The sequence below is a fragment of the Bos mutus genome, unplaced genomic scaffold, assembly GCF_027580195.1.
Source record: "Bos mutus isolate GX-2022 unplaced genomic scaffold, NWIPB_WYAK_1.1 CTG254, whole genome shotgun sequence".
In the NCBI taxonomy this organism is placed as follows: Eukaryota; Metazoa; Chordata; class Mammalia; order Artiodactyla; family Bovidae; genus Bos; species Bos mutus.
Window position 1 is genome coordinate 178,578 of NW_027219758.1, and position 72,089 is coordinate 250,666.

At 38.6% G+C, this 72,089-nt stretch overlaps 5 protein-coding genes and 2 pseudogenes across 5 annotated transcripts; 2 read left to right on the forward strand and 5 right to left on the reverse strand.

Moving 5' to 3' along the window:
* Nucleotides 1-8,711: 8,711 nt before the first annotated feature.
* On the reverse strand, nt 8,712-9,647 carry LOC102268220 (olfactory receptor 5M5). Its single transcript, XM_005909412.2, has one exon. The coding sequence runs from the start codon at nt 9,645-9,647 to the stop codon at nt 8,712-8,714; it is 936 nt and encodes a 311-aa protein (XP_005909474.2).
* Nucleotides 9,648-23,211: 13,564 nt separating this feature from the next.
* Nucleotides 23,212-24,144, reverse strand: LOC102265671 (olfactory receptor 5M10). The gene has a single exon (XM_014482829.2). It carries the CDS (start codon nt 24,142-24,144, stop codon nt 23,212-23,214), a length of 933 nt encoding a protein of 310 aa, XP_014338315.1.
* Nucleotides 24,145-28,466: 4,322 nt separating this feature from the next.
* LOC106701527 (tigger transposable element-derived protein 1-like) lies at nt 28,467-29,804 on the forward strand (annotated as a pseudogene).
* An 841-nt stretch (nt 29,805-30,645) lies between these two features.
* LOC102267941 (olfactory receptor 5AP2-like) lies at nt 30,646-31,542 on the reverse strand (annotated as a pseudogene).
* A 4,517-nt stretch (nt 31,543-36,059) lies between these two features.
* Nucleotides 36,060-36,978, reverse strand: LOC102267661 (olfactory receptor 5AP2-like). Its single transcript, XM_014482828.2, is given in 2 exon segments — nt 36,060-36,246; nt 36,248-36,978. Coding segments are annotated over 2 exon segments (918 nt in total).
* Nucleotides 36,979-45,942: 8,964 nt separating this feature from the next.
* LOC102265388 (olfactory receptor 5AR1) lies at nt 45,943-46,875 on the forward strand. Its single transcript, XM_005909406.2, has one exon. The coding sequence runs from the start codon at nt 45,943-45,945 to the stop codon at nt 46,873-46,875; it is 933 nt and encodes a 310-aa protein (XP_005909468.1).
* Nucleotides 46,876-60,808: 13,933 nt separating this feature from the next.
* On the reverse strand, nt 60,809-61,744 carry LOC102265104 (olfactory receptor 2G3). The gene has a single exon (XM_005909405.1). The coding sequence runs from the start codon at nt 61,742-61,744 to the stop codon at nt 60,809-60,811; it is 936 nt and encodes a 311-aa protein (XP_005909467.1).
* Nucleotides 61,745-72,089: the final 10,345 nt, after the last annotated feature.

Here is a 72,089-nt window from a genome sequence, read left to right on the forward strand (position 1 = left end):
TTTCACTTTTATCAAGAGGCTTTTGAGTTCCTCTTCACTTTCTGCCATGAGGGTGGTGTCATCTGCATATCTGAGGTTATTGATATTTCTCCCGGCAATCTTGATTCCAGCTTGTGTTTCTTCCAGTCCAGCGTTTCTCATGATGTACTCTGCATATAAGTTAAATAAACAGGGTGACAATATATAGCCTTGACGAAGTCCTTTTCCTATTTGGAACCAGTCTGTTGTTCCATGTCCAGTTCTAACTGTTGCTTCCTGACCTGCATATAGGTTTCTCAAGAGGCAGATCAGGTAGTCTGGTATTCCCATCTCTTGAAGAATTTTCCACAGTTTATTATGATCCATACAGCCAAAGGCTTTGGCATAGTCAATAAAACAGAAATAGATGTTTTTCTGGAACTCTCTTGCTTTTTCCATGATCCAGCATATGTTGGCAATTTGATCTCTGGTTCCTCTGCCTTTTCTAAAACCAGCTTGAACATCTGGAAGTTCACAGTTCACGTATTGCTGAAGCCTGGCTTGGAGAATTTTGAGCATTACTCTACTAGTGTGAGATGAGTGCAATTGTGTGGTAGTTTGAGCATTCCTTGGCATTGCCTTTCTTTGGGACTGGAATGAAAACTGACCTTTTCCAGTCCTGTGGCCACTGCTGAGTTTCCAAAATTTGCTGGTATATTGAGTGCAGCACTTTCACAGCATCATCTTTCAGGATTTGAAAGAGCTCAACTGAAATTCCATCACCTCCACTAGCTTTGTTCATAGTGATGCTTTCTAAGGCCCACTTGACTTCACATTCCAGGATGTCTGGCTCTAGGTCAGTGATCACACCATCGTGATTATCTGGGTTGTGAAGATCTGTTTTGTACAGTTCTTCTGTGTATTCTTGCCATCTCTTCTTAATATCTTCTGCTTCTGTTAGGTCCATGCCATTTCTGTCCTTTATTGTGCCCATCTTTGCATGAAATGTTCCCTTGGTATCTCTAATTTTCTTGAAGAGATCTCCAGTCTTTCCCATTCTTTTGTTTTCTTCTATTTCTTTGCATTGATCACTGAGGAAGGCTTTCTGATCTCTTCTTGCTATTCTTTGGAACTCTGCATTCAGATGTTTATACCTTACCTTTTCTCCTTTGCTTTTCACTTCTCTTCTTTTCATAGCTATTTGTAAGGCCTCCTCATACAGCCATTTTGGGTTTTTGCATTTATTTTCCATGGGGATGGTCTTGATCCCTGTCTCCTGTACAATGTCACAAACCTCATTCCATAGTTCATCAGGCACTCTAATCTATCAGATCTAGGCCCTTAAATCTATTTCTCACTTCCACTGTATGGTCATAAGGGATTTGATTTAGGTCATACCTCGATGGTCTAGTGGTTTTCCCTACTTTCTTCAATTTATGTCTGAATTTGGCAATAAGGAGTTCATGATCTGAGCCACAATTGGCTCCTTGTCTTGTTTTTGCTGACTGTATAGAGCTTCTCCATCTTTGGCTGCAAAGAATATAATCAATCTGATTTCGGTGTTGACCATCTGGTGATGTCCATGTGTAGAGTCTTCTCTTGTGTTTTTGGAAGAGGGTGTTTGTTATGATCAGTGCATTTTCTTGGCAAAACTCTGTACATCTTTGCCCTGCTTCATTCCGTATTCCAAGGCCAAATTTGCCTGTTACTCCAGGTGTTTCTTGACTTCCTACTTTTGCATTCCAGTCCCCTATAATGAAAAGGACATCTTTTTTGGGTGTTAGTTCTAAAAGGTCTTGTAGGTCTTCATAGAACCTTTCAACTTCAGCTTCTTCAGCATTACTGGTTGGGACATAGACTTGGATTACTGTGATATTGAATGGTTTGCCTTGGAAATGAACAGAGATCATTCTATCGTTTTTGAGATTGCATCCAAGTACTGCATTTCTGACTCTTTTGTTGATCATGATGGCTACTCCATTTCTTCTAAGAGATTCCTGCCTGCAGTAGTAGATATAATGGTCATCTGAGTTAAATTCACCCATTCCAGTCCATTTCAGTTTGCTAATTCCTAGAATGCTGACATTCACTCTTGCCATCTCTTGTTTGTCCACTTCCAATTTGCCTTGATTCATGGACCTGACATTCCAGGTTCCAAACCAATATTGCTCTTTACAGCATCGGACCTTGCTTCTATCACCAGTCACATCCAGAGCTGGGTATTCTTTTTGCTTTGGCTCCATCCCTTCATTCTTTCTGGAGTTATTTCTCCACTGATCTCCAGTAGCATATTGGGCACCTACTGACCTAGGGAGTTCCTCTTTCAGTATCCTATCATTTTGCTTTTTCATACTGTTCATGGGGTTCTCAAGGCAAGAAAAATGGTTTGCCATTCCCTTCTCCAGCGGACCACATTCTGTCAGATCTCTCCACCATGACCCGCCCATCTTGGGTTGCCCCACGGGCATGGCTTAGTTTCATTGAGTAGACAAGGCTGTGGTCCTAGTGTGATTAGATCGACTAGTTTTCTGTGAGTATGGTTTCAGTGTGTCTGCCCTCTGATGCCCTTTTGCAACACCTACCGTCTTACTTGGGTTTCTCTTACCTTGGGCTAAGTATCTCTTCATGGCTACTCCAGCAAAGCGCAGTGGCTGCTCCTAACCTTGGACGAGGGGTATCTCCTCACCACCACCCTTCCTGACCTTCAACGTGGAATAGCTCTTCTAGGCCCTCCTGCGCCTGTGCAGCCACGGCTCCTTGGACATGGGGTTGGTCCTCCCAGCTGCCACCTCTGGCCTTGGGCCTGTTGGTGTGGGGTAGCTCCTCCCAGCCGCTTCCCCTGACCTCAGACGTGGGGTAGCTCCTCCTGGCCACTGCCCCTGACCTCGGACGTCTGGTAGCTCCTCTTGGCCGCCCCCCCAACCTTGGACACAAGGTAGCTCCTCTCGGCCGTTCCTGCGCCATCGCAGCCTGGCACTCTTGGCCACTGCCCCTGACCTCGGATGTGGGGTAACTCCTCTTGGCCACCGCCCTTCGGGCGTTGTGTCCTCCTGGCTTCTGCCCCTGACCTCAGACGTGGGGTAGCTCCTCTCGGCCATGCTTAGTGCGCCGGTCGTCGCAGCCGCCTGCATAGCTGAACAAAAATAAGCCAGAATATAAGACATTTTAAATACTGAAAGCAAGTATCTGTCTTTCTACATTCATACCCAAATAAATTCTCCTCTGAGAATGGACAAGTGATATTCTCAGATAAGTGGATAGAGAGGGACTCTCACTGAAAGAACTGATTAAGGATATATATCACACAGAAGAAAACTAAACCATAAATGAACAATGGGTGCCATATAATGTGAAAGTGAAGTCGGCTCAGTCGTGTCCAACTCTTTTGCAACCCCGTGGACTGTAGCCCACCAGGCTTCTCCGTCCATGGGATTCTCCGGGCAAGAATACTGGAGTGGGTTACTATAATAGTGAGAGAAAAATTGATAAATGTCATGAAAGTTAAAGGAACATGAACATTGAATCACCATTTAATATAACTGTAATCATATACAATAAAGATAATATTTAAAGTTCATTAATAAATGATTTACTATTGATGATTTATTCTATACCTGCAAATGACAGTTTATAAGTTAGAAGCAGGATGAATTCATAATTAAAATATTGTATATTCCTTTTGGGAGAAGGCAATGGCACCCCACTCCAGTACTGTTGCCTGGAAAATCCCATGGACGGAGGAGCCTGGTAGGCTGCAGTCCACGGGGTCGCTAAGAGTCAGACACGACTGAGCGACTTCACTTTCACTTTCCACTTTCATGCATTGCAGAAGGAAATGGCAACCCACTCCAGTGTTCTTGCCTGGAGAATCCCAAGGACGGAGAAGCCTGGTAGGCTGCAGTCCATGGGGTCTCACAGAGTCGGACACGACTGAAGCAACTTAGCAGCAGCAGCATATTCCTTTCATTATTTAATAGCAATGTAGATATACTGAGTAACGAAGACTAAGTTAAGACAAGTATGCATACACAATTTAAGGAAACTTACTAATAATAGAAAATAGACTGTGTCATAGTCAAACAAGGATTAAAAAGGAAAGAAAGTTGCAAAATATGATTTAATTCACAGTAGGTAAAGAGGAGAAAAAGCACAAAATAATTTGTGGAAAGCACAAACTAAGTTGTCAGAATTATTCAAAAGTGGCAATATCCACAATAAAATAAGAAATAGTGATCAAAAGGACTCTGGGCCTGAAAATAAAAAGGTAAAAATAAGCATACTGGACATAACCAACCAAAAACAAAAAATAACAGTCAAATATATGTGAATATCAGACAAATCAGGCTTTTAGACTTTATACATCATAGAAAGGAAAGAAAGTATAAGTGATAAAAGGAATAATACCAGTTTAGCAGTTGATAAGACCTAATAATATAGTCTAAATAGTTTCAAAAACTACAAAAGAAAATAGGCAAGTCCACATCATCGTTCTCCATTTTCATATCTGAAAATTCAAACACTGAAGATCTGATAAAAAAATTTACTGGATAGACTTAATAGGACGCTGCTCTGCTCAGTTCCCATCTCTTCTAAGCATGTTTCAGTGTCATAGTCTTTCCCCCAGATATGCTTCAGGAGGATATGCCAAAGATGAGCCCTAGTGTCCATGACATGGAGAGGTGATGGATCTGAGTTTCTGAAACAATGAAATAAAAGGACCTGCTGTTATAGCACAGGGAAGACTGCTCAATATTCTACAATAATCTAAATGGGTAAACAATTTGAAAAATATAGATTCATGTATAGTTATAACTGAGTAGCTTTGCTGTACACCTGAAACTCACACAACATTGTTAATCAACTATGCTCCAAGATGATAAGAAAGCTGTGGTACATATACACAATGGAGTATTATTCAGCCATTAAAAAGAATACATTTGAATCAGTTCTAATGAGGTGGATGAAACTGGAGCCTATTATACAGAGTGAAGTAAGCCAGAAAGAAAAACACCAGTACAGTATACTAATGCATATGTATGGAATTTAGAAAGATGGTAACAATAATCCTGTATCAGTTTAGTTCAGTCGCTCAGTCGTGTCTGACTCTTTTCGACCCCATGAATCGCAGCACGCCAGGCCTCCCTGTCCATCACCAACTCCCGGAGTTCACCCAGACTCACGTCCATCGAGTCCGTGATGCCATCCAGCCATCTCATCCTCTGTCGTCCCCTTCTCCTCCTGCCCCAATCCCTCCCAGCATCAGAGTCTTTTCCAATGAGTCAATTCGTCGCATGAGGTGGCCAAAGTACTGGAGTTTCAGCTTCAGTATCATTCCTTCCAAAGAAATCCCAGGGCTGATCTCCTTTAGAATGGACTGGTTGGATCTCCTTGCAGTCCACGGGACTCTCAAGAGTCTTCTCCAACACCACAGTTCAAAAGCATCAGTTCTTCGGCACTCAGCCTTCTTCACAGTCCAACTCTCACATCCATACATGACCACAGGAAACACCATAGCCTTGACTAGACAGACCTTTGTTGGCAAAGTAATGTCTCTGCTTTTCAATATGCCATCTAGGTTGGTCATAACTTTCCTTCCAAGGAGTAAGTGTCTTTTAATTTCATGGCTGCAGTCACCATCTGCTGTGATTTTGGAGCCAAAAAAATAAAGTCTGACACTGTTTCCACTTTTCCCCATCTATTTCTCATGAAGTGATGGGACCGGATGCCATAATCTTCATTTTCTGAATGTTGAGCTTTAAGCCAACTTTTTCACTCTCCACTTTCATCTTCATCAAGAGGCTTTCTAGTTCCTCTTCACTTTCTGCCATAAAGATGGTGTCATCTGCATATCTGAGGTTATTACGAGACAGCAAAAGAGACACTGATGTATAGAACAGTCTTTTGAACTCTGTGGGAGAGGGAGAGGGTGGGATTATTTGGGAGAATAGCATTGAAACATGTATAATATCATATATGAAACGAGTCACCAGTCCAGGTTCAATGCACGATACTGGATGCTTGGGGCTGGTGCATTGGGATGACCCAGAGGGATGGTATGGGGAGGGAGGAGGGTTCAGGATGGGGAACACATGTGTACCTGTGGTGGATTCATGTTGATATATGGCAAAACCAATACAATATTGTAAAGTTAAAAATTAAAAAAAATAGAAAAAAATGAAAAAAATGAAAATGTGGCATTGCGTGATATCCTAACACTGCTAGTTATCCTGACACTGGTAGTCTATACTGCTTTATATTTTGGATGTATGCTGGAAATTGTTCATAACAAAACAAAACAAAAAAAAATGGAACCTCAAAACTAGTTTTGTGATGGGGATATAGATAGATTAAAACACTTAAAATATATAATAAAAATATTCTGTAGGATATTTAGGATTTACTTCAACAATCTTAAGAATGAAGATTCTATTGGACCAGTACTAATAGCTAAAGATATATCTTGGAGTAATAACCTGAGATTCCTAAAGGTTTTCACTTCATATAATTTTAATAAAAAATACAAAAAAAAAAAATCCAACAAGCAAGTTCACATATTTGGTGACTATGGGTAATGTAGATAGAATAATCTGTTTTTTTGCTAATTTTATAGAGCAATGACAATGCTGTTTGGTCTTGTGTCTTAACATATGTGTGGTATTATTTTAATATACTGAGTCAAAACTAACAATTTGATAACATTCTTCCAAGTCTCATAGGTGAATTATAAAAGGAAAAGAATAGTCAATAGGCAAAATGATTTGTTAAATTAAAGTGCTCACTGATTGATCAGAGAATACAGGTATGTTACATTCCAGTGACCAAAATGTCTACACTATTTGGCAAATAGCTTCTCTTGAATCGCTCTTCTTACTGCTTTTTAAACATTATCTCCACCAGTGGATCTTCCCAACCCAGTTCTGAAACCTGCATTTTCTGAGTCCCCTGAACTGCAAGCAGATCCTTTACCACTGAGCCACTGGAAAAGCCTCTATAACCGTTCTAAAAATTGTAAATCACTATGCTGAACACCAGGCTTTCCTGGTGGCTCGGACTCTAAAGAATCTGCCCGCAATGTGGGAGACCTGGGTTCGATCTCTGAGTTGGGAAGATACCCTAGAGAGGGGCATGTCAACCTACTTGAGTATTCTTGCCTGGAGAATCCCCATGGACAGAGGAGCCTGGCAGGCTACAGTCCATGGGATCACAAAGAGTCGGACATGACTGGGGGACTTTCAAATGTTGTATACCTGAAACTTAAAATTACAAATCAGTTATAAATCAGTTTTTTTTTTTTTTTTTTGTCTTTTACTTTATTTTATTTTTTTTTTTTTTTCAACTGCACTCACTCTTTTTTTAACCATAATTCATTTTAATTTTTTAATTTAATTTTATTTTTAACTTTACAATATTGTATTGGTTTTGCTATATATCAAAATGAATCCGCCACAGGTATACATGTGTTCCCCATCCTGAACCCTCCTCCTCTTCCCTCTCCATATCCTCCCTCTGGGTCGTCCCAGTGCACAAGCCCCAAGCATCCAGTATCGTACATCGAACCTGGACTGGCGACTAGTTTCATATATGATATTACACGTTTCAATGCCATTCTTCCAAATCATCCCACTCTCTCCTTCTCCCACAGAGTCCAAAAGACTGTTCTATACATCAGTGTCTCTTTTGCTGTCTCATATACAGGGTTAGGGTTAGGGTATTACTCAGCCATTAAAATGAATACATTTGAATCAGTTCTAATGAGGTGGATGAAACTGGAGCCTATTATACGGAGTGAAGTAAGCCAGAAAGAAAAACACCAATACAGTATACTAACGCATATACATGGAATTTAGAAAAATCAGTTTTTTAAAAAATCAACTCGATTTACTTAACAGAACCAAGTTCTACTCAACTCTCATCTCTTCTGAGTTTTCCAGCATCATGAGCTTCCCCAACTTGTATGTCCCGGGGGAGACGCCAAAGGTGAGCAGTCAGGTCCATGAAATGGAGATTTGTGCAAATTTGAAATAAGCGTCATTGTGTGAAAACTTAATGATGATTAGTTATGCTTCGAAAAGTGTTCTTCATATCATTCACTATTTTTGTCTGTGAGCTGTTAACAGAGCATAATTTAAAAAAAAAAAGTGAAAGCCTAATATAAGTTAGTGCTGGAGGCATATTGGTTAAAAAAAATTTTTAAGAAATAATTTTTAAAAATCTAAAGGAAATTTGGCATTTCTGTCAAACATTTAATCAATGAGGATTCCGTTAGTATAGTTCTTAAGTAATAATTTAAGATACTCAAAGATCTTGGATATATAATGTGAACAAAGGAAAAAACCAACCAACCAAAGAAAAAACTTTCCTCCTTATACGATTGACAAGTTTTGGAAAATAATTTGGAAAATATTAAACCCCTCAAATCAAACAAATTGGCATTGTCTTAGGATCATTGGTAATTCTGCCTTTTATAACTTTCTACCTTTATGAGTACTGTGCACAGAATTATCTGTCCTTTACTAATATTACAAAAATAGCAATGCTGTCTGGTCTTGTCATTGAATTTCCACGTGGTATTCCTTTTAAATACACTGAAATGAAACAAGCTAATGATCTGACAGATTCTTTCACATTTCATAAGTGAATTGCAAAAGGAAAAACTAAGTCAATGACAAAAAGTGACTTATCAATTTAAAATTCTCTCTAATCCGTCAGAAAATACAAATCTATTACATACGTCTGGCCAAATGTGTACCTAATTAAACAAAAATTTTCTCTTGCATTACTCTCCTTATTGCTCTTTTAACATCTTTGTTCCGAAGGCTGTAGATCAAAGGGTTAAGCATAGGACTCAGAAAGATATAAAAAACAGCTGCAATTTTGGTCTGTTCTACAGATGCCTCAGAAGGCGGCCTCAGATACATCCAGAACAGTGTGCCATAAAACATAGTGACAACTGTCAGATGAGACCCACAGGTGGAGAAGGCCTTGTGCCTCCCTTCTGGAGAACACATTTGCAGAATGGCTGTAAAGATGAAAATGTAGGAAATGAGGATAATGGTGAGAGAAAACACGAGATTGGAACCAGCCACCACGAACATGGCAGTTTCATTGACATGAGTGTCTGAGCAGGCCAGGACTAGGAGAGGTGGGTCCGCACAATAAAAGTGGTTGATTTCATTGGGTCCACAGAAGGAGAGGTGGAGCATCAGGATGGTCTGTGCAAGACCGTTTGCAAAGCCGTAAGTATAAGACGTAGCAACGAGAGAGAGGCAGACACCTCGGGACATTTTGCTGCCATATAACAAGGGTTTGCAGATGGCCGTGTAGTGGTCATAAGCCATTGCTGTGAGCATATAGCTATCTGTGAGCCCCAAAGAAATGAAAAAGTCAAACTGTATAAAGCAACCAAGGAAGGAAATAGTTTTTCTCTTGGATAAAAGATGGACCAGCATCTGAGGAGTGACATTGGTGGCATAACAGAGATCTACAAAGGAGAGGTGGCTGAGGAAGAAGTACATTGGAGTCTGAAGCTTTGAGTCAGCTCTGATTAACAAAATCATGCTCACATTGCCAAAGACTGTGATCAGGTAGATGACTAGGAAGACCACAAAAAGGACAGGCTGCAACTCAACTCGATCTGTCAGTCCCAGGAGGATAAACTCAGTCACTTCTGTGTAATTTTCTTTTAACATTGTGTTTGCTCAGCTTCCAATGATGTCTAAAGTAAATGAAATAAAAATGCATTTTTTTTATCATTTTCCATTACTCACATCATCAATGCCTACCTTTTTTTTTTTTTTTTTTTTTTTCTTCTTTCAAACTTCTAAACACATATGGCATAAAGAAGTTACATAGAGGACTTTCTAGGTGATCCAGCAGTTAAAACTTCGTTTTGCAATGCAGGGAACAAGGATTTGAACCCCTTTTAGGAAACCATGATCCCACATGCCTCATGGCCAAAAAAAACAAAACATAAAACAGAAGCAATATTATAAGAAATTCGGTAGTCTTTTAAAATGTTCCGTATCAAATTTTTCTTTAAATATCCAGAAATAACCTAGTAATCATACACTAGATGCTTCAATATTTAACTTAATATAGAACACAATGACATAGTTTCAAATGCTTTTCTGCAAGTCTTTTCATAGTTGAGAAGCTTAGATCTTTCCTACAAATCATTACCATGAATAGGTCACTTCCAATCCCTTTAAATATTGCTTTTCTTTAAAACTATGATTCTTTGTTTTCAGAATGATTTTGATGTGGTGTCTAAAGAGTCAGTAATTGAAATTCATTTTGTTCCCCCCACAGGTGAATGATTTAGGGAAACAGAACAGATAGATCTTTATAGAACCAGTGTCTGCCTACCTGCCACTCTAACCTCAAGGTTATTTTCAAGCTAGTCCCTCACCCTGTGATGCATGTTCATTTTATCCACACTTGCCTATCTCAGGTTGCCCTTACATTACCAAATCTTACTTCAGTAAGATATCCCAAGCTATCCTTAGCTTTGTATATTTCAGACAATTATTTAGGGCAATAATTGACTTAGCAGCAGCAGCAATTGGCTCATGGGACACAAAATTAAATTGGTGTTTTTGTATAAATACAGGTAAAAATACAGTACATAAACAATATGTGATTATTTTTATATATCCAGATTTATCAGTGATGTTAAATATTAAAGGAGGGAATAATTGGGATAAAATAATGTATTAAAAATGTCCCCTTGAGGAGAAGACAATTTTTTAAAAAGTGATTGACACACCCATCCCCAAACTGTAATAATTTTGTTGTAACTTTACCTCATTTTAACTCTTTCATAATGTAAGAATAAGTTGTATGATAGGGATTCAATTTGAGTTCTGTAAAGGTCACACTGAGAATAATAATAGTACTTTTTATAAAACTGAGACAGTATGTAATAAATCATAAAGTGCATTTTTCAACTTTTGTACATGATAAAGGAGACCATCTCCTTGGAAGAAAATCTATGATGATCCTAGACAGCATATTAAAAAGCAGAGACATTACTTTGTTGACAAAGGTCTGTCTAGTCTAAGGTATGGATTTTTCAGTAGTCAGGTATGGATGTAAGAGTTGGACCATAAAGAAAGCTGAACACCTAAGAATTGATGTTTTTGAGCTATGGTGTTGGAGAAGACTCTTGAGAGTCCCTTGGACTGCAAGGAGATCCAACCAGTTCATCCTAAAAGAAATCAGTCCTGAACATTCATTGGAAGGACTGATACTGAAGCTGAAGCTCCAATACTTTGGCCACCTAATGCAAAGAACTGACTTGGCAAGGTAGTCTTAGAGAGTAGTGGACAGAAATGGCTTGCGACACTATAAACCTTCCTATTCTTGACAGACGCTCTCGACCTGAGGCTCTGTCTTGTGCCCTTTGATCTCTTTCTTTTTCCATTGTGATACCACTCCATGGTATATTTATAGATATTTGTACTATGAGAAAAATAGAATTTTGCTTAGCTGGTAAAGAATATGCCTGCAATGCAGGAGACCCCGTTTTGATTGCAGGGTCCAGAAGATCCCCTGGAGAAGGGATAGGCTTCCCACTCCAGTATTCTTGGGCTTCCCTGGTGGCTCAGATGGTAAAGCATCAGCCCTCAATGCAGAAGACCTGGGTTTGATCCCTGGATTGGGAAAATCCCCTGGAGGAGGTCGTGGCAACCCACTCCAGTATTCCTGCCTGGAGAATCCTCATGGACAGAGAAGTCTGGTGGGCTACAGTCCATGGGGTCACAAAGAGTCAAACAAGATTGAGTGACTAAGAACACACCACAGCAAACTGTTCAATACCTAGTCCTACCTGAGAAAGAAGGGTGATTTCCCAGTGACAGCACAAATATGAAGTAGCTGAGAAATTTATACCAGAATTGTCACAGAGGGATCAACACCTTAGGGTTCAATTATTTTTCACAGAAAATCATTTAGACTATAAACCACCATGAGTAATTTACTCTTTTTAAAATCTTAAGCCCACTGAGGACATGATTCTTGCCTCTCCCCAGTATCTTCAGGGAATCAAATCTTCTGAAATGGTATACTAATGGGAATCATTTTTTTTTAACTTATGCCTAAATGTCTTGATATTTTGAGACTTGACTTGAGTAAGTTATTAAGTTATCATGCAGATAGAAGACTGAATGATATAGGAAAACCATCAGACAGTCAGATAACTTTGGCTGCATTTGAACTACTTATTTACTGATTCTGAACCTTGCTCTTTATATTTTAATTGTTATAATAATAAACACATAGCAAAGGGAACACCATGGATATACAGATAATATAAATGTGCTAATGATGCTTCTTTTGTCAGTCTAGACCATCTGTACAGTTTACCTTTTTTCTTTTTCTTTTTTTTTTTTTTTTTTTTTTTTTTTTTTTGGTCTACCTGGAGCTTAATCTTTAAATTCCATCAATAGGGCTCCTTGAGTGTCTAGTTTCCATCTGAGTTAGGCCAGTGGAAGAAACCAGGAGCATAACAGAAATGAGAGGAAGAGAAAAGTATCCAAATTTCATTTTCTCCCAGTTTCACAATGAAGTGCCAAGGTGGCTGCATCTTTTCAAAGAAAATTCCTGCTAAGGTGTGTGTTGAAAAGGTGGCCTGGCATGCTCTTCCTGGATCTTGTGACACTAGAATCCTGACAGAGGCCCTTGTGTTGACTGCTTTGGAACTGGTATGAAAATTGCCTTATGAACTTAGCCTCCAGGTACTTCAAGCTCGTGGACTGATTTAATTAACACTGCCAGTATTCTCCTTATTAAATTAAATTCTTTCCATTAAATTCTCTTCAGTTAAAACATCTGAATAGGATTTTGTTTTGTCTCACATCCCTGACTCAGACCAGAGGGTTTCATAATAATTACTCAATAAATGTGATTGAAGTGATATTTCTGGCTTCACCATTGCTAGATACTAAAAGGACCATTGAATCATCATCCTTCTGGGTCATGGATCACTTGCAGACTACACACAGGAGTCAGAGATTAAAATTACTAGAATTGTGCTGTACTTATTCACTCAACTAGTCTGACTCTTTGTGACTTCATGGACTGTCACCTACCAGGCACCTCTGTCCATGGGGATTCTCCAGGCAAGAATGTTAGAGTGGGTTGCCATGGCCTCCTCCAGTGGATCTTTCCAATCCAGGGGTTGTACCCAGGTCTTTGCATTGCAGGCAGATTCTTTACTGTCTGAGTCATCAAGGAAGCCCAAGAACACTGGAGTGGGTAGTCTACTCCTTCTGCAGGGGAACTTCCTGACCCAGGAATTGAACCAGGATCTCCTGCATTGCAGGTGGATTCTTTACCAGCCAAAATATCAGCATTATTGGAGATAAAACTGGATATGAGAATGTGGCTTATACATGCTTCTCCAACCCTTTCTTGAGAATTAGAGTCACCTGGGCAAGCAGAATAGTGAGATAATTCTTGCTCCCTCCTCCTCCCCTTTGACATGACCAAGCAGCATCTCTGACTGAGATGGACTGGGTATCAACTACACAGAGCAGAAAAGGACATTTCTATTGATGATGAGACACCTGCAGTTATCTTACATATCTTCATATGTAAAGGACTTATTGTATATGAATACAGTTTTGCTGTTTGTGAGAACATGGATTCACTTGGAGGGCATTAAACTGCTGAAATAATGCAGAAAGAGAAAATACACAAATGTTGTATGATATGGCATGTATGTGGAATAGCAAAAACATAATAAACTTAATAAGTAAACAAAAAAAGAAGCAAACTCACATACATAGAAACCAAACTATGGCTACCAGTGGGGAGAGGGAAGTGGGGAAAGGCAATATAGGGTTAGGGGAAAATCAAGTTATTAGAATATGTAAAATCATGTGTATGAAACTCTTGAAAATTTTAAAACATTGAAGATTTTTAAAAATCTTTCACTAAACAATGATGGAGGTCCTAAGATGGCAGAGGAATAGGATGGGGAGACCACTTTCTCCCCCACAAATTCATAGAAGGATCATTTGAACGCTGAGCAAATTCCACAAAACAACTTCTGAATGCTGGCAGAGGACACCAGGCGCCCAGAAAGGCAACCCATTCTCTTCGAAAGGAGATGTTTTATCATCAGTGTGATATGGATGAAGAAGTCTTGAGGCTACTGTAAGAATAAGACTGAAAACCAGAGGCAGGAGGCTTACATCCAAAATTTGAGAACACCAGAAAACTCCTGACTCCAGGGAACATTAATTGACAAGAGCTAATCCAAAAGCCTCCATACCTACACTGAAACCAAGCCCCACCCAAGAGCCAACAAATTTCAGAGCAAGACATACCAAGCTAATTCTCTAGCAACACAGGAATATAACCCTGAGCATTAATATACAGGTGGCCAAAAGTCACAGCAAACCATAGACACCTCAAAACTCACTACTTTACACTTCATTGCACTCCAGAGAGAAGAGATCCAGCTTCACCCACCAGAACACCGACGCAAACTTCCCTAACCAGGAACCCTTGACAAGCCACTCATCTAACCCCACCCACAGGGAGGAACCTCCACAATAAAGAGGAACTACAAACTTCCAGCATACAGAAAGGCCACCCCAAACACAACAACCTGAACAAGATGAAAAGGCAGAGAAATATTCAGCAGGTAAAAGAACATGATCAATGCCCACCAAACCAAACAAAAGAGAGGGAGATAGGGAGTCTATCTGAAAAAGAATTCAGAATAATGATAGTAAAAATGACCCCAAATCTTGAAAACAAAATGGAGTTACAGATAAATAGTCTGGAGACAAGGATTGAGAATATGCAAGAAATGTTTCACAAGCACCTGGAAGAAGTAAAAGAGTCAATCAATGATGAATAATGCAATAACAGATCAAAAGCACTCTAGAGAGAACCAACAGTAGAATAACTGAGGCAGAAGATAGGATTAGTGAGGTGGAAGACAGGATGATGGAAATAAATGAAGCAGAGAGGAGAAAAGAAAAAATAAATAAATAAAAGAAATGAGGACAACTTCAAAGACCTCTGGGACAGTATCAAATGCCCCAACATTCAAATCATAGGAGTCCCAGAAGAACACAATAAGAAAGGTCATGAGAAATACTTGAGGAGACAATAGTTGAAAAGTTCCCTAAAATGGTGAAGGAAATAGCTATCCGAGTCCAAGAAACCAAGCAAGTCCAAACAGGATAAACCCAAGGAGAAACACACCAAGGCACATATTAATCAAATTAAGATCAAACACAAAGAATGAATATTATCTTTCAATAGAAACTCTTCAGGCCAGAAGGGAATGGCAGGACATACTTAAAGTGATGAAAGAGAAAAGGCTACAACCCAGAATACTGTACTCAGCAAGGATCTCATCCAAATATGAAGGAGAAATCAAAAGCTTTACAGACAAGCAAAAGTTGAGATAATTCAGCAGCACCAAACAAGCTCTCCAACAAACGCTAAAGGATCTTCTCTAGACAGGAAACACAGAAAGGGTGTATAAACTCGAAACCAAAACAACAAAGTAAATTGAAATGGAATCATACTTATTAATAATTACCTTAAATGTAAATGGTTTGAATGCCCTAACCAAAAGACAAAGACTGGCTGAATGGATACAAAAACAAGACCCCTATATATGCTGTCTACAAGAGACCCACCTCAAACCAAGGGACACATACAGACTGAAAGTCAAGGGCTGGAAAAAGATTTCATGCAAGTAGAGACCAAAAGAAAGCAGGAGTAGCAATACTCATATCAGATAAAATCGACTTTGAAATAAAGGCTGTGAAAAAAGACAAAGAAGGACACTACATAATGATCAAAAGATCAATCCAAGAAGAAAATATAACAATTATAAATATATATGCACCCAACATGGAGAAGGCAATGGCATCCCACTCCAGTACTCTTGCTTGGAAAATCCCATGGACGGAGGAGCCTGGTAGGCTGCAGTCCATGGGGTCGCTAAGAGTCAGACGCAACTGAGCGACTTCACTTTCACCTTTCACTTTCATGCATTGGAGAAGGAAATGGCAACCCACTCCGGTGTTCTTGCCTGGAGAATCCCAGGGATGGCTGAGCCTGGCGGGCTGCTATCTATGGGGTCGCACAGGTTTGGACACGACTGAAGCGACTTAGCAGCAGCAGCAGCAGCATGCACCCAACATAGGCACACCACAATATGTAAGGCAAATGCTAACAAGTATGAAAGCAGAAATTAACAGTAACACAATAATAGTGGAAGAGTGTAATACCCCACTTATACCTATGGATAAATCAACTTAACATAAAACTAGCAAGGAAACACAAACTTTAAATGATACAAGGGACCAGTTAGACCTAATTGATATCTATAGAACGTTTCATCCCCCCCAAAAATGAAGTTCACCTTTTTCTCAAGTGCACATGGAACCTTCTCCAGGACAGATCACATCCTGGCCATAAATCTACCCTTGGTAAATTCCAAAAAATGGAAATCATTTCAAGCCTCTTTTCTGATCACAATGTGGTAAGATTAGATGTCAACTAAAAAAAAGGACTATTAAAAATGCAAACACATGGAGGCTAAACAACACACTTCTGAATAACCAACAAATCACAGAAGAAATTTTAAAAAAAAGAAATAAAAATATGCATAGAAACTAATTAAAATGAAAACACAACCCAAAACCTATGGGATTCAGTGAAAGCAGTGCTAACGGGAAGGTTCATAGCAATACAAGCTTACTGCAAGAAACAAGATAAAAATCAAATAAAAACCTAACTCTACACATAGATCAACTAGAAAAAGAAGAAATGAAGAACCCCAGGGTTAGTAGAAAGGAACAACTCATAAAAATTAGGGCAGAAATAAACAGGGGAAAAAAAAGAAAGAAAGAAAACTATATCTAAAATCAACAAAGCTAAAAGCTGGTTCTTGAGAAGATAAATAAAATAGCCAAACCATTAGCCAGACTCATCCAGAAAAAAACGGAGAAGAATCAAATCAACAAAATTAGAAATTAAAATGGAGATATCACAACAGACAACACAGAAATACGAAGGATCATAAGAAACTACTATCAGCAACTATATGCCAATAAAGTGGACAAACCGCAAGAAATGGGCAAATTCTTAGAAAAGTATAACTTTACAAAACTGACCAAGGAAGAAATAGAAAATCTTAACATACCTATCACAAGCACAGAAATTGAAACTATAATCAGAAATCTTCCAACAAACAAAAGCCCAGGACCAGACAGCTTCACAGCTGCATTTTACTGAAAAATTCTACCATTCTACCATTTAGAGAAGAGCTAACACCTATCTTCCAGAAAATTGCAGAGGAAGGTAAACTTCCAAACTCATTCTATGAGGCCACCATCACCCTAATACCGAAACCAAATAAAGATGCCACAAAAAAAGAAAACTACAAGCCAATATCACTGATGAACATAGATGCAAAAATCCTTAACAAAAGTCTAGCAAACAGAATCCAACAACACATTAAAAAGATCATACACCATGACCAAGCGGGCTTTATCCCAGGAACGCAAGGATTCTTCAATATTTAAAGATCAATCAATGTGATATACATTAACAAATTGAAAGATAAAAACCATATGATTATTTCAATAGATGCTGAGAAATCCTTTGACAAAATTCAACATCCATTTACGATAACAATTCTCCAGAAAGCATTCATAGAAGTAACATACCTCAGCAACATAATAAAAGCAATATATGATAAACCCACAACTAACATTATCCTCAATGGTGAAAGATAGAAAACATTTCCCCTAAAGTCAGGAACAAGACAAGGGTGCCCACTCTCACCACTACTATTCAACATAGTTTTGGAAGTTTTAGCCACAGCAGAAGAAAAGAAATGAAATCCAGATTGGAAAAGAGGTAAAACTCTCCCTGTTTGTAGATGACATGATCCTCTACATAGAAAATCCTAAAGACTCCACCAAAAAATTACTAGAGTTAATCAATGAATATAGTAAAATTGCAGGATATAAAATTAACACACAGAAATCCTTTGCATTCCTATACACTAACAATGAGTAAACAGAAAGAGAAATTAAGGAAACAATTCCATTCACCATTGCAACAAAAAGAATAAAATACTTAGGAGTAAATCTACCTATGGGGAAAAAAAAAAGACCCATATATAGAAAACTATAAAACATTGATGAACAAAATCAAAGATGACACAAATAGATGGAGAAATATACCATGTTCATGGATTGGAAGAATCGATATAGTGAAAATCAGTATACTACCCAAAACAATCTGTAGATTCAATGCAATCCGTATCAAGCTACCAATGGTATTTTTCAGAGAACTGGAATAAATAATTTTGCAATTTGTATGGAAATACAAAAACCTTGAATAGTGAAAGCAATCTTGAGAAAGAAGAATGGAACTGGAGGAATCAACCTGCCTAACTTCAGACTATACTACAAAGCTACAGTCATCAAGACAGTATAGTACTGGCACAAAGACAGAAATATAGATCAATGGAACAAAATAGAAAGCCCAGAGATAAATCTACAGATTTTATCTTTGACAAAGGTGGCAAGAATATACAATGAATAAAAAACAATCTGTTTAACAAGTGGTGCTGGGGAAACTGGTCAACTACTTGTTAAAAAAAAAAAAAAAAAGAATGAAACTAGAACACTTTCTAACACCATACACAAAAATAAACTCAAAATGGACTAAAGATCTAAATGTAAGACCAGAAACTATAAGACTCCTAGAGGAAAACATAGGCAGAACACTCTGTGACATAAATCACAGCAGGATCCTCTATGACCTACCTCCCAGATTTATGGAAATAAAAGCAAAAATAAACAAGTGGGACCTAATTAAAAGCTTGTGCACAACAAAGGAAGGTGAAAAGATAGCCTTCAGAATGGGAGAAAATAATAGCAAAGGAAGCAACTGACAAAGAATTCATCTCAAAAATATACAAGCAGCTTCTGCAGTTCAATTCTAGAAAAATAAACGACCCAGTTAAGAAATGGACCGAAGAACTAAACAGACATTTCTCCAAAGAAAACATACAGATGGCTAATACACACATGAAAAGATATTCAACATCACTCATTATCAGAGAAATGCAAATCAAAACCACAATGACGTACCATCTCACGTCAGTCAGAATGGCTGCTGTCAAAAAGTCTACAAACAACAAATGCTGAAGAGGGTGCTGAAGAGGGTGCACAGAAAGTGGCAAAGATGATGGATGCCAATTCCATAATTAGGCAATATAAAATTGTGACTTTTGTCTTGCCAGTAGTATCTCTTTCTCTCTGGATTTGAGATAAGCAGATATATTGTGAGTTTCCTTAGGAAGATACCCGTGACAATGAACTGTGTGTGGACACAATCAGGAGCCACCAAGAAACTGAAGTCAATGAGGTACCATCTCACTCTGGTTAGAATGGCTGCTATCAAAAAGTCTACGAACAATAAATGCTGGAGAGGGTGTAGAGAAAAAGGAAAGCTCTTACACTGTTGGTGGGAATGCAGACTAGTACAGCCACTATAGAGAACACTGTGGAGATTCCTTTAAAAAATGGGAATAGAACTACCAAATGAACCAGTAATGCCATTACTGGGCATACACACCAAGAAAACCAGAATTGAAAGAGACACGTGTACCCTGATGTTCACTGCAGCACTGTTTGCAACAGCCAGGACATGGAAGCAACCTACATGTTCATCGGCAGATGAGTGGATAAGAAAGCTGTGGTACATATACACAATGGAACATTACTCAGCTATTATAAATAATGCATTTGAATCAGTTCTAATGAGGTGGATGAAACTGGAGCCTATTATACAGAGTGAAGTAAGTCCAAAGAAAAACACCAATACAGTATATTAATGCACATATATATGGAATTTAGAAAGATGGTAACCATGACCCTCTGTGCAAGACAGAGACACAGATGTAAAGAACAGACTTTTGAACTCTGTGGGAGAAGGCAAGGGTGGGATGATCTGAGATAATAGCTTTGAAACACGTATATTATTATTATTTTTTTGAATCACGTATATTATTGAAAGGTTGTTATTGACCCACGAAAAGATGCCAGGATTCTTGGCCTCTGGAGGAGAATTCAACCCAGGGCCAGAGATGAGGCTTGATCACTCAGAGTTTTTGTGTAACAAAGTTTTATTAAAGTATAAAGGAGATAGAGAAAGCTTCTGACACAGGCATCAGAAGGGAGCCAAAAGAGTACCCCCCTGCTAAGTCAGACACAACTGAGCAACTGAACTGAACTGAACTGAGCAGTCTGTTAATGAAAGAAAAGAATGTCTTAAAAGTCAGAATGGCACCAGGCCCCTCATCCATAAGATGCATTTTGGGATAATCTTGGCACCAGAAGATTCATCCTGGGACATAAAACCATTGACTTGAATCTTGTAGAAGGGCAGATTACCATACAAATAGTTTCGTTTACATAGATTCACTTCATTTCGGTTCAGTCACTCAGTCGTGTCTGACTCTTTGCAATCCCATGAATAGCAGCACGCCAGGCCTCCCTGTCCATCACCAACTCCCGGAGTTCACTCAAACTCATGTCCATTGAGTTGGTGATGCCATCCAGCCATCTCATCCTCTGTCGTCCCCTTCTCCTCCTGCCTCCAATCCCTACCAGCATCAGGGTCTTTTCCAATGAGTCAACTCTTTGCATGAGGTGGCCAAAGTATTGGAGTTTCAGCTTCAGCATCATTCCTTCCAAAGAACACCCAGGGCTGATCTCCTTCAGAACGGACTGGTTGGATCTCCTTGCAGTCCAAGGGACTCTCAAGAGTCTTCTCCAGCACCACAGCTCAAAAGCATCAATTCTTTGGCACTCAGCTTTCTTCACAGTCAGAGGAACAATATCTGAATATAACATACTGGTTTGTCAAGTAGATTCTGAGCTATTAGGCGGAACCAACTTGAAGACAAAGTCTGGGGTAAATGCATAGTACATTAGCATAGCTTAAGACAAACATTTCCATAAGAAAAATGCATTGGATTAACTCAAGGTTTGAGAATGGTTAACTTCAGGTGAAACCAAATGTCATTATGGCAACACAGTATTTTAAGAGAAACCTTTTACATTTGTATAGAGAAGGAAAAAAAATATTGCTTGTGTGTTTCCTCCTGCCGCTCAAGAGAGATAAAAATGTCTGACACTTGCAGCCTATTTCCTCCGTTTGGAAATCCCTAGCCTTCCTAATTGTTACCCTCTCGTTATCATATGTGAAAGAGATCACCAGTCCAGGTTCAATGCATGAGACAGGGTGCTCAGGGCTGGTGCACTGGGATGACCCAGAGGGATGGGATGGGGAGAGAGGTGGGAGGTGAGTTCAGGATGGGCAACACATGTACACTCATGGCTGATTATGTCAATGTATGGCAAAACCCACTACAATATTATAAAGTAATTAGCCTCCAATTAAAATAAATTAATTAAAAAATACAGGGAAAATATTACATTTTATATATTTTGGTATTTCTTTGTTTTTCTACAATTAATATGTTCAATTATTTTTGTAACTAAGTTAGTGTGATTTAATTGTTAATATTAACTGCATTAAAAGTGGTGTTCACCGAAAATAGTATCTTTGAAATGTAAACCTTATACTATCAAATGAAACTCAAGATTTATATATAGCACATGATTCCAATTTTGCTTTATCAATTATAATAATATATGTACATAATATTATTGAGAAGCAATATTTAAAAATACAAAGAGAATTCATTCATTGGTTTAGAACACATAACTCATAAAAGTTATTTCTTCACATCTGTTTTTATTTTCTAGTCATTTATAATGAATATGTATGTTTTATAATCTGAAAAATATATTCATAAAATATGGTCAAAATAAATCTTCCACATATCAAAATTGCCTGCTTTACATGGAACAACAAGACAGTTCTATTATATTACCCACAAATTATCCTGAGGACATGTAGAAGAAATTCACATTAGCTGTTATTAGTTATCTTGCTCTCATTACAATCACCATGATCATTTATAGCAATAGACTGGTCAATTCATCACCCCCAACATCCCATCCAGTATTTGTTGTATAATAAGTGGTTTATTAATACACACACAGAGAAGACAAAGAAACATCAATGAAGACATAAACTACATATTTATAGTGAGTAGAAAATATTCTTTTTGTGAAATTATTTTCTGTTTTTAAAACAAGTGTATCAATTACTAAATGAAATTGGCAATAGTTTAAAAAAAAATAAGCGGTTTAGCTGAGTTCTTCAGGCGGTTCTAGTGCTAAAGGAACCCCCCTGCCAAAGCAGGAGAGGCAAGAGATGCGGCTTTGATCCCTGGGTTAGGAAGGTCCTCTGGAGGAGGCATGGCACCCTACTCCAGTATTCTTGCCTGGAGAATCCCATGGTCAGAGGAGCCTGGTGGGCTACAGTCCACAAGGTCACAAAGAGTCAGACACAACTGAAGTAACTTATCATGCACACAAAAGAGGTGTAGCCACTTCAATATGAATTTGAAAGAGAGAGAATATAAAATCAAATTGCCTTTGTGCTACTAAATGGCTGAATGACTTTGGGTAGACCCTAAGGATCTCCCTGTGCCTAACAAAGTAAAGCTTATAAATGGAGATGATCATTTTCTCACTAGTTCATTTGTTAGGATTTAATGCATAATGACATAAAAGTGAGAACTCAAATATAATGGTGTTACTTATGATTATTTTCATACATGTTGATGTATACTCTCAAGAATTTCTGAGGTAAGTTTCACACAAAGACTTACAGAGTACGAAAACATAAATCACAAATAGAGGTCAATAATTAGAATATTAAAAAATGAGAGACTCCAAATAGGTCAACCATTGGATTAAGAATTGCAAAGACTGAGTTTAAATTTGGGTCCTAAAAGCCACAGTGGTTTTCAAGACTACAAAATTTAGGCAAAATGTTAAGTACTTTACAATGATTTTAAAACACATTTTCAAACTGGATATAAATCTTGACATCAGAATATTCTGTTGGCTAAGGGTGAAACACAGCTCTTTGCTTAAACAAAAGAAGAGATTGCTATATGTCATGTCCCAATGTCTAAATGATTTGATCCTCAAAAAAAAAAAAAAAAAAAAGGAACCTGGAGTTCTATCACAGAGTTCTGTGTTACTCATTTCTAATCTCTATAACACAAAGTTGTTATGGACACTTAGTCATATCAAGTGAACAGATGTTTAAACTGCAATTTTATGAAAGATTTCTCTTAATCATTTGCTGCATGGCTTGGATCACATCCTTGTTCCTCATACTGTAGATCAATGGGTTCAACATTGGGCTCAAAAAACTATAAAAGACTGCAAATATTTTAGACTCCTTTACAGACTTCTCAGTTGGAGGCCTCAAGTACATGCAGAAGAGGGTTCCATAAAATAGAGTGACTATTGCCAGGTGGGAACCACAGGTAGAAAAGGCTTTGTGCCTGCCTTCCACAGAATGGATCTCCAAGATAGATGCAATGATGAAAACATAAGACAGGAGAATGATGAACAAAGAGCTCGAGAGAGTGAAACCAGCAACCACAAACATTGCCATCTTTTTGACATAGGTGTCAGAGCAGGCCAACATTATCAGAGGAGGATCAGCACAGTAGAAATGGTTGATCTCAAGGGAGTTACAGAAGGACAAGTGAAAGGTCAGCAGTGCCTGAGAGAGACCATTGAAGAATCCACAAGTATAAGGGACTGTGACTAGAAAGATGCAAACGTCCTTGGACATCCTGGTGCTGTAATATAGAGGGCTGCAGATGGCTACATAGCGGTCCAAGGCCATTGAAGCAAGGAGATAAAACTCAGTGATCACCAGGGCAATGAAGAGAAGGCACTGTGTGAAGCATCCAGCATAGGAGATGGTCTTCTGGTCTGAGAGGAAATTGTGCAGCATATTTGGAGTAACATTGGAGGAATAGCAAAGGTCTACAAAGGAGAGGTGGCTGAGGAAGAAGTACATGGGGGTCTGGAGGTGGGGATTGGTCCTGATCAGCATGATCATGCCCAGATTCCCTGCCAGTGTGACTAGGTAGATCACCAGGAACACCCCAAACAGGGCCTTCTGTAGCACTGGGTCATCTGTGAGTCCCAGGAGAATGAATTCAGTCACTGCAGTGTGGTTAGGGGAAGACATATTCTCATCCCTTAAAAACTGAAAGTGGTAAAGTGAAGAATTCTATCTGATCCTGATTATGCATTTATTCCATTCTTTTGTCATTTACTTTTGACCTATCTCTCTATAAGGAAATTACTCTTCTCAACCAATGCATCAGAGCATCTATGTAAATATTTGCACCTTATCTCTTTGAGATATATTTTTCTATATATATACTGGAAGCACACACTCACAAACTCACACATTCTCTTTCTCCTTCTTATTTGTAAATCTTGTATACACATATACAATTAAACCTGTTTTCTTGGAAAACTCCATATTCAGTATTTTTTTTTTTCAAATTCTGTGAAAAAGAAAGCCAAAAGAATGAAAACCAGGTCTGGAAAGCAGCAGGTCAGTGGCATCATTCAAATGGACAAATGAAGGATGCCGAGTTTCTATGGTCCCTGCACCTCTGATACACTATTGTTTTTGACACACATTAGAAGACATGTTCAATCCAGCATTTTCTCCTGAAACCCATATTATCTAGCTTAAATTCATTCAGAAGACATTTAATTAGTAGATGCATCTCTTGACATATGGCTAAGAAGGTACAGAATGAAGAATTGTTCTTTCTGCTTTTTAAATTCACCCACTCATTATTTATGGAGGCATTTTTTTTTTTCTATTCTAGCTTCTGGGGTTACATGAGTGAGCAAATTACCTATCCCGGTGAACCATATATTGTAAGAGAGGTAACAGATATTTAGCACATAGACAAACGTTTACCGCAGTGTGTCACTTAGAAGAAAACACTATGAGGAAAATTAAAGGTGGAGTGCTTTTAGATGGCCATTCAAAGAAAATCTGAGGGGGCAGAATTTGAACAGTAAATAAAGAATTCAAATACCTGAAGAGGAATTTGTTTCCATTATTTTTTAAAACTGACACACCTCTGAATATATTTGTTTAGGAAAACACATCAGGATAATATTTAAATGTAGACTTAGCTCCCAGCTGGAATTATCATTTCTGGTTTTTGTTTTTGTTTTTTTGGGAAAGTAAGATATGACTGGAAGCATTATGCCTCAAGAATCTCACCTTAAGGCTTTTTAAATTTAGTTTTCACATACACATCAGAAAAGCCTGTATATAATACTTGATTTTTCAGAGATGCCATGAAATATTAACATTTGAATAGAAAGTATATATGATGAAAATAATTTTTTCAGTACTGGTGAGAATATTAATTTTCACACAAAATAAAAAACATATTTTTAGTGAACAAATGTAGAAAATGACTTACGTGTAAAACTGAATTACTATATTTTCTAAAACAGGTGGGAAGATTTATAGTGTTTCTTAGGAATATTCCCTAGAGTATTTTTTTTTAATTCTTATAATCCAATTAAGATAGATTTTGTTCCCTCAAGGGCATAACCTTAATTTCATGTTTTGAGATCTTTAATTTTCCTTCAAGACCAAAATCTGTATGCAACATCTTTGTATGCTGCTTTATACTATGTGGCTGAAATCTTAGGCAAAAATAAAGAAGTTCACCATCACTTTTAATAGTATGAATGGACAAAAATATGGTTGGATGAATTTTGCATTTTTTGTGTCTAAAAGTGACTGAGAACCAGGATCATTCATAAAATTGATGTATCACAAAATTGGTGATTTAAGAGGAAAGGTCAAATATGAGTAAAGAATATCTGAATGTTGTTTGATACTGCATTTGTTAGAGAATAAAGGAATCCATAGATGGTCTCAGTAGCCTCTATCTTTCAGGGCATTGATAACTCCAGCCAATTCAATCAAAGGAATTAAAGTAGAGTCTCATTAAGACAAGAGAGGCATCTCTGATTGTTTTAGATTTCCAAATACTGGGTTATAGTCTGAGAAATCAGTCAGTGAAATAAAGCTGTATATCATTATAAAAATGTATATTGTCATCAACTTAGCACATTAGGAGAGATTTGAGCATAATGGTGTATTTTTCAGATTGGGGTCAAAAATATTTATTTATCCCAACATTTTCTGTTTTACCTTGATTCCTTGAACAAATTAAATAAAATTTTAAAGTGTAAAATCCTAAATATTCCCATGAAATAAAATTTTCTTATATGATTGTAAGGCTAATTGTAGAATAGTAGAGCTCTTATTTCCTGACCCCTTAATGTAAAGATTCCTTATCTTGCATAAAGATACTTGAAGGTTTGACCCTTCTTTAAGCTGAATATCAGCACTGGTTTCCTAAAGTACTTATATATGTATGTAAGTACATTCTGATATGGGCTTCCCTGGTGGCTCAGATAATAAAGAATCTGCCTGCCAAGCAGGAAACACTGGCTCAAGCCCTGAGTTAGGAAGATCCCCTGGAGAAGGAAATGGCAACCCACTCCAGTGTTCTTGCCTGGAGAATCCCATGGACAGAGGAGCCTGGTGGGCTACAGTCCATGGGCACACAAGAGTTGGACAGGACTCAGTGATTAAACCATCACCACCACTACATCCTGATATACTTTAATATAGAATAATGTTGTAATAATCATAATATTTACAAACAGATTTTTCCAAGAAGAGGTAGGACTAACTCAGTAGCAATTGAACAAGTAAGAAAAAAGTAGTGAATTAACTCTGGAAAGGCAAAATAACAATACTTTTCAGTATGGGATCATTTGATCAAAAGTTCATGCATAAGAAGTAAATGCTTATTTATTTTACATGTATAACAACAAATAATACTGGAGGGCACAGAATTTACCTATCTACCATTGATACTGGTTAAAAGAAGGATTTTCAGCATTCTTATTTTATTTTCCTAGAAAGCCTTCAGGAGATTCTATTTAATTTATATTTGAAGACACAAATGCCTTAGTTAATATCACTCTGCTTCAATTGCAATGACCAGTTGACACGTGTCTGCTAAAAGAACACATAATTGTTTTAGCTACACAAATGTCAAACAGTCAGATAATTGAAACTATCCCACTGACTCTGCTATTTGTGTTCTTATGATTATTTAATTCACTATATTTTTGGTTATGGCAGATTCAATAATATACTGGAAGTTCTAATCTATGTAATAAAAGTGTATTGATTGAAAGGGGAAAAAAATAAAAGCATCCTATTCATAGATCGCTTAATAGTTTATATGCTGCTGCTGCTGCTAAGTCGCTTCAGTCGTGTCTGACTCTGTGCGACCCCAGAGACAGCAGCCCACCAGGTTCCCCCGTCCCTGGGATTCTCCAGGCAAGAACACTGGAGTGGGTTGCCATTTCCTTCTCCAGTGCATGAAAGTGAAAAGTGAAAGTGAAGTCGCTCAGTCGTGTCCGACTCTTAGCGACCCCATGGACTGCAGCCCACCAGGCTCCTCTGTCCATGGGATTCTCCAGGCAAGAGTACTGGAGTGGGGTGCCATTGCCTTCTCCGAATAGTTTATATAGAATCTCCTTTTAAGATACACAAATAAAATGTTAACTAGATTTATTGTGGTGATCATTAAGTTGTACATCCCATTTTTTAATATGCAGAAGAAAAGCTAAGCCTACATAGTGGAAGGTCACAAGGTAAAGATCAATATGCATAGATTATTTATATTGTTATGTAAAAGCCAACCATAACTAGAAAACAAATGCTTCTATATATCACTTGGAGAAGGCAATGGCACCCCACTCCAGTACTCTTGCCTGGAAAATCCCATGGATGGAAGAGCCTGGTACGCTGCAGTCCATGGGGTCGCTAAGAGTCGGACACTACTGAGCGACTTCACTTTCACTTTTCACTTTCATGCATTGGAGAAAGAAATGGCAACCCACTCCAGTGTTCTTGCCTGGAGAATCCCAGGGATGGGGGAGCCTGGTGGGCTGCCGTCTATGGGGTCAAAACAGAACCAACGACTGAAAATAAAGCAGCAGCATATATCACTTATAATAACATCAAAAGAGTAAGCCACTTAAAAATGATTTTTTTATAAAACTTCAAGAGTTACATACTGATAACCACAAAACATTGCATGCATAGAGAAATTAAAGGAGACTTAAATAATGGAGAGATATATCTTCCTTGTGGATTGTAATATTCAGTAGTTTTAAGTCCAATATTTTTAAGTTACCAATTTGTCTAAAATTGATCAATGGTTTTAATGCCAGTTCAGCTTGCTTATTTTTAATAGACAAACTGATTCTAAGGTATATAGTGATTATTTAAAAAAAAACATTCTTAAATTATCCAAAACAATTTTGAGACAGAAGAAAAATCTTTAAATGATTTACACTATCTAATTTTAAGAGTTAGTAAGGAACTACAGCACTCAAAACAATAAATTTAGCTACTCTGAACAAGATATTTTCAATATGGGTGAAACGGCTTTATATTGGAAGGAGATGTTATCTAGGACTTCCAAAGCTAAAGAGAAGTCAAAGTTTCAAAGGACAAGGTTTGCCTCACTTCAAACCTTCAAAGGATTGACTGACTCTCTTGTTAGGGGCTAATGTAGCTCAAGGCTTCAATTGAAGCCAATGCTCATTTACCACTTTGAAAATTCTAGGGCCCTTATGAAGTATGCTAAATCTACTCTGCCTCTGCTCTATAAATAAAACAACAGTGTAAGATGATAGCACATCTGCTTACAACATGCTGCTGCTGCTACGTTGCTTCAGTCGTGTCCAGCTCTGTGCTACACTATGGACTGTCGCCTGCCAGGCTTCCTCTGTCCATGGGATTCTCCAGGCAGGAATACTGGAGTTGGTTGCCATGCCTACTCCAGGGGAATCTTCCCGACTTAAAGTTTGAACCCACGTCTCTTGTATCTCCTGCATTGACAGGCGAGTTCTTTACCACTAGTGCCGCCTGAGAAGCATGGTTCACTAAATATTTTAAGCTCACTGTTGAGATCTACTGCTCAGAAAAAAATAAAATAAAAGGAAGAAAATAAGATTTCTTTTTAAAGTACTATTACTTATTGACAATGCACCTGTTCACCCAAGAGTTCTAATGGAGATGTACAACAAGATATGTGCTGTTTTTATGCCTGCTAACACAACAGAGCAATCACATTCCCCATCCATTCTGCAGCCTACAGATCAAGATATCATTTCAACTTTCAGATGTTATTATTTTAAAAATATGTTTTGTAAGGTTATGGCTGTTGTAGTTAGTGATTTCTTTGATATCTGGGCAAAGGAAATTGAAAGCTTCCAGAATGGATTCATTATTGTGAATGCCATTAAGAACATTCATGATCCATTTGGAAGACGTAAAAATACTAACATTAACAGGATTTGGGGTAAGTTGTATCCCACCTTCATGAATGACTTTGAGGAGTTCAAAATTTCAGTGGAGAGAGTAGCTGCAGATGTTGTGGAAATAGTAAGAGAACCTTATTAGAAGTAGAGAGTGAAGATGTGACTGAATTGCTGCAATCTCAGGATAAAACTTTAGTGGATGAGGACTTGCTTCTTGTGGATGTGCAAAGCATATCGTTTCTTGAGATGGAATCACTGCTGATGAAAAATGTTGTACAGATTGTTGACATGACAACAAAAAAATTAGAATATTACATAAACTTAGTTGATAAAGCAGTGACAGCCTTTGAGAGTATCAATTTGAGCTTTCAAAGTTCTGCTGTGGGTAAAATGCTGTGGAACAGCATTACATGCTACAGGCAAATCTTCTGTGACAATGTCAATTGATGTAGCAAACTTCATTGCTGCATTAGTCCACATTTTGAGCAACTGCCACCCTGAGCAGTCAGCAGTCATCAGCAGTAAAGCAATATCCTTCACCAGTAAAATGATTGTAACTCACTGAAGACTAGATTTTAATAAAGTATTTTAACTAAAATATATACGCTTTACACATAATGCTGTTGCATACTTAATAGACTATAATATAATATAAATATAACTGTTACATGAGCTGGGAAACCAAAAAATTGTGTAATTTGCTTTATTATGCCATTTATGTATTGCAGTGGTCTAGAACAAAGCCTACACTATATTTTAGGTATGTCTATTTTGGGTTTTATGCTTCTAAATAGGGAGTTGAACTATGATAATTTGTTTTTTCAAGCATATACGTTCTCTGGAATAAATGAGATTTATATAGAGCAATCATATTCCTGAGGATGCTTGGAATATTTGGTCCAATTCCACTAGTAGAAAAAAAAAGCAAAAACAAAACAGGAAACCTCGTGACAGAATGACATGGAGCCAGAGTAAACACATGTGGATTTGACCATTTCTAAGTTCCCTCTGAGCCCTAACAGCCCACGCTTTGGCAATTCTAAGTACAGAAGCAAAAAGAGAATGTTTTAAAAAGGGCTGGTACACTGGGATGACTCAGAGGGATGGTACGGGGAGGGGGGTTCAGGATTGGGAACACGTATACACTCATGGCAGATTCATGTTGATGTATGGCAAAACTAATACAATATTGTAAAGTAATTAGCCTCCAATTAAAATATATAAATTTAAATTAAAAAATTTTTTGCCAAAGGAAGTTTTGACCTCCTTATTTCTCAGACTTATCCTCTCAGATGAGAGGATTTAACATGAGAATGACCACCATATAAAACACAGACAGCACTTGGTCTTGAGTATCTGGAGGTCCAGATACTTGAGTATCTGGAGGTCCATTGAGTTTCTGGAGCTGGGGTGCAGATACATGAACAGGATTGTGCCAGAGAAGATGGTGACCACCATCAGGTGGGACGCACAGGTGGAGAAGGTTTTGTGCCTCCATCAGCAGAGCGGATCCTCACGACAGCAGTGAGGATGCAGAGATAGGAAGTGAGAATGGTCAGGAGGCAGCTCAGCTCATTAAAACTGGCAAAAGCAAGAATGACAGCTTCATTGACACGAGTGTCTGAACAAGTGAGTTTCAGGAGGGGTGGAATGTCACAGAAAAAGTGGTTGATGACACTGGAGTGGCAGAAAGGCAGCTGGAAGGTGAGGCAATGTGAATGGCAGCATTTATGAAGCCAGTGAGGTATGTGGTCAACACCAGTAGGACGTTAAGTTGGGGGGGGACACAGTGGCCGTGTAAAGGCGAGGTTTGCAGATGGCCACATAATGGTCATAGGACATCACGGTCAACAGGAATCCCTCAATGCCAGCAAAAGAACCAAAACAGAAGAACTGAGTGGCACATTCATTGAATGAAATGACTGAGTTCTCTGCCCAGAAATTTATGAGCATTTTAGGGGCAATGACAGAAGAGTAACAGAAGTCAACAAGGGACAGGTTACTGAGGAAAAAATACATTAGCATGTGGAGATGTGAGTCAATCTTGATTAAGAGGATCATGCCAAGATTTCCAAACACAGTGATCATACAGATGACTAGAAATACCATAAAAAGAAGACTGTAGCTCTGGATGATCGCTGAACCCCAGGAGAATAAATTCAGTCACTGTCGAATGGTTGCTCATCCCTTTGTCTCAGAATGGATGATTTGCTTGCTGAGATAAGAAAGAAATTGGTGATATAAATTATGAAAAAAAAAGAAAATCAAACAGTTTATTCTCTACTATAGAATTACTTCTAAAATGTCCAAAGAACATGTGTATTAATGCTTTTTATTTTTTTAACTGCAGAACAACAAAAAGATTTCTTAAGTGAACTCAGCAACTTTTATTTTAAAATGAGCATTTATCCATGCATGTGTGAAATTGTTGATAATCAGCCCCTGCTTGTCTATATCTTACCTTACCTCCCCAAGTTTTTCACCTCTTCCGTTGACATTTTTGCCTTCACTGTCTATCATCCAGTTCCTTTACATTCTCTTTGGCAATGAAATGTAAGACATACTTGGATATATAATAAATACTTTCTGAATTCAGTTTGGTTTTTTCCTGTTTTCTCTTAAGCCCACTCTAATCAAATTTTCACTCCATCACTCCACAGAAATTGTTCTTGTCGAGGTTATTAGGGTTCTTTATGCTGCTAAATTCAGTGGTCAATTCTCAATCTTCATCTTTTTGATCTATTGATAATATTTGGCAGAGTTAATTGCTAACTACTCCCTGAAAAACTATCATCTCTTGTCTCCCAGGACACACCATTCTGAGTTTTCCTCCTACCATATGGGCTGCTCCTTCTCAGCCTTCTTTGTTTATTCCTCTTTTCTCTGACTGTTAAGATTGGAGTAGCTCAGAACTCATTTTGTGTTCTTCTTCTATTTTTTTTTCCTATTTACACTCTACCTTCATGATCTTATTCAGTCTCATGACTATAAATACTATCTATATATTTACAACTCCTGAATTTATTTCAGCCCCGACCTCTTTCCCAAATCCTAGACTTATAATGCAATCACTTACTCACATTTTCATACTAATATCAAATAATGACTCAACCTAACTCAAAGCTGATTTGCTCATGTCTTCCTTTAATTTTCCCAAACATAACATTCTCTGTCTCAAGTCAGTGACAACTCTCTACTTCCATGTGTTCAAATAAAGAATAAATACAGGCAAATAAATATTAAAGAAATTGTTCTTTTCTTTCTCACATACTATGTAACTAGTCTATCAGATAATCATGTTGTCTCTATTTTTGAAATGTCTACGTCAACAAGCCAACTTTATTTATTTCTACCATTAAGGCTCAAGTCAACATCATCTTTCACCTAGATTACTACAATAGTCCTTTAACTGACCGTTCTTTCTCTAAAATCAGTTAAATTCCACCCTATAAAATACCACTTAAAAAAATTCACAGCCATTTTGTAGATCTCTACTTTATACATATAAATATATATACATCTATCTATATGATATAAATTATATCCTATATGACATATATGATCATATATGTGTGTATGTGTTTACATATGTTTATGTATATAGATATATAGATATATAGATAAAGGCTGACAATTGCAGTAGTTTCTCAAAGTGTGCATATAAGAGCATAAAATAATTTTATTTAATGTACTACACAGTGTATTAAATATGCCAAGTGCCTTGGCACTCTTTCTGCACAAAATTAATTAAATTTCCCTGCTTCATACATGAGAAGGCAATGGCAACCCATTCCAGTGCTCTTGCCTGGAAAATCCCATGGACAGAGGAGCCTAGTGGGCTGCAGTCCATGGGGTCGCACAGAGTCAGACAAGACTGAAGCGACTTAGCAGCAGCAGCTTCATACACACACAAAAACACACATATATACACAGAGAGATGCATGTGTACATGTGTGTTTGTATGTGTATGAATAGGTTGAATATTCTATAAAGTCCTCATCTCTTATTAGTTGTCCTAAACTTCTTTCTTCTAAAAAAAAAATTGTGTTAGTTTAGTTGCTAACCTTCAATTCAGTGTTTCAGACATTGCAATTTAGAGACATAGTGTTTTTAACATTTTTATTTATTGATCTTAATTGGAGGATAAGTACTTTACAATATTGTGATGGTTTTTGCCTACATCAATATGAATTTGCCATAGGCACATGTGTGTCCCCTCCATGCTGAGGCTCCCTCCCTGTCAACCCTATCCCTCCAGGTTGTCACAGAGCACTGAGAGGCTTTTGTCTTAATTCCTTGAATGCTTTTTGAATCCTCTTTGAAGCTTTCTATATCTAACCAGTTAGAGATAAATCAAATCATCTTACCTGCTGTCCTTAAGACATACTCACTGAAAGTAGTGGTGTTTATAAGTTTAGTTTTATTTATTGCTTTTTGGAGGAATACAATTTTTTTCCCCTACAGTGTGAAATTTATAGCTTTGATGAAAATGGAAGTGGCCTAAGGAACTCAGCTGTGACAGACTTAAGATATGGTTAATTAATTCAACAAAGAATATAAGATGCTACTTCTGAATTTGAGGCTGAGGGTCAGATTATTAAGGTTGTGATGATGCTCTTGAGATTTAATCATCTTTGCAAAACACTAAAAAAATGAAAGCCTGAAATATACTAACCCAAAATTAAGACATCCACTTTTTTTTCACTGAGATAATTGAACTATTTTCTCCCCAGGGAGTCACTTATACCTTTGTGAATAAGTTAGGCATTTGAAGTACAAAATGTATTTTATGGTCTTAAGACTCCATTGTGAATAACACTGAATTAAATTAAATGATATAAAATTTATTAGGTCTTGCCTCAAAAATTCACAATTCCACTGAAAATATAATCCATACTCATATCTATTTTAATAGGCAAGAATACTGGAATGAGTTACCATAATCTACTCCAATTGATCCATCACTCCCGAAACACCTTCCTGAAATTTCAGTTTTTTCTCTCTTTTTATTTGCTTACTCTGTTCCATGTATAATTTGTTCCCTTACTATTCTTTTAACAAACCAAGGAGGATCTCACCTCAGGGCCTTTGATTCACCACAGATATTCATGCAATGTTATTCCTATGCAGGACTTGCTCAAATGTTATTTCCACAGGTTGCTCTACTCCCATACAACCCTTTTCTCTCACTTTAATTTATTTAAAGCACAACTCTTATCCATGTCACACACATGCATCCCACACAAACAGGAGCAAATGCCTGTGCACACATGCATACACACTTTGCTGTTGACAATAAAGTCTTCCTCACTCAAAAACAAGTTTAATGAAATCAATAATTTTGTTTTCTCACGTGGTGTATCTTCAGCATGTGTTATCTGCTGAATACATTTTTCCACTAATGTCCTTGAGAGAAACGTTGGTTAATAATTAAAAGTGGAATTAACAGGAGATTGGAGGGTTGTTCCTGGGGGATAAGATGAGTTACCTCCTCCTTTGTGGTCTCTAACAAACCTTTTGGGGATGAAGTGGTCTCATTTGGAACATTGGTATTCCACCTTCAGGTCTGTAGTGGAGACTGGGATGGAAAGACATAGGAAACAGACATTTAGCCGATTTGAAATTATTTCTTCAACATATCATCTCATGAAAGACAGTTTTTTCCCTGTTGTTCCAACATTGACAGCCCTGACCCCACTACAATGAGCAATAAATAAATAATTGTGTTTGATAACTGTTTATTGAAAATTATGTGAAACTTTGGCTGGGCTACAGATAAAAAGTTAGAACACTTTGACTTTGAGATTACTACACTTAAATATTTCAGTTAATTCACAAAGTCAGTAAACTATACCCCTATTATTGCTATGGCATCCTTGTTATTAAACAGCTAAGACTTTCTTCTATAGTATTTGTTACTATTGACATCCATGTGAATGGAAGAGTGTTACTATTTACAATAGATGCTGTGATATACTACCCAGATTGGACTTTCAGTATTGAAGTATTTACTTCCCCAGCTTCCTAGGGCATCGACAGCTCACACCTCATAGCTGAGCTCTACTCTTGGAATATCCCTGCTGAAAGGCATTGTCATTCTGAAAGTTAGACTGCTTCCAGTGGGTGACCCATATCTAAAGCAGGTTATTATGGAGGTATAAATACCTGTTCAAATTTGAAACATCTCTGAGAAGGATAACCTCAGCTCCAGATCTCCACATGGAACTGGCTGAATACTCTGTTGCAATTTCATCACAAATTAGTTTCTTCTACCCAATCCGTTTTCCCTTACTTCTTTATCAGTATTGTTTCTGGGAACACTATCCAGTAAATTTCCTAAATACAAATATCTGTCTCAGAGTCTATTTTCCAATATCCAATCAAAGTCATATATATATATATATATATATATATATATATATATATATAATTAAGAGTGAAAAAGCTCAAATTTGACATTGAGATTTAAATCTAGGCCAGCCAATTCCAAGTATTTTGATATTTTGCCAGACACTGCCTTCCTTCACTGTATTGATTCATACTATAGGCTAATAAATACACATTTAGGACACCAGGAATTTAAGAATGCATCTCATTTTACACAATATACTTTAACACAGAAAAACAGTTCAAGCAATTAGACAATACAATTAACATGAAAACATTCTTATTCCACATAATAGGGTGATATGTAACATGGCTTCACAGTATCTGTTGCTGTAAGATCTTCTTTAAGGCCCCTTTCACATCCTTATTTTTCAAACTGTAGATGAGGGGATTTCGCATAGGGATCACTACCGTATAAAAGACAGAGACAATCTTGTCCTGCTCCATTGAGTAGCTAGTCTTAGGACGCGAGTACATGAAGAAAATAGTCCCAAAGAATATGGTGAGAGGCACAGGTGGAGAAGGCTCTGTGCCTGCCCTTCAAGGAGGTCATCCTCAAGATGGCAATGAGGATGCATAGGTAGGAAGTGAGGACGATCATAACACAGCCAATGACAGTAACACTGGAGAAAGCCATGATCACGATGCCATTGATGCGGGTATCAGAGCAAGAGAGTTTGAGCAGGGTTGGTGTATCACAGTAGAAATGATTGGTCTTATTTGAGCCACAAAAGGACAACTTGAAAGTCATTCCTGTGTGTATGGCTACATTTACAAAACCTGCTAGGAATGAGGTAGCTGCTAGCAAGAAGCAAATTCTCCCAGACATGAGAACTGGATACAGCAAAGGGTTCCAAATGGCTACGTAGAGGTCATATGCCATCGTAGCTAACAAGAAGCACTCAGTCCCCAGGAAGGAGCCAAAGAAATAGAACTGGGCAGCACACCCAGTAAAAGAATTGGCCTTGCTCTCAGCCACAAGGTTCACCAGCATCTTAGGAGTGACAGAAGAAGAGTAAGAGGCATCAACAAAGGAGAGACTGCTGAGAAAAAAGTACATGGGGGTGTGGAGACAAGGATCCATCTTAATTAACACAATCACCCCCAAATTACCCACCACGGTTGCCATATAGATCAACAGAAATAATCCAAAGAGGACGACCTGTAGCTCTGAATTGTCTGAGAGTCCTAAGAGGATAAATGCTGTCACTTCTGTTTGATTCCTGGTTTGCATCTCTTTCATATATCTGACACGGGCTGCAATAAGAGAAAAGATGGAACATGCTATTTGGTCAGATGAATACATGACTTTTGGGGTTCCCTGCTGGCTCTATGGTAAATGAGCTCGCCAATACAGGAGCTTCAAGTTACATCCTTGGGTGGGGAAGATCCCCTGGAGAAGGAAATGGCAACCCACCCCAGTATTTTTGCCTAGAACATTCCATGAACAGAGGAGACTCATGGTGAAGCTGAAATGCCAATACTTTGGCCACCTGATGCGAAGAACTGACTCATTGGAAAAGACCCTGAGTCTGGAAAAGATTGAAGGCAGGAGGAGAAGTGGATGAAAGAGGAGGAGATGGTTGGAAGGCATCACCGACTCAATGGGCATGTGTTTGAGCAAGCTCCAGGAGTTGGTGATGGACAAGGAAGCCCGGTGTGCTGCAGTCCATGTCGCAAACAGACATGACTAAGCGACTGTATGGATGTGAGAGTTGGACTGTGAAGAAAGCTGAGTGCCGAAGAATTGATGCTTTTGAACTATGGTGCTGGAGAAGACTCTTGAGAGTCCCTTGGACTTCAAGGAGATCCAACCAGTCCATTCTAAAGGAGATCAGCCCTGGGTGTTCTTTGGAAGGACTGATGCTGAAGCTGAAACTCCAATACTTTGGCCACCTCATGCAAAGAGTTGACTCATTGGAAAAGACCCTGATGCTGGGAGGGACTGGGGGCAGGAGGAAAAGGGGACGACAGAGGATGAGATGGCTGAATGGCATCACCGACTCGATGCACATGAGTTTGGGTGAACTCTGGAAGTTGGTGATGGACAAGGAGGCCTGGTGTGCTGCAATTCATGGGGTTGCAAAGAGTCAGACATGACTGAGCGACTGAACTGAACTGAACGGAAGCGACTGAACTGAATTAATATCAATCTTTTTTAAAAAAAAAAAAACTTAAAACAGAAGATCAAAGTAACTCAGCACCTGTGCTAATATTGATGTTAAAGGATCTACTGAGCACAGCTTGAGGGAAGGGTGGCAGGATCTGGTTCCATTCTTACAGACACCACTGTACAAGAAGTGCCTAGTCATGCTCAAATCTGCTCAGTTTCCACTGGGACAGGGACTCAATACTCCAATAAGTAAAAAGCCTGGCATTTTTATACAGTACTGTAATACTTTCAATGTATCACTGCACCCATTATCTTATCTAAACCTCACCACAATTCAGTGAGGGAGATAATCAAGAATAAGCCCATGAGTATTAAGAAGATAATCTTTTTTTTTATTTTATTTTTAAACTTTACATAATTGTATTAGTTTTGCCAAATATCAAAATGAATCCGCCACAAGTATACATGTGTTCCCCATTCTGAACCCTCCTCCCTCCCTCTCCCCATACCATCCCTCTGAATGGCATTGAAACATGTAAAATATCATGTAAGAAACGAGTTGCCAGTCCAGGTTAGATGCAAGATACTGGATGCTTGGGGCTAGTGCACTGGGATGACCCAGAAGATAATCTTTCGTTAGGTGAGGTCAGTGAAGTATAGGAATGTCTCAGCTAATCAGTGGTGAATGCTGGATAGAGCATAGGTCTCCTGATGCCACATTATTTTTTTCCTCAAAACTACACTGCCCCTCTTCTGATTTCACTTGGCAGATATTCAGCCTAGGTCCTTGTCCTTGGACTAAAGCTAGTTTGAATTTCACAGAAGAGCATCTTCAGCAGGTATTAAAAAGAAGGAAAGGGTCTTTTCCTCTCATCTTCAACATGAAAGCTTCCATGAGAGTACTTTTCCATCAGAAATAGCAGAGAGAATAAAATGCTCTAGAAACGTGTGTGTGTGTGTTAGGCACATAAAGAAAGGCAACAATGTGTAAAAATAGCAAGTACTAAATTAGGTGACTCATTCCCTATGAGCTACAAGCTCTGTGTTAAGTATGTTTCCTGCATTATTTTATTTAAATTCTATGAGGTAGGTGGTATTATAGTCCTCTTTTTGCACATGAGAAATGAGAGGTACAAAAGATTGGTGACTGCTGCTCAGAGTCCCATAGATCGCCTATGGATGTCTAATTTACATCCAGTCAGTGAAGTTCTCCTTCTCTTAACATTCAAGGTCATTTATAAGGACCTTGTCAATAATAGGTGTGAGCACTAATATACATAGATGTTGATATTGTAATTCTCAGAACTGTATTAATACATTAGAATCCATTTACCTACATTAGGAAAAAAAAAGTGTATATCTCCTAAAAAGAAAATAGAGTGGCTGAAAACTGCCTTTTTCAGAACTCACTCTCATTAATTTGTCTTTTAGCAAAATACCATTTATTTTACATCTAGCATTGTAAATTACATGCCTCATTCTCTCATCTTCCTTAGCAAATACATTTCTTGTTCTTATGAAATATACTCTTTCCCCCAACTGAGAGTTTGCAGTCAACCATTTAGTCCAGAGATTCTTCATCTGGGTTTTCAATTTCTAAGAGTTTGTGAAAATAATAGTAAGATTTCCTTAAAATCTCAGGTGTTTAAAAAAGCATTCAAGTCATATATTATTTATTCTTCTTAGCTTTCTCCTAAAGACTAAGAAATTTTGTGTTGATAAAAATGGACAGAGCAGTTATTTAACATACTTTCTTAGTCATTTAGTATTCTTGGAACCTTGGGTCTGTGGGTAATTGGAGAAATTAACAAGATGGTGAATTTTTCTTGAGATCAGTAAGCTACATGGTACACAACTTTAATATTTTTTTCTTACCTTTCTTAATTGGTTGACTTCTACTTGATCCCTTTGCTTGTTCTTATCCAATGCCCAAATTCACCAGAAAAAGAAAATCAGGAGGCAAGAAAACATAAAAACTTTTTAGAAAAGTTTCCTCTAATTGTCCCAGGTTAAACAGTAGACACAGTTGTAAAGGACTTTAGACACCAACCATTACAGAGATGAGAAAACTGAAACACTTATACCTTTCCTGTCATTAGAGAATCTCTCACATTCAGCAGAGACTGAGTCCTCCTTATTTTTACTTTTCCTTTAAGGTAAGAATACCAATGTGTTAAAATGTAAAATACATTTCAAAATATAGAATACATTGCTGCAGTATATTTGTAATACTGTTTGCAGCTATTTCCAGTTGGAGAGTCCCTAGACCAGAGTCTGGAGTAAGCATCCTGACATTTTAAATAGGATATATTTCTTGTTCTTATGGCTCTGGGGACTGTGTTCCCCATGTCATCTCATTTTAATATACTTGTTTTTTTTTTTCCCCTCTGCAACTAAGGGACTCACATGTCTGTTTCATGTTCCTCTCCTTTACCCTTGGGATACCTGGGGCTAAATAGAATGAATTTTCAGATGAGTAGTCCTAACCACTGTTTTGATTTTTTTTTTTTTTTGATTCATTGCTTCATTGCTATGTCAGACTTTCACTAATTGTCATGAGCAGGGACTGCTCTCTCACTGCAGTACTTCTCATTATGCAGGCTTCTCGTTATTGTGGTCTTTTGTTGCAGCACATGGGCTCTGGTGTTTGGGCTTCAGTAGTTGTAGCTCACAGTCTCCAGGGTGCTGAGTGCTGAGGCATAGGCTTAGTAGCTCCAGCACCAGGTCTTTCTGGCATGTGGGATCTTCCCAGACCAGGGATCTGAACCCATGTCCCCTACACTGGCAGGCAGATTCCTAATCACTGAAACACCAGGGAAGCCCCGCTAATCACCATTAAACACCCTTTTATTGTCATCCCAACAGTTAGTGGTCTAGTCCCCTTGGGAGCATTACAAGTATCCACAAAAGAGCAGGTTAGTTCAATCTCTGATCTTGCCTTTTATAAGGACTTTGGGTACATAGGGGAAATTATGCTACCTGACTCACTGTAATGGACTAATTGAGGGAGGTAAAGGATCCATATGCAGAGTATATGCAGAGTACATCATGAGAAACGCTGGACTGGAAGAAACACAAGCTGGAATCAAGATTGCCGGGAGAAATATCAATAACCTCAGATATGCAGATGACACCACCCTTATGACAGAAAGTGAAGAGGAACTAAAAAGCCTCTTGATGAAATTGAAAGTGGAGAGTGAAAAAGTTGGCTTAAAGCTCAACATTCAGAAAACAAAGATCATGGCATCCAGTCCCATCACTTCATGGGAAATAGATGGGGAAACAGTGGAAACAGTGTCAGACTTTATTTTTTTGAGCTCCAAAATCACTGCAGATGGTGACTGCAGCCATGAAATTAAAAGACACTTACTCCTTGAAGAAAAGTTATGACCAACCTAGATAGCATATTCAAAAGCAGAGACATTACTTTGCCAACAAAGGTCGGTCTAGTCAAGGCTATGGTTTTTCCAGTGATCATGTATGGATGTGAGAGTTGGACTGTGAAGAAGGCTGAGTGCTGAAGAATTGATGCTTTTGAACTGTGGTGTTGGAGAAGACTCTTGAGAGTCCTTTGGACTGCAAGGAGATCCAACCAGTCCATTCTAAAGGAGATCAGCCCTGGGATTTCTTTGGAAGGAATGATGCTGAAGCTGAAACTCCAGTACTTCGGCCACTTCATGCGAAGAGTTGACTCATTGGAAAAGACTCTGATGCTGGGAGGAATTGGGAGCAGGAGGACCTGCCCCCATCGACCTGACTCGATGGATGTGAGTCTGAGTGAACTCCGGGAGATGGTGATGAACAAGGGAGGCCTGGCATCCTGCGATTCATGGGGTCTCAAAAAGTCGGACATGACTGAGCGACTGAACTGAACTGAACTGAAAGGGAGCCAGCAAGAAAAAGGATTGACCTGACTTTCAGTCGTGGGTATCTATCACTGATTGTGTGATTTTGGATAATGCATCAAACCTCTTTATATATCAGCTTTTTCATTTCTATGTAAGAATACTGATACCCACCTCATATATTGAATCTGTAGATAAATGGATGAATGCATGTGAATTGTTGCATCAAATACATATAGACAGCTGACTGATAAGCAAGAGTTTTCCCCACCCTGACTCTCCTTCCTACTGTCTAGAATAAGAAATAGTTATCAGTGTATGTAGTCTAGATTGATGCTTACAAGTTTCCCATCACCTAAATGTATCTTGCATATAAGAGATACAGAGTCTCAAATAAATTGATCAACATATTACAATTATTTATATAATCTATGTCACTTTGAGAAGATATCCCAATTAATTTCTCTCATTACAATGTAATCAATGTAATTTGCACTAAATTCTGGGGGACACAAAGACTTAAAAGGTACATTGCTTTATCTCTAGCAATTCAGACAATATTTGCATTATTTTGGTTAAACCTTAGCCTTTTTTTAGAGGGAAAATACAGTAGGCTCCTATCAACACAGAGTCTGAAACATAATTGGCAAACAATGAAGTTTACTTAATAAGTAAATAAATAACCTTTCTTCAATTAATAGTGAGTTCATTATTATACAGGACTGTGAGTGGAAGCTGGAAGAAAGATCACACGGCACTAAGAGATCAATGGTAAGGGATATAGGACTAAAAGAACCCTAGGTGACATCACAGTGGTGGAATGAGACCACTGAACAGCACAGGAGTAATTAATCATGGACAGGATAGGGGACATGTCCTAGTCAGCCCAAGCTGTGAAGCAGAAAGTCTCAAGGAGCTTCAGAATAAGAAAATAATTAATTTCTAAACCCAGTTTAAGTGTCATTCAAAGAGGCACCAGACAGGGACTTCCCTGGCAGTCCAGTGGATAAGAATCCACCTATCCAGGGGACATGGGTTCAATTCCTGGTCAGGGAACTAGGATCATACATGCCCAGAGCAACTAAGCCTACCCTCCACAGCTACTGGAATCAGCTGGCCTCAACTACTGAGCCCATGTGCCACAACGAGAGTCCATCGCTGCAACGAAAGATCCCACATGAAGCAACAAAGACTCTACATGCTGCAACTAAGACCTGGCACAGCCAAATAAATAACTATCTTAGAAAACAGACAGCATTTTATCTCCCTAACCAAGATGAGAACCATCAGAAGTTAGGATGCAATGAGAGCTCCATGGAGTTTTCTGAGAATTCACCTTGGAAATAAGAATGTGAGATTGGCACCATAAAAGAGAAACCACTGACAAGTTGCAACACAGTTTTCATGGAGAGCCATGGGACTTTCAAGTCCAAAAAACAAGCAACTACCATTTACTCATCAAAAAATAGAAGTAATGCTGACTAACGAAGATATGACTTTTCCTCATATGACTTTTCTGATCTCAATCATGGTACCATCAGAAGATTCAATTGACCAAATAAGGAAATTACCCTGCAGAATCTCTGATGAATAAATGCTCAAAAAGTGTTAATTTTCTGCAGCCCATTTTTTTTTTCCTTTTCCTATCCACTAGTCTCTCAAAAAAGATCAATCTCAAAAATTTGGATTTTGTTGTTGTTGTTGTTGTTAAATTTCAGTCTTTTATTCCAGATTCTTTCACATTAAATAGAGAAGTATAGTTTAAATATGAGATGGTTGGATGGCTTCACTGACTCAAAGGATATGAGTCTGAGCAAACTCAGGGAGATGTTGAAGGACAGGGAAGCCTGGCATGCTATAGTCAATGAGATTGCAGAATCGGACATGGCTGAGTGACTAAACAGCAACAAACTATGGCCACTCTGTATAGCGTGGAAAGTCTCATCCTCTTTGAAGTGACTTCAGCCATCAGTAAGCAGAACTTTCTAAATTACAGCCAAAATAATATCATGAAGGCAGTTTGGGGATTGTAAAAACAGTGCAGGTAACATTCATCATTGACTCAGTTACCACAACTAGAGAGGCTGAAAAAAATTCCCTTGTGTTTCCTTCTTTTATCACTAAAGTTGAAGGGAGAGAGAGTGAAATTCCATAGGGAATGGTAGTTCATCAAATCATTGAGTCTCCTGTGAGTGCAAAAACCATTTCATCATATTTCCTCTGGGAGAAGTGATGACTGAAACTTAAATATTTTCTGCAAATAGAGCAAAAGTGGGATGAGCGGATGGCTCAGGGACAGCAGGAGGGAGATTGCTCATCTTGGGATTCTTCTCAGAATATTTGTTCAGCATAACTCAGTAAGAGAAGAGGAGACATTGGACCTCTCCCCAAAGGTAAAAAACAAACAAACAAACACAAAACCACACAAGTTAGTCCCATGTCAGCATGTTTGGGGCTAAAAAGAAATATGACCTGTTCAGAATGGAGTATTATGCTACTAAGTGCTCCTTTGGGCATGGATTTCCTTGGCATCAGGTCCATGCCATCTTAAAGTTTACAAAAGAGATATAGACCATGGGTTTGACTTTTAAATGTCTCACTCTAAGTCAGAATTTAAACTGCTAGAATTGGAAATTTCGCAGATAAGGAAGCTGCATCTCACAGCAATTCATCAAGTTCAAACAATTAATTTAGTTGATGGTGGTATTACTATCAATCACACCAAGATTTAGCTTATTATGAATGTGTGCATACTGTGTGCTAAGTCACTTCAGTCATGTTTGACTCTCAGGATGCAGGACTGCATCCTGCCAGGCTCCTCTGTCCAAGGGATTCTCTAAGAAAGAATACTGGAGTGGATTGCCATGCCCTCCTCTAGGGGATCTTCCAGACCCAGGAATTGAACCCGGGTCTCTTACATCTACCTGCATTGACAGGCAGGTTCTTTACCACTAGCACCACCTGGGAAGCCCATTATGAATAACCACACCCCAGTGAAAGATGCACTATACTTCTCTACTTTCTTGAGCAATAAACCAAATAGAGTAGATTCAGTCTGACTTCTTTCAGGTTTACATCTATATGCACCCTATTTATTTCTAAGTTCATATTTTGGTTTAGTTTGGTTTACTCTTGCCCATTCCCTTCTTAGAATTTTTCAATGGACCAGTTATCCATAAAAACAGAGAAAAAGTTTACCAACACATGCTCCTTTGTGTCCATAGAGATGGATAACACTTTCCCTATTCTCCCAAGAGAGGAATCCTTGAATCTTAACTCTGAGTTGAAGCTGTTGGCTAGGCAATAAAATCGTCCAAAGACACAGCAGTGTCTTCATCCTTGTTATGCTCCATGCCAAAATCCTGGGTGCTTCTAAAGATCAGAGAAACCAAAGAACTGATTCCATGCCCATGAATAATAGGCAAGACAGGAAATAAAGAAAGGTGGGCACAAAAGTAAAGATCTATAACCTCCATCAAATCACATATACACAGAAGATGACAAAGTGAAGTAGATTCTAGAGTCAGATCCAGCTCTGCTACTTACTGGCTCTTGATTGTACGGAAGCTACTTAGTATCTAGCCTTGCTCTTTTCAGATGTAAGATGGAGATAATGTTGGCACCTACTTCATAGAGCTGTGATGAGGATGAAATTACATAATGTGTAGAAGAAATGAAAATTCTGGCATACAGTTAGCATTCTGGCCTTTTAAAAATTATCATTATTCACTGCTTTAATCTTGTATTGCTCACCCTCTGCTCCAAGTATTTCACTTTCTGTGTGTGTGTGTGTGTGTGTGTGTGTGTGTGTGTGTGTGTGGAGAGTGGGGTGGTATGATGTGTTATGTCCTGAGACTCTGGGATCTTTTTGTGTGTGTTTGTGTGCCTATATGCAATGAGAGTTAATGTTTGCTGTCTGCTTTGTTTTAGAAAGAAGAGGCACTCAAAATTATTCTTTACTAATTAATTAGGTATATATTCACACCACTCAGGTCAAACATTTGGTACTATGTGGTAAATGACCTCAGAACACCAAGGTTTTTGGAGAAGAAGATTTGCCATCCCTAAGAGGCTAACATCTTCTCCTATGTTGACTGAGTTCCTGCAGGAAACCCATGGCCATCACCTTCACCAAAGTCATTTGATTTGCCCTGTGGATCACTGAGTCTAATTACTGGGAGGATTTTTAAGAATCACCTCAAACAATAAGCCAAATCCAGACACACATAAAATTGAAAAGATGGATAAAGAAAACCACTCAATGGTGACTGAGTTTATCTTTATGGGCATCACTCAAGACCCTCAGCTGCAGATCATCTTTTTTGTGATCTTCCTCTTGGTCTACCTGGTCAATGTAGTGGGGAATGCTGGGATGATTATCCTGATCATAACAGACACTCAGCTTCACACACCCATGTATTTTTTCCTCTGCAACCTCTCTTTTGTCGACCTGGGCTACTCCTCAGCCATTGCCCCCAGGATGCTGGCTGACTTCCTAACAAAGCACAAAGTCATCTCTTTCTCCAGCTGTGCCACCCAGTTTGCGTTCTTCGTAGGCTTTGTGGATACTGAGTGCTATGTCCTCGCTGCCATGGCCTACGACCGCTTTGTGGCCATCTGTCGACCCCTCCACTACAGCGCTCTCATGTCCAAGCGAGTCTGCTTGGCTCTCATGCTGGGCTCCTACCTGGCTGGCTTGGTGAGTTTAGTCGCCCACACTGCCCTCACTTTCAGTCTGAGTTACTGTGGTTCCAACATCCTCAACCACTTCTTCTGTGAAATCCCACCACTCTTAGCCCTCTCTTGCTCAGACACCTACATCAGCGAGATCTTGCTCTTCAGTCTCTGTGGCTTCATTGAATTCAGCACCATCCTCATCATCTTTATCTCCTATGCCTTCATCCTCATCGCAATCATCAGAATGCGCTCAGCTGAAGGCCGCCTTAAGGCTTTCTCCACCTGCGGGTCTCACCTCACTGGTGTCACACTTTTTTATGGTACAGTCATGTTTATGTACCTGAGGCCAACATCCAGCTACTCCCTGGATCAAGACAAATGGGCCTCCGTGTTCTACACTGTTATCATCCCCATGTTGAATCCCTTGATCTACAGTTTACGGAACAAGGATGTGAAGGCTGCTCTCAAGAAAATAATTGGAAAGAAACCTCAATAATATTAATCACAAAAATGAAAAAAAGTATTAACACAGGTAAATAATAGTGGTAGAAGGATGTGGCAGGAAATAAAAAAAAATTCTAGTAACTTTCTCATAAGCCCTACAACTTACCAACTATTTGCTGAGTCAATCTTCTATTTTTTTTTTTTTTAAGTTGAGGTATAGTTGATATGCCATTTTGTATAAGTTTCCATGTACAGCATACTGATTCAAAATTGTTAAAGGTTATACTTATAGTTATTATAAAATACTGCCTATGTTCCTTGTACTGTACAAGATATTCTTGTAGCTTATTTATTTTTTATGTTTGCTATATTGACTAGTTTGTTTTGTTTTGTTAGATTCCACATATAAGAGATATCATGCAGTATTTGTCTTTCTCTGTCTGACTTAATTCACTAAGCATTATATCCACCAAGTCAATCCTAAATTCCTAAGGATTTTCAGTAATCTTTAACTCTATGAGCTGAAGAAAAGATAAACTAATATTTTTGAAAGTCAAGCTGAGAAAGATGCATTAGGTTTTTATTTTTTAAAAAATTCTTATTGGAAGATAGATCATTTTCAATGTTGTATTAGTTTCAGGTGTACATTAAAATGAATCTGATATACATATATCCACTCTTTTTTAGATTATTTTCCCATATAGGTCATTAGAGAGTATTGAATAGACCTCCCTATGCTATCCAGTAGGTCCTTGCTAATTATCTATTTTATATACTGTAGTGTGTATGTCCGGAGAAGGCAATGGCAACCCACTCCAGTACTCTTGCCTGGAAAATCCCATGGACGTAGGAGCCTGGTAGGCTGCAGTCCATGGGGTCTCAAAGAGTCGGACACGACTGAGAGACTTCACTTTCACTTTTCACTTTCATGTGTTGGAGAAGGAAATGGCAACCCACTCCAGTGTTCTTGCCTGGAGAATCCCAGGGATGGGGGAGCCTGGTGGGCTGCCACCTATGGGGTCATGCAAAGTCGGACACGAATGAAGCGACTTAGCAGCAGCAGTGTGTATGGCAATCCCAATCTTCCAATTTATCCCTCCTCACATTACCCACTGACATACATGTTTTTTTTTTGTTTGTTTGTTCCTGTTTTTGAAATTGGCTCACAGGTTGATTTGAAATGGAGACAGGACATGAAAGATGAAATAAACAACCAATCACTCTAAAGAATATTTTTTTCAGAGTCAAGAAGAATGATAGATTCAAATGTTGAAAATTTCCCTACTGTGAAAGGAAGTCAGAGAAAACTTAGCTAAATACATGAGGAATGGGACTGATGTGAACGATAACTTAACTCATCCCAGGATCCTTTCACTCATATATTCAGCAAAACCTTATAAATGCCAGATATGTGCCTCTGGAGGATACAAACACGAGACACACATGTGCCAAGGACAGGGGTTTTCTGTGCTTCCAGAGAGAGTATACCGTGTTTTCTCTCTGAGGCTCCTGCCACCAACAAAATCAGGAGCTATGCAAAGGGAAAGATTGAGGGCAGGAGGAGAAGGGGGTAACAGGGTAAGATGGTTGCATGACATCATCAACCCAACGGACATAAGTTTGAGTAAACTCTGGGAGACAGTGGACAGGGAGGCCTGACACACTGCAGTCCACGGGGTTGCAAAGGGTTGGACATGACTGAGCAATTGAACAACAATGCAAAGCCCAAGAATAAGAGCTGGAGACTCAGGCTCTGCTAACTAGGTTTGTGAATATTGACAAGACTCTTTTCTTTTCTTTTTTGTTCCTGTCCTCAGTTTTCCCTGATGCCTAGTGGTTGGTTTCACCTAATAATCACTGGTACCCTATGGTCTCTTCTTCTTAAAATTGAAAGGGGCAGACATCTGAGTTTGGTCAACTTCACATATTTACATCCTTTCAGTCCTCAAAGGATACTGTTTGGATCAATCCCTAAGGCTAATTTTAGCAAGACTGTAATGTCTACAGGACTGGCTGTCCAGCTCTCATCCTTAATTTCCCCTCTGCCATCCTTTCCCTCTCTTCTAATTGCAAGTAAACTCTAGCCTCTTGGGGCACCAAGAGTCTTCATGTTTTCCACCATCATCCCAAGGCCCTTATCAAAGAATAGTTCCATTAACTCTGACATATCAATGACTGATGATAGAGAAGGATATAATTTCTCTTTGTGTGTTCTCAATGTTATGGTGTGGGTGCACACGTCTGTCCAATTCTGTGTGATTCCATGGCTGTAGCCCTCCAGGTTCCTCTGTCCATGGAGTTATCTCAGCAACAATACTGAGGTGGGTTGCCATTTCCTACTCCATGGGATCTTCCCGACACAGGGATCAAACCCCCATCTCTTGCATCTCCTACATTGGCAGGCAGATTCTTTTTTACCACTGTGCCACTTGGGAAGTGGAGAAGGAAATGGCAACCCACTCCAGTATTCTTGCTTGGAGAATTCCGTGGACAGAGGAGCCTGGTGGCTATAGTCCATGGGGGTCACAACTGAGTGACTGAGCACCTGGGAAGCCTACAAATCTTGAATTAGAAAGCAAGAATGCTAGTATCAGGATAGGGTAAAGACAGAGACTGGGATCTAAGGACACCTAAGTTTTTCTCAGATATGTTGAAATTCCATCACATCATCCATTTCAAATACTTGCACTGTTTCTATCTCAGCCCTTCCTCCAATCCAATACAGTGAAAGGTCAGGGAAACACAATGGTTGCCTTAAAGTATAGAGCATCCACACTCATCATGAAAAGCATCAGAGAGCTTTAGGGATAGAAGCCTCAGAATTTACCAGTCATTCTAATGAGTGTCATTGTATATGAGTTGAAATTGATCTGGTTCAAAATCACTCAATCACATGAGTTCTTAAAATATCACTGGTGTCACATTATGGAGGAAATCATAGGGGTTAATAGACAGATGTAGAGTTGGGAGGAGAAGGAAATGGAAACCAACTCCAGTATTCTCGCCTGGAGAATCATAGGGACAGAGGAGCCTGGCATGCTGCTATCTATGGGGTCACACAGAATTGGACACGACTGATGTGACTTAGCAGCAGCAGTGTTGGCAGTCCTGAAACAGTCCAGAGATTTAGCCTTCTGTTTTGAGTGTTTTGGTTTTTATTTTAAATAATCCAGTGAATAATCCTATATGCTATGTGAAAAATAAGAAAATTAGATTTCCCTTCACACTAACTACAAACCAAGTAGTATATGTCATAATTTTTAAAAAAGAAAAGAATAGTAAACAAGAAAGAAAACAAGACCAGGAGCTGACTGTGGCTCAGATCATGAACTCCTTATTGCCAAATTCAGACTGAAAATGAAGAAAGTAGGGAAAATCACTAGACCACTCAGGTGTGACCTAAATCAAATTCTTTATGACTACAGAGTTGAAGTGAAAAATAGATTTAAGGGACTACATTTGATAGAGTGCCTGATGAACTATGGACGGAGATTTGTCACATTGTACAGGAGACAGGGATCAAGACCATCCCCATGGGAAAGAAATTTAAAAAAGCAAAATGGCTGTCTGGGGAGGCCTTACAAATACCTGTGAAAAGAAGAGAAGGGAAAAGCAAAGGAGAAAAAGAAATATATAAGCATCTGAATTCAGAGTTCCAAAGAATAGCAAGAAGAGATAAGAAAGCCTTCCTCAGTGATCAATGCAAAGAAATAGAGTAAAACAACAGAATGGGAAAGACTAGAGATCTCTTGAAAAAAATTAGAGATACCAAGGGAACATTTCATGCAAAGATGGGCTCGATAAAGGACAGAAACGGTATGGACCTAACAGAAGCTGAAGATATTAAGAAGAGGTGGCAAGAATACACAGAACTGTACAAAAAAGATCTTCACGACCCCGATAATCACAATGGTGTGATCACTGACCTAGAACCAGACATCCTGGAATGTGAAGTCAAGTGGGCCTTAGAAAGCATCACTATGAACAAAGCTAGTGGAGGTGATAGAATTCCAGTTGAGCTTTTCCAAATCCTGAAAGATGATGCTGTGAAAGTGCTGCACTCAATATGCCAGGAAATTTGGAAAACTCAACAGTGGCCACAGGACTGGAAAAGGTCAGTTTTCATTCCAGTCCCAAAGATGGGGAATGCCAAAGAATGCTCAAACTACCACACAATTGCACTCATCTCACACGCTAGTAAAGTAATGCTCAAAATTCTCCAAGCCAGGCTTCAGCAATACGTGAACTGTGAACTTCCAGATGTTCAAGCTGGTTTTAGAAAAGGCAGAGGAACCAGAGATCAAATTGCCAACATATGCTGGATCATGGAAAAAGCAAGAGAGTTCCAGAAAAACATCTATTTCTGCTTTATTGACTATGCCAAAGCCTTTGACTGTGTGGATCACAATAAACTGTGGAAAATTCTGAAAGAAATGGAAATACCAGACCACTTGACCTGCCTCTTGAGAGACCTATATGCAGGTCAGGAAGCAACAGTTAGAACTGGACATGGAACAACAGACTGGTTTCAAATAGGAAAAGGAGTACATCAAGGCTGTATATTGTCACCCTGCTTATTTAACTTATACGCAGAATACATCATAAGAAATGCTGGGCTGTAAGAAGCACAAGCTGGAATCAAGATTGCTGGGAGAAATGTCAAAAACCTCAGATATGCAGATGACACCACCCTTATGGCAGAAAATGAAGAGGAACTAAGAAGCCTCTTGATGAAAGTGAAAGAGAGTGAAAAAGTTGGCTTAAAGCTCAACATTCAGAAAATGAAGATCATGGCATCTGGTCCCATCTGTTCATGGGAAATAGATAGGGAAACAGTGGAAACAGTGTCAGACTTTATTTTTTTGGGCTCCAAAATCACTGCGGATGGTGATTGCAGCCATGAAGTTAAAAGACGCTTACTCCTTGGAAGGAAAGTTGTGACCAACCTAGATAGCATATTGAAAAGCAGAGACATTACTTTGCCAACAAAGGTCTGTCTAGTCAAGGCTATGGTTTTTTCAGTGGTCATGTATGGATGTGAGAGTTGGACTGTGAAGAAGGCTGAGTGCCGAAAAATTGATGCTTTTGAACTGTGGTGTTGGAGAAGACTCTTGAGAGTCCCTTGGACTGCAAGGAGATCCAACCAGTCCATTCTGAAGGAGATCAGCCCTGGGATTTCTTTGGAAGGACTGATGCTAAAGCTGAAACTCCAGTTCTTTGGCCACCTCATGCGAAGAGTTGACTCATTGGAAAAGACTCTGATGCTGGGAGGGATTGGGGGCAGGAGGAGAAGGGAACAACAGAAGATGAGATCTCTGGATGGTATCACCGACTCGATGGACATGAGTTCGGGTGAACTTCGCGTGTTGGTGATGGACAGGGAGGCCTGGTGTGCTGCAATTCATGGGGTCACAAAGAGTTGGACACAACTGAGTGACTGAACTGAACTTAACTGAGTAGCTTCACCACCAGAAAGATCTCTGAATATCATTTCTATGTCTCAAATCAATATTCAGTGACTTTAATATTAAAGGACTATCTTTTTTCTCTCTCTCTCTTTCTTCATTGATAGTTGTATCCAGTGAGTAAATGAATCACTTTAAATTTCTTTAGGTTCCTACAACAATGAATAGTGGTAAGCATTATTCCAATTTTAAAGAGGATAAAACCAAAATTCAGAAAGGTCAATAAACTTGTCGAATGTAAGTAATAGAGTCAAAAGTTGATCCAAGGGCTCTACTTTCCACTCTGACCAGTGGCAAATATTCAGGCTTTTTGAAAATAGTATTTGAGTATAGTCCTCATATAGATTCTGCTATTTCTTTCTGTTTTAAGACTTTGGACAACTTAATAAGTCTCTATAAGCCTTCATTTCTTTACTTACTAAATGGTAATAATAATGCTTACATTTTAGCATTTGTTCAATAATATGCAGTGATCTCTATTAAAAATCAGTTCCATAAATTATTGAATAAACATAAACTCCTCCTATTTTTGCTTCATTTATATCTTAACTGCAAAAATTTCACTGTAACTGTGATGTGATTAAATGAGGAAACTAAGTTTTTTCCATGTAAGTGGTGGTTGAAGCATTATATCAACTTATAATGAAAAAAGAAAAGTGGATAGATGTTGAATCACCTTAGTCTTAGTCAGTCCCACCAATAATCATGTCAAATAAATCCTGCAATGTCTCTGTACTTCAGTCTTTTCAACAGTAAAATGAAGGCATTATTTACACTTCATATATCCTGTTAGTTTGCTCAAATAAATATACATAAATGTCTGGTGTTTAAAAAGTCTTGAATTATCTTTCATACATTAAAAACTTCATCCAGCAATACAATCATAATAGAGGTAAGTGTTTTGATTTTGATCATATTCTCTACAATAGACTACATAGACCTTTGAATGGCTATTCCCTTTAATCAACAAAGAACTGGTAAACTCCATACTAAGAGCAACTAAAGGCAAAAACTGATGCAGAAGCAGTTAATACAGAAGATGTCAGAGTGAGATAAAGCTGAGGCTAAATTCAGCTTCTCCACTCTCAAGCTATAAAAGCTCAGGTGAGATTGTTTTTTTAACAGTTGGTGCTTAAATCTATCTATCTGTCTATCTATCATTTCTGACTTCACCTATTTGACATTCAGTTCAGTTCAGTGGCTTAGTCGTGTCTGACTCTTGGAGATGCCATAGACTGTAGCATGCCAGGCTCCTCTGTCCATGGGATTCTCCAGGCAAGAATACTGAAGTGGGTTTCCATGCCCTCCTCCAAGGGATCTTTCCAAGCCAGGGATCGAACCTGTGCCTCTTACACTCCTGCATCTTTACCACTAGTGCCACTTGGGAAGCCCCTTAGAGAGGATACTAGCCATAATTAGGGTCTAAGATTCCTCATCCTATCCCATGGTTGCCCCTATTCCCTAACATGGAAACTGTAAAATTGCCAAAGTTCTTTGCTTAGTAGTCTAAGCCCTCTTCCTTAAACCACTTCTTTGATATTGTTTCTCCCTACTTGTTTTGTGCAAAAATTCTCCTATAAAGTTATTTCTTGAATGGCATTCACATTTTTCTACCTCTGTATTCTTCCCAGCTTCATACTCTTTCCGTCTCTACTTCCTGCTTCTCTAATAGTCTGAACTCCATGTCTTGGAATATTCAAACTTGTCTCTTCCTTCAAGGATCAGCTTACATACCACTCTCTCAAAAACCTTCATTCTCTGATCTACTGAACCACTAAAAAAAACCTACTGTTCTGAATAGCAAATCCTTTCATTGATAAGTTGCACTTGTGGATGCGGTATTTATGCACATATGTGTATAAATGCCTTGAAACACAGACACTAAATAAGATGTGCCTGGGTGTTGCCATGGCAATAGAAACCTCATCATAGACACTTAGAAACGTTTATGAAAAGAAAAGAATGAGTTGACATATTTGATGCCTGCTGCTGCTGCTGCTGAGTCCCTTCAGTTGTGTTCCACTCTGTGCAACCCTATAGACGGCTGCCCACCAGGCTTCCTGGTCCCTGGGATTCTCCAGCCAAGAATACTGGAGTGGGTTTGCATTTCCTTCTCCAATGCACGAAAGTGAAAAGTGAAAGTGAAGTCGCTCAGTCGTGTCCAATTCTTCATGACCCCATGGACTGCAGCCTACCAGGCTCCTCCGTCCATGGGATTTTCCATGCAAGAGTACTGGACTGGGGTGCCAGTGCCTTCTCTGATTTGATGCCTAGACCACTTCAAACAACCAAGTACCAAAACTAAGCAGCCATTTGAGGTGCTCTGAAAACAGCTGTTTTGGTATCTTTATTTTTTTTTTTTTTTTTTTAATTTTTTATTATTATTATTATTATTTATTTAACTTTACAATATTGTATTGGTTTTGCCATACATCAACATGCATCCACCATGGGTGTACACGTGTTCCCCATCCTGAACTCCCCTCCCACCTCCCTCCCCGTACCATCTCTCTGGGTCATCCCAGTGCACCAGCCCCAAGCTTCCTGTATCCTGCATCGAACCTGGACTGGTGATTCGTTTCTTATATGATATTTTACATGTTTTAATGCCATTCTCCCAAATCATCCCCCTCCTCCCTCTCCCACAGAGTCCAAAAGACTGTTCTATACATCTGTGTCTCTTTTGCTGTCTCGCATACAGGGTTGTCGTTACCATCTTTCTAAATTCCATATATATGCGTTAGTATACTGTATTGGTGTTTTTCTTTCTGGCTTACTTCACTCTGTATAATAGGCTCCAGTTTCATCCACCTCATTAGAACTGATTCAAATGTGTTCTTTTTAATGGCTGAGTAATAATACTCCATTGTGTATATGTACCACAGCTTTCTTATCCATTCATCTGCTGATGGATTGTTTTTAACTCTACTAGATCAAATGTTAGTGAAATAAGCCTCTTCACCAGACCTGGCTTCTGGAGACAGGAATAGGAGCCCATAATAAAATCAGTGCTATGAATGCCATCCACAGACGACACCTGAAATTCAGCATTTTCAGCTTCATCTTAGGCATTTGCTTTGACAACCCGCCTCTTAGAAGTACAAGAAAGTGTTAGTCACTCAGTCGTGCCTGACTCTATGTGACTCTAAGGACTGTAGCCCACCAGGCCCCTCTGTCTATGGGATTCTCCAGGCAAGAATACAGAAGGGGGTTGTCATGCCCTCCTCCAGGGAATCTTCCCAACCCAGGGATGGAATCCAGGTCTCCTGCATTGCAGGTGGTTTCTTTATTATCTGAACCAGCAGGGAAGCCCAAGAAAAAGTGAGTGAGTAGCCTAGTCCTTCTCCCAGGGATCTACCTGGCCCAGGAATCAAACTGTAGTCTTCTGCATTGCAGGTGGATTTTTACCAGCTGAGCTACCGGGGAAACCCCTTAGAAGTACAAGTTACATTGAACTTGAATATACCTTAAAATTTCTTGCTTCTAGTCCTATGCATTGAATAAAACTAACCCACCTAGAAAACACATGCTTCTGTTTTATGTCACAAGTCAGTCATTACTTTTTTTTTTTTTTAACAATTCTTGAGAGCTTTATTGCCTGAATTAATTTCACTCTCTCATCCATTCTATGGGCTAATTGTTATTCTAATACATATTTTACATGTTACTAAGCTGAAACACAAAATTAAGTAACCTGTGCAAGTTTAGAAAACTGACAAGTAGGAAAAGCAAGACGTAAGGCCAGGAATCTGGCTTCAGAGGCCATACTCAGCAGCCCCTCAAGAAAGGAAAAGGCAAGAAGGAAGTGATCCAAAAATACTGTGCCTATTAGCCTTACAGTCCATATGGATTTGACTGGGAACACCATGGTGTCCATGTTCTGGAGCAAGGTCAGCAGTGGTCTTCACACCTGAAAACAAGTGCCCCCCAGGCATATGCAGAGGCTTTCCAAGTGTATTGAGGGTGCAGTCAGTTTTAAGGGGAGGACTCACTCCTGAAATCACTTTCCAGATTTTTCTCATCTGTACAGTGGTACCAATAATACCTACAACATGGAGTTTCTGTAAGAAGAAAGCAAGATAATATTACCATGGCCAGTTGTCCCTTTCCTTGAGAGTTTTATTTCTTTGCCTACTATCTTGGAGTAAGTATCAATTGTGCAAACTTTTACTCTCAAAAATGCCCTAATTCAGATATTAAAATATAAGAAAATCCCAAGTAGTGTATTTAAGCATTTTGGGTCTTAATTAATGGCAGCAGTCCTTTGTGCTAGAAAAACACTGCACATGTAATTTTTCTATAACATTAAACCACATACTGTTTTTATATAAAGCCAGTGGTGCCAGTGGTAAAGAACCTGCTGCCAATGCAGGAAACACAAGATGTTGGGGGCCAGAGTGAGGCACTCCGCCCATGGCAAAGGTCATGAGGAAGGAGGCTCGACATACGCAAAGGCGAGATCGAGCCTCAGGAGTCCCCCTGGAAATCCTCGAGCATCTACCCCCATAACCAGAGCCTGCCTACTTTACTACTTTGTGCTCCCACCTACACCTCTGACTTTACGGGGGGCTGTCCCCCACCACCTCTTTCGGACAAAGAGTTAACCTAGAGCTCCAGTTATTAAAAACTCCTGGGCGTGACAAGAGTGTTTTAACCTACAAACTCCTCTGAAGGTTCTCTAGCCTGCCTGACAGGCTTGTCCAGCCACATGTGATTGCTCACAGTCTCCCAACTGTGAGAGGCACGAGATGCTTTAAACCTTCTAAAAACAGGTTCCTTAGAAAAGTTAGAAAACTATTAGTATAAGTGTAATGGGCTGATTAGAAATTGTATTGGTGAAGCGTTTTTCATTTGTTGAGCCAATGTTTGTTGCTAAGTCTCCACATCCCCTGCCCTTACACACGTTAATGAATATATAGAAGAAATAAATATTAACCTTTGATATTAATCATGTTAGACCTTAGGCTAAGTAAATTCTTTCCTTAACTAAAACCCACTACACCCTCACCCTATAGGAATGTAACTTTATTTGGGTGGCATCTGTTTTAAGAATAATCACCCCTGGAGAAATAAGTGTCCTGGTTGACTGACTGCTATCACAAGGAAGGGGTCAAAAATTGTCAGCAGGCCCCCTGGCCAGAAGATGATGTAACACCCCTAATACCTCTGTATGCATTTGTATGAAGCACCTGACTTTGATAAAAGTCAGGACTGCTGACCCTGCGTGACTTTTGCATAACATCTCAGTGTATAAAAGTAGACCATGGAAAATAAAGAATTGGGATCAGTTTCTTGAAATACTGGTCCCCCCATGTCGCTCTCTCTCTCACTCTGGCTGAGTCTCCATCTGGAGCGCGGAACCCGCCATGCTTACTAATTATGCCTGGGCTTCTAAGATCCGACCAGGGAGGCCTCAGTGTCTCCTCTCCTTCGGGAGGATGGAAGGACGCCTGTGGCCTACGTAAGTGGTGCAAGCTTCTTGTCTTGAAGTTTTATTGGTCTCCCGTGTAAACCAAGCTACTCAGCCTCTTTTCTCCACTGAATTTTCCTACTGAGCTATCCTAATTCTATTACTCTTTACATCTTTAATTAATATCTAATTGAAGCTATTGTATCCTGATCCTCGCCGACGCCGTCCCCACTTCGTACTCCCTGGATCAGCCGGGGCTGGACTCTGCCAACAAGAGATTCAAGTTCAACCCCTGGGTGGGGAAAAATCCCCTAGAGTAGAAAATGGCAACCCACTCCAGTACTCTTGCCTGGTAAATTTCATGGGCTGAGGAGTCTGGTGGGCTTCAGTCCATGGGACCACAGAGTCAAACAAGACTGAGCACAGGGCATTTACTTGGTAGACTGTGAAACTTTAAGGTAGTCTCTTTTCACCCTCAAACCATATGATATAACAAGATTGAGCTGGTGTCTTCTATGTGTTTTTTGCACTGGCAAGCAGGTTCTTTACCACTAGAGCCACCTGGGAAGCCCAAACGGCATGTTAATGTGCTCTTAAATAGTAGAGCTGGGAAGAGAGCTGACTTCTACTGGTTCCTAGTTCAGTATTCTGAAAACAGAGAAATGTACAGCATTATAGAAAATGATAAGTATGATTAGAATTGAGAAGAGCTTTGGGGAAATTCTATGAAGGTCTGGTACATGGCTGTATTCAATCTGATGTTTTTGATTAAATTGATGAGTCAAGATTTAGACAGTATTGTGTTGTGAAGCATTTGTTGAAAGCACCCCCCATTGCCTATGGTTTATGGTGAGCTGAACCATTGAAAATTCAAATGGGCCAAAAAGGCACTATTGATGTTTAAGTGAAGGAAAACAGCAAAGTAGATGATATCAAAGAAGCAGTTTAGCTTTCAGATGATTTTGGAATAGAGATACTGATAACAAATAATTTGTTTCCCTGTGACTTTTCTCCTTTTCAATCTTTTACAACCCTCATATTCTCTAACAGTAGTGTTAAATTAATTTGGTCTCTTAAAGGACAAAGATACCTATTGAGAAAGCTGGTACCTGATGTATGATGTATGATAGTAGTGTTTCTGTACCTACAGTGATTCCAATATTGTTCTTAAAATAAATATAGCATGTCCAAAAAGTGAAAACCATTTCAGTAGAAATTTTGACAGATTTATAATATATACATTTTAAAATTATTTTATAATAAATCTGTTCTAGAGAGATTAGAGATATCCAGATAGAGATAAAGAGAAGGTTGATGGCTTTTTACTTTTTTAATGAATTTATTTATTTTTGGTTGCACAGCATGTGGGATCTTAGTTTCTCAACCAGGGATTGAATCCATGGCACCTGCATTGGAATTGCAATCTTAAATAAAAAGCCCCTGCTTTTAATTTTTTAAAATATTCTTTAAACCAGTGATGTTTCCTTCACCTGTTTAACTAGAGATAGTCCTTTTTTTGATTGTGTACAACCTTTGTATTTAGTTAAATGGTTGCATTTAATTATTGGACATCTATAAAACAAATTATCTTCTTTTTATTTTATTCTAAATTGTGAAATAAGCAAGTGATAAAATTTTAGAAACCACTACTTCTGTGCTCAAAGGCCATCTTTAAGCTTTTTTGTTTGATTGGTTTTGCTATTCTCTTAATTTAAAGAATGATTCTTTTCTAAAGATATCAATGATTGAAAAGCTTCAAAATGAAGGAATCGTTTCCATGCATTTATGATACACATGTGTATATCTGTCTGCTATACAGCATTCAGAAAAACCTTTCAAAACTAGTTGTGTCATATAACCCTTCTTGATAATACTTACATATTTCTGAGAATAAATTCCTACTCCTTATCACAATCAGTTTAGTCCTGCATGGTCTGGCTATTGTCTGCTCACCACATACCTCCTGCTTCTCACTAGTTTTCTTTATCCCCTCAGATAGAGAAAGCTGTCTCCAGTCTTTGCCCACAAACCCCCTTTACATAGAAAACTCTTCTCAATGTGACTACTTCTCCTTCCAATCTTTGTATGCAGCTTGTCTGCCACTGCCCCTTGAACAGTACTTTCCTTATTCCATTTATCATAATTTGCCAATATAAGTATCCATATTATATGTATATTATAAATATTTATGTATACATAAGGAAATGAAGTATTTCTATTTTAATTAGCATTGTGTTCTATAATCACTCAATAATACATAGTGAATGAATGAGCTTATTTATTCATTCACATTTGACCAAATCTTCTGCTTCTGACCATTGCTATCCTCCTGTCCATACAATCAGCCTAGGACCACCAGGAATAAGCCTATAGTCAGTTAAAATCAGATTTATTGACCCACTGTAAAGAAGAATATCACACACCAGGATTTAGGGGAAAGAGTAGGGTTAAAGTAAAAGTTAAATGAAGAAATATTTGATAGATTCATTTCAAAGCAGGGCTGTGTGTAATGGGGTCAAAATCAGGTCTAAACCACAAAGTAGCTGCAGGGTCTTGGTTCCTTAGAAACTACAAAATTCATTCATTTTGGATTCATTTTGATATTTGGCAAAACTAACACAATATTGTAAAGTTTAAAAATAAAATTAAATTTAAAAAAAAAACTACAAAATTAAGATAGATGTGAAATGTGGCATCCAAAAACCCTTATCTGAAGTTCTGCATCTGAGTTAAAAATTGAGAATTCTTCTATCAGGCCCCTTTACATACTTCATGTATAATTAAGATAGCCAAAGTTAAGATAATTCACCTTATTGATATGATTTAAAGAGATCACTTACAGAGAGTGTATGATTTTAGAGAAGCAAGTTTTTTCTGGGAGTAAGAAAAGAGTAGTCACTTGATAAAGGGTGTTGCTTTGACACATGAAAGATGTGGTTTGTCCTTGGGGGGGCCATGATGCTTGTTGAGTTTGCAGCTGCAATGATGTGTCTTTTATGAGTTGGCAGGGCAGAAACTGACCTTCAGAGCTACTTTTCACTCCATCACTTCATATTCAGAAGTCAATCATCTTATAATAACAGCTGACATCGTGTCCCATTGGGAGCTCTTCAGGTCCTCTGTTTTGCCAGAGCTCTTCTTAGAGCCCCTTTTACATCTTGGTTCCTTAGGCTATAGATCAAGGGGTTGAGCATGGGTGTGATCACAGTGTAGAACACCGCAATGATCTTGCCCCCAGCCCTGGAGGTCTTTGACTGGGGTCTCATGTACATGAAGATACCAGTTCCATAGAATAAGGCCACCACTGTCAGGTGGGAACCACAGGTGGACAGAGCCTTGTGCCTTCCAGAGGCTGACCGCATCCTGAGAACTGTCAGAAGGATTCGGGCATAGGAAACAACAATGAGGAGAAAAGGAATGAAGACAATGATGATAGTGAAGATGAAAACAACCATCTCGGTAAATGATGTGTCAGTGCAAGCCAACCTCAGGATGGAAGGAACCTCACAGAAAAAGTGATCCAGGACATTGGGTCCACAGTAGGGTAAGCTCAAGGTGAAGATGTTGATGACCGTGGAACTCAGGAAACTACTGGCCCAAGAAATGCCTGCCAACTGGACACAGGTCCTTTGGTTCATAATGACTGTGTAGTGAAGAGGATGGCAGATGGCCACATATCTGTCATAAGCCATGACTCCAAGGAGAACGCATTCAGTCATTCCCAAGGAGAGGGAGAAGTACATCTGAGTAGCACATCTAGGAAATGGGATGGTCTTCTTTCTGCCCATCATATTGGACAGCATTTGTGGGACGTCAGTGGATGTGTAGCAGATATCCAGAAAGGATAAATTAGTGAGGAAGAAGTACATTGGAGTTTGGAGACGTGTTTCTATCTGGATGACAGTGATAATAATAATATTCCCCACCACGGTTAATAAATAGAAGAACAAGAACATAATAAAAAGAATGAGCTGCATCTTTGGCTGTGATGAGAGCCCCAGGAACACAAATTCGGTCACAGTGAAGTTTGTTGTTATCATATTCATTTTTGAGGCCACGTCTCTTTCACAGAACCATCCACTCACCTAAAGAAGAAATCAAATGCCTTCTAGGTCACAATGTTGGAAATTTAGGATGTAAGTAAGACAGCAAGGAGAAGTATTGGTCTGATGATATATCTTGAGTATCTGAGTTGTATTACAAGTGGAAAGCATTTCTTCTGCTTTCAAAGGAAATATTCTAAGAGAACAGTCAAACTCAAATACTGATGACATGAAATAGATATTCTTGTCTTTTCTCTAAGGGTGCATGCTTTTGGCTGTTCATAATCTTTTCAAGGCTTCCTCAGGGGCTCAGTGCTAAAGAATCTGCCAGCAATGCAGAAGACACAGGAGACACATGCTTGATCTCTGGGTCGGGAAGATCCCCTTGAACAGCAACCCATGCCAATATGCTTGCCTGGAGAACCCTATGGACAGAGAAGCCTGGTGGGCTACAGTCTAGAGGGTAACAAAGAGTCAGACAGGACTAAAGTGACTGAGCATGCACACATGCAATCTTTCCAAATTATAACCATTCTTCAAAACTTTACTTATACTTCTCTCTTCAAATAGATCTAATTATTTCTGTGTTCTGCATCTAGCAATAGCATGTTGTAGCACTCAAGTAAAAAGCAGTAAAGGGCTTTGCTTTATGTGCTACCTGCTAACCTTAAAGTAAAAGCCATAACTGCAGCCTGTGTATCTTCTGTATCACCTTGATGCAGCTTTCTAGTGATTAGACACTCTGATACACTAAGAACAGAGTGTACACACAATCACAAACCAGTGATGGATCACACTAATCGCCAGTTCTCCCAGCTTCACAACTTTCATGCAGAGGGGTCTTGGATGGTTTTATTTTATATATATATATATATATATATATATACACACACACATATACTATATACACACACACAATAAGAATAATGATAGAACCAATTTTTTGAGGATTAAATGTGTATAAAGAATTAAAGACAATTTAAGACAATGTTTACACATAAAAGTTTATTCACAAATAATACTTATTATTAATAGCCCTAAAACATACAGTGTTCCTGCATTTATCCAGAATTTATTTCTCTAATAAAAAAACATTTCAGAGAAATAATAGCATTAAAAAGGATCCAGACAAGTTAAACTTACTTGGCCAATTCACTGAGAGCTCCTTAGCTTCTATGCCTCGTGTTTACCTACTCTTAGCTTATGCACAGTTATCAGTAGTGTGTGTGGGTAACTGATTTGCAGCAGATCAAAAGCAGAGAGTTAGAAAGGTATGGAGTAATGAAGAGTCTTAGAGGTAGGCACAGTTACAATATCAAGAAGCTGCCAGTTATTCATCTACTCATTCTTCATTATTTATTTTTCTTTCTTTCTTCCTTTGAAATCTGTCTTTTCAATAATCTAGTATGTACCAGATGCTGGGCTTGCCCTGATAAACACAGCAGACATTTTGATACTCTCATAAACCCTACTGTCCATATAAAGTTGAGATAAAGGAAACCAATTGATTCCCAAGAAAGTGAGGAATCTTCATAAATGTCCCAAGAAGACATTTATGAACCAAGTAGTTGCAGATCATGAAAAAGACTACTTTATGCAAAACATCATTTTCAAATAATATTAATTTGCATGTGACATGTTTTAGACAGTCTTCTTATATTTTGATTTAAATCAAGGCTTTTCAAATCAAACAGCTCAGTGAGCTGATAAACCAAATGATCTAAAATATGAAGTCCCGAGATAAAGGAAGGATGAGTCTGGACAGAGGCCTTTCAGACTCTCCAAACAACAGTCAGAAAGTCCTGAAAATGAGCCATTCAAGTAATGTTAAGAAGTGATTAGCAGAATAGCAAAGGATATGCAGAGTGAGTTTCTCAGTTGACAGCGAGCTGGCACATGGTGAGCAGGGTCCACCACTGGAGAGTTGAGATCCCAGGCCTGGCTCCCTTTTCACCAGCTGGGAGGCCTTGCTTGCACAATTCAGACCACCAGTCTGTGCTTAACTTTACTTACCTGCAGGACAGGGGCAAGAGTGGGCATTTTCATAGAGCTGATGGACCAGGTGAATGAGATGATACATGTGAAGCACCTAGAACAGAGTTAGCTATATCTTGTAAGGACTCGAGGTATATTAACTCTATCATTATTTTATATACATATATATGTGATCCTCATTAGGGGATCTTTGTTAAGCGCCCAAGACAGGAATTATGGGCACTCCTAATCCACTCCAGTACTATTGCCTACAAAATCCAATGGATAGAGGAGCCTGGCAGGCTACACAGTCCATGGGGTCGCAAAGAGTCGGACACAACTGAGCGACTTCACTTTCACTTTAATCTCTACACCACATGATAGATAAACTAAGTATTTTAAGAATATAAAGAAGGGAATGGCTACCCACTCCAGTATTCTTGCCTGATACCTATTGTAATTCTCTATTACATGGCAAACTGTTTAAGTACTTTGCTGATAGTAAATCGTATCTTCGTAACAACTCCAGTAGAATTTATGTCCATTTTAAATATGAGAAAATTGATGGTCAGAGAGTATACAACTGTCTCAAAGTTAGAGTATTTAGCAAAGCCATAAATTTATACTTGAGTTTACCTAAGTCCAAAATGCCCTTTAGTTAAATAATTTATTGCTTTATTTTACTGTTATTATTTTAATATCTCAATAAACATTTAAATCAGAAACACCACAGATAAAATACCTAAAGCTGTTAAGTGCTGTGTAGAAATAGTCTTCATATCTGTCCTCACCACATATTCATGCAAAAAAAAAGACATGATATCCATGTGTAAAAACTACAATTCCATGAAAATAAAATAAAGCTTCTTCTATGATAACCACAAATGAGATGCTGCTATAATCCAACCCAACCTTTTTATAGATTAAAAATAAAGATAATGAATTCATGCACAGTGAAATCCCTAAGATATTTGAGTTTCCTCATCTCAGTACCTTAGGCTGAACTTTAGATTCTTGAGGGATGATGTCCCAAGACCAGTGATTAAAATTTAATTAATGATTTGTTCTGAGGGAGTCCTGGTTGCTGTGTGTATCGGTTGCTCTCTTCTTTTCCATCTCCTACATTTGAACCATTACCAAGTTAAACAATGCCTTCCAAGTGACCAGGGCATTCTCAACCTTCTGTGTTGCCTAATTCTGGAAATCATAAAAGTAGATGCATTCAACACAAAAACAGCAAACTCTAAAGTGCAGGCATCAAAGACCATGCACAGAGTCATGTCCTAAAATCAACTGGAATTTAGAGATGATTATACCCTAGTATACTCTCAGTTGTCCATATAGAGTATTTGAACCCTAGATTCTCTTCTCCCCGATCATGCTAAACTCCGGAATCATCCACAATTGCATAGATGATAAACACATACTGTTTATAAGGAAACAGTAAGGGCAGCATGGAAACTTACTAGTTTTGTAAGCTCAAGTGTATCATCTCACTTTCCTAAGTTGATTCATTTTAAAAATGGACATTAAAATATTCAGACCACTACATCGCTCCCTTGTTATGAATCTAAAGGGAAGAAAAGAAGGACAGAAGGAAGGGAGAAGGAGGGAAGGAGAGGGGAAGAAAGAGCAAACTAGAAAGTTAATATTAATTAAGTGTTTTCAATGTGCAAAGAGCCAGCTGAGTCAAATAATGTCTCCACATAATAATATAACTTAATCTCATGATTCTCAACTCCTGAATGCACTATATTTGGTTGTTGTCGCTTGTTCGATTTTAATATCAATTCCCAGGCCATATCCTGAATCAAAATCTCTGCAGATAGGACTCAGATATAGGTATTTTTAAAAGCTCCAGGGGTGAACCCTTGAAATCTTATTCTTTCAACATTTTACTGGGAAAAAAGATACAATTGTGGATTAGATAAAGCTAAGCCTGAAATATGCTGGGAGTTCCATTTGTTACTTCCACTTTTTTTGCCTACTGTGTTCCAGCTTTTAAGAACTGTTGTGTGAAAACCATCTAAAATGTACAACGTTCATCTAAGACTTTTCAAAATATCCAATTACATTTTGCTTTAAATGATGCTGGAATCTCCCAGCTTAGATCCCCATTAGTTGTCATCCTCCTCAGAGTGCACTGACCCTGGCATTATGGTGGAAGTTATGCAGTATGCAAAGGAGTAATAGTACATGGTAGACACAGCCTTCTTGAACATAGATTTTCTCATTTGAGTCTCAGGACTCTGGGAAACAGAGGGGACTCCATTAGACTGATATCAGAGCAGATCATGTGATTTGATTTGCATAGTCCATAAGTGATATGAAAAGCGATTAAACATTTCTCATATTAATAGATGTGCTGTCTAGGGCCATGGTCATCCCAAGAACATATTACAAACCCTGGAGGCTTCTTGAGCAACATGAGATTACAAGCTAGTGTGATCCATGGTTTATCATGACACTATGTGTGTGTTTATATGTGCATGTATATATCTTTAAATATGTGTAAACACATGTAAAAAGTTTCCAGGTGGCACAGTGGTAAAGAATCCACCTGCCAATGTAGAAGGTGCAAGACACAGGGCTTCAGTTCCTGATTGGGAAGGTCACCCGGAGTAGGAGGTGGCAACTTGCTCCTGTATTCCTGGCTGGAAAATCCCATGGATAGAGGAGCCAGGAGGGCTACAGTCCATGGTGTCACAAAGAGTCAGACGTGACTGAGCACATACAAACACACACATAAAAGCTAATACATTTAAATATGATTATATATGTCATTTTAAAAAGAAGAGGATGTAGGGAACAAATTATGCTGAATCTTCTGGATGAGTTCTCATCAAGCTTTAATATACATAGGAATAACATAGTTTTCTTGTTAAAATGCAGATTTTAATTCAGTAGTTCTGAGTCAGGGCCCAAGAGTCTTCTTTTCAAACAACATGCTCATGATGCTGGTTTTGAACCATGCTTTTGAGGAGAACAGTTTTAGCTAAATTGTGAGAAGTTTAAGTTTTATTCCAATTTACAATATTTGCAAATTTTAAGCAGTAATACACTATGATCTGATTTATATTTAAAATTGCTTTTACTATTATGGAGAGAGAATTTAGATTAAAAACACAGGGCAGTGGTACCAATTAGGTGAGAAAATCTGTGGCTCCTCAGTTTAGAATTGTATTGATGAAAATGGCTAAAAATGGAAGAAAAATGAAGAAAAAACAGTTTTATGAGTTCATGCATGGCCTCCATGCTTGCTGCTATGGTTCATTTGTAATGTTCTCACTATTTAAGTACAGGGCTTTCCAGGGAATAAGGCTCACCAACATTCTCGTTGTGGTTCCTTTTTGCAAAAAAGACCCTCCAGTGGACACTTAACAACGGAACATGAATACTGCCTTCACAGTCCTTTCCAGGAGATCCATCCATATGCCACTCCCAGACTTCCCTGTCACTTACTTTCCAGTGTTATTCTGAGACCCTGTTCCGTCAGTCGATCAACTGGTGGTTGTTCTTTAGTTGCTAAGTTGTGTCTGACTCTTTGCAGAATGCCGTTGTGTCCAACTCATGGACTGCAGCACGCCAGGTTTCCCAATCTTTAACTGTCTCCCAGAGTTCGCTCAAACTCATGTCCACAGGGTCAGTGATGCCATCCAACCTCTCATCCTTTATCGTCCCCTTCTCCTCCTGCCCTGAATCTTTCCCAGCATTAGGGTCTTTCCCAATTAGTCAGCTCTTCACATCAGGTGACCAAAGTACTATCTGTAAAAGTGTAGGGACAGAGTCCGAGCTGGCGGCTCGCTCTCCGCCACCGTGCTCCTTCGACCGAGCCTCCCCTGATCGCCCAGCCCCGGGATCGCGGCACCCTAAGGAGGCAGCCTAGGGGAGGGGGCCGGGGTCCTGGAGCCCCCAGCCCCCGGCCGCCCGACGGAGTTTTAAAAAAAAAAAAAAAAGAAAGAAAAAAAAAAGTGTAGGGACACATCTCAGACTCCCCTTCTTCCCATGCTAAAAGAAAAGCAAGATATACTTTGTACCCCATGCTATGCTGCATGTACATACTCTGGTCCTTAATTTGTATCCCTAATACTGCTGCCTACCTAAAGGAGTAAAAATTTCTTAGAGGATAGAGCAAGACTGCTTTACAGTGAGAAAATAAATAACTTGTGCCTGAAATATTCTGTTATGTTTAGAAAATGTAAATGCTTCTACAAATGATTGGAGCAGAGACTAAAGAAACCAACTTAAAGAGCTGCCATATCCTAAATATTAAAATAATTTTAACAATAACTGAAAAAGAAATTTCAGTCTCAACTTAGTGAATCAATGAAAACCAAGGACTTTGAGGCTTCTCAAGAAATGAAAAATGTACAGACAGTATAAGAAGAGTAAATATGATAGATTATTTCATTTTTAATGGACTTTAAAGGTTATGATTTAATTAAGTATATGACATAGAAATTCAAATAAATATAGATATGTACATGTTTTATTGGTACAGCAGCAAATGATAAGTATAAATAACTATTTTTAAGAAGTTCCAATAAAATTAGAAGCTCTACAAAGAACAATAAAGAAAATCAACATTGATGAATATTACTATTAATAACAATTAATAATTGTCACATCAAATAAATAAGTTGAGACAAAGTAAATAGATAACAGTTCTTAAATGAAAGCTAATTATGCAGACTTAATCACTGACATTGTAGTGGAGAACTGAGTGTATTTATTAATTAGAATAAAGCTATCAGAAGACTAAGTTATTTTTGAATAATGTTATATATTAAAATAATATATAACATTATTTAATGCTGGCTGACATTTTTAAAAAGAATTTTAGAATGAGATGTCATTTTGCACAAGAAACTATTGTTTAAAATGGTGGACATAAAAAATCATATTGACATTAAAATTTAACTATTAAAAAAGTAAAGGAACCATTTGACACATTGCTCCTATTTTATTTAAGAAAACTGTTCTATTTTTCAATAAGAAACTTCTGCTGGCCCGAGAATATTTTTATTTATTTTTATATTAGTTCAACTCCAAGGAAGGTCTAAATAATATTATTAAAACATAAAAAGATTACATACAAGTATATGAAAAAGTCTTAGCTAAACACTGAATATAGACATAACGAAGAAATTAAGCCTATGGTATTGATGTTAACCACATTTTGCAAGCACTGCACTGGGAATGTTTTGTCTTTGTTAAGTATTTTGAATTTAAACAATTCAAAAGAATCAGTCATGACACATGTTTCATTATAATATAAATTCTTAAGTTTCTTGAGGAAACTGAATTCTTGTATCCTATAAGGGTGCACACGTGCTGATAACTTGGGCTTGATTAATCCTTATAGATCATTCTCCTTGGTTTACCACTTTTATAAGCCAGTTCCTTACATGCTTTCCAGACTCTTGCCAATACAGATTAGTGAGAACCCATAACTTTTGTAGTGTGCATTTCCCCTAAGAGCAAGTTCTTTATTTCATCATCTGGGCAAGTGATATTTAACTTTTGCTGTAAAGGTGATGTGGAGTGGTCAGGTTAAGTGTTGAGGAGAATTACACGAGCTCATAAGTCCCTAAGTGCAGTCACTGAAAGATTTTAGTCCAGGGGAAAGCTGATTCTTTCAGATAGGGGAAGTTAGGGATTGCCTCTTAAAGCAAGGGATTTTGTTTTTACTTCTGTTCTTCTCTGCCCAATGTCCCTATCCCATTACTTTATGATCTCAATTATTCTCTCCATCATTTCATATGAAGTGAAGTGAAGTGAAGTCGCTCAGTTGTGTCCGACTCTTTGCGACCCCATGGACTGTAGCCTACCAGGCTCCTCAGTCCATGGGATTTTCCAGGCAAGAGTACTGGAGTGGGTTGCCATTTCCTTCTCCAGGGGATCTTCCTGAACCAGGGATCAAACCTGAGTCTCCCTCATTGTAATCAGACACTTTACTGTCTGAGCTACTAGGGAAGCTTACGATAAAACCCCTAGCATTTAATTAATAGTTCTTTTTTGCAGTTCTTACAATCAGGCCCTGGCTTAAGCCTCAACCTGAACTTTCCTAAAGGACTAAAGCAGTTGGGAAACGCCTTCAAAACTACCGCTGGGGCATTCCAAATGCTCTTTCATGTTCCCAGTAGAATAATCATAGTTTTCAATTTAAAAGGCCCCATGAATTTTACAACCAATATTATCATGGTCATGATGAATGCTACAACCAATTGAATTTTCAGTGCTTTGTTCTCTGACTGCATTTCAAGCTATGCCATCACTGGTGATAATTTAAACTACTATGACACTACTACATGCTAGGGCTCACCAGTGTCCCCTTTCTCTGGCAAGTGGCATATTTGCACATTTTTTAACTATGTCAGCAAACTAATCCCAGAGATCCAGTTAAATGGTCTGACTCTAGGGCTACACCCAATGTTAAAAGATGAGATTACTAGGCAACATGTAACCTAACTCCTGATTTTTGCTTTACTGAATGCACATGATGGCTTGCCTGACCTGTTGATTTCTTTCCTGGATTAGAAAGAATAAGAATGAAGAGTTATGTAGTTGAAGAATGATTGACTTTCTACCCACTCCCACCCCTCTTCTTGTCAGCAAATTTGCCACATGGGCAGGTTGGCATCCAACTACAGGTGGACCACATAGGCAAAACAGCATCCAGAGGAAGGTCAGGAGAAGTCAGCAGTCTATACACAATGGAAAAATGATGAAGAATCTAACCTCTTACTTTAATGATTAACCGAGATTATTTCTCCACTTTCCCTTTACAAATTGTCATGGCTGAGCAGGATCTTGGGAATTGGTCTTCAGGCAAGAGTTCATCTTCTCCCCAGGTAGCTGGCTTTTCTGAAAAAAGCACCTTTCCAGTATCATGCATCGAACCTGGACTGGTTGCTTGGGGCTGGTGCACTGGGACGACCCAGAGGGATGGTACGGGGAGGGAGGAGGGAGTGGGATTCAGGATGGGGAACATGTGTATACCTGTGGAGGATTCATGTTGATGTATGGCAAAACCAATACAATATTGTAAAGTAATTAACCTCCAATTAAAATAAATAAATTTATATTAAAAAAGCACCTTTCCTTTTTACCAGCATTTGCCCCTTGATCATTGCCTTTGAATGATGAGCATTTGAACCTGAGTTGGTAACAGAAATAGGTATTCTGAACCCAGTCTTTTATTTGTATTTCTTCCCCTCATTGAAAAGTTAACTGACTTAGTTCATGTAGGTTCATCTCCTGGAGCAGAAAGCAGGATGGCAAACGATGGTAGACCATCCAGAAGGAGAAGTGGAAGCTATCTGAGCACCCCACATACATATAGATACCTATCTGTATATTAATATTCAAAGGTACATAGTAGATATAATCTCTCTATATATATACATTTCGATACTGCAAAACTCAATACAGAGGTAACAGAAAATTATGGTTGAATATGTCTATCCCTGGGGAATCACAGTCTTTAAACAAAACCTTTCTGAGTCTTATTTAATAAGACTGACCTGACTTAGTCAATGCATAGTTATGATTAACCTCCTAGCTTGCCTTTCCCCCAAACTACAAAACCAAGAAGAATTCCCTTGGGATCCGCTGTTATCAATGATTCTGAATTCTGGATAAGGTCACACTACAGATGTTTGTATGTTGTGTGATGCAGATTTACTCCTGGCATAGAAATACTGTTTAATTTGTATAACTCAGTAGCCATTTATATTCTGTTACAATGGGAACTATAAACCAGTATTTCTTATACCTCATCATTGTCCTATGGCAGTCTCTGAAACTGCCAAGAGTAAAAGTGGGAGACATGACTTCCCTACTATTTGTGGTGACAAAGGACAATTTATATTAAAGGAAGGAAAGGTAAATAAAATGATATAATTGACACAAAAATGCAACAACAAAAAAGCAGTTGAGAATCATTTACACTGGAATACGTTTGTAGCTATTCCAAGAGCCCTAGGGGACAGAAGACTAAAAAAAGCCATCTATGCTCAGGCTTGAAATAAATCACAAAAAGTTTAATTTCTTTAATTTGTTTTTGTCCCAGGGGACACAAGGACAAAATGCACATTTAAAAAGAATGTTAGACAATAGCTGATCATTCCTCTCAGGTTGTCATAAGCTCTGGGTGAGATTGCTGGAAAAGATTTATTTTTTTAAAGTAAAATATTTACCCATGGGAAGGTAACTGTGTTTAAGCTTAAAGGGAAACACAGTGAAAATGTGTGCACTATCTTGTTTGTGTGTGTGTTTATACTGTGGATTTGAGCATTTTCTTTTTTTTAAATTAATTTATTTATTTTATACTTCACAATATTGTGTTGGTTTTGTGATACATCAACATGCA

Excerpts from the sequence above, each read along its gene's own strand:
- LOC102268220 (XM_005909412.2), bottom strand. The coding sequence starts at position 9,647 with ATGTTAAAAGAAAATTACACAGAAGTGACTGAGTTTATCCTCCTGGGA.
- LOC102265671 (XM_014482829.2), bottom strand. The coding sequence starts at position 24,144 with ATGTCTTCCCCTAACCACACTGCAGTGACTGAATTCATTCTCCTGGGA.
- LOC102265388 (XM_005909406.2), top strand. The coding sequence starts at position 45,943 with ATGGATAAAGAAAACCACTCAATGGTGACTGAGTTTATCTTTATGGGC.
- LOC102265104 (XM_005909405.1), bottom strand. The coding sequence starts at position 61,744 with ATGAATATGATAACAACAAACTTCACTGTGACCGAATTTGTGTTCCTG.